This window comes from Benincasa hispida, chromosome 9, assembly GCF_027475165.1.
Source record: "Benincasa hispida cultivar pf3 chromosome 9, pf3_genome.v1.1, whole genome shotgun sequence".
Lineage (NCBI taxonomy): Eukaryota > Viridiplantae > Streptophyta > Magnoliopsida > Cucurbitales > Cucurbitaceae > Benincasa > Benincasa hispida.
In genome coordinates, this window is record NC_143486.1 from 34,932,273 (window position 1) to 35,004,361 (window position 72,089).

Consider the following 72,089-nt stretch of genomic DNA (forward strand, 5'->3'; position numbering starts at 1 on the left):
AAAGAAGACACAGAGACCAACATTTCAAAAACAACTTTGTCAACAAAATCATTTAAAGCATTAACATCAGAGTCGGACAGTAGTACATTTTCCTCAACAATTAAACCAGTGTTGGAAACAGTAGAGGTTAGATTATCTAAACCAGAAACAGGGTTTTTGTTAACCGTAACCCTATCCTCAGACTCTCTATCTTTAGTTCGTTTAGGGACAGACTCACTAGAGACAACCCTAGGGTTCCCAGGTACAACGACAAACTCATGTATGCTTTTAGGAGAGCCATCGGAAGAGGACTTTTTCTTTTAAGAATGAATTTCAATACCCTCACCAACCATATCAGTCAAGGTAAGAGATAGATGGTGGAATATGGAGCATTGGAATAATTACACATGTGGGCTTTTTGTTGGGTTTTTAAAGAAAATAACTTTACAAAAATATATTATTATATTATATTATGTTTGTGTCTAACAATTAATTGGCACATGGCACACTTTTTATTGGCTATACATTTTCTTTAAATAATAATATTATCATTATTGTCATTATTATTTTAAACTACTTTTAAATATCCACCATTGATTTGAATTTTAACAAGATTCAAAGGTCCAAATTAAATTTGGATTTCACCATCCTCCCTCTCTTTTTAAACTTTTCATTTTTTCCACATTTTCACAATAATTTTTATAATTTTTAATCCTTTTGAAAAACACAAAGCTTCCATTATTGCTCTTTCTTAGCTTCATTTTTCTTCTTTTCATCCAATTCTTGAGAGATATTTACTGTAGGATGAGGATTGATTTATTGAGCGCTCAAATTTGGAAATCTAAGAGTTTTTCTCATCTTTTTCTTCATTTCCAAACCAATTGTAAAGGGTTGCTCTCGATCTCGAAAAAGAGTGGTTGTATTGGTTTAATTGTTATTCGTGGAAACAATGGAGTTTGCTCTTAAACTCACAACAAAAGTGGTATAACGATTGGGCTCTAATTTATGGAAAGAGTCAGTGAAATTAGTTTTACCCAAATACCCAAGAAAGAATCTTGGGGAGTGGAGTAGGGATTCTTAACCACACTATAAAATTTTCTATGTTAATTTCTCTATCTCTCTCCTATTTAAATTTTGCAATTAATTTGTTAATATAGTTTATTGCATAAAATCAATTGCAACATTTATTGTTGAAATCACTTATCATATTTGTCTATTTTGATTGTTAATTTCTTGTTTAATTCAAAGTGAAATTAGTTGCATGAAATTATTTTTTAAATTACTTATTAACAAAATTTTTGTTAATTTTCTTAATTAGACACACATTAGAATTAGTTTAAATAAAACCTATTCACCTCCTCTCTATGGTTGCCATATTGATCCTACAACAATATTATATCATTGAGAAACCATAGATATATGTGAAGGTTTATTGTCCTTATCATGTAAAACGTGCAAAATAAGTTAGTATGGATCCCTTTCTTAAGTAAACTACAAGTTGTAGAAATTATATCATGTATACTTTTCCGCCCTAAAATTTTTAAACTATTATAAATATCATAATGTATGTGTACAGCAGATACCCATTCTTAGTGTCAAAGGACCAAGTGACATTTGCCCATTACTTCATATGTTGTCCATGTGTCTCAAGATTACACATAATTATTATCCATGTAATGCACCTCCTACTTGCCAAATTTTGCCTATAAATAGTGGCATTTGGTAGATTTTGTTATAGAGTAAGAAATCCAAATAATTTGGAGTCAATTTCTTCTTTTAATTTCCTATTTTGTTATTTTCTAATTTTAATTATTTATCTTATCTATTTAAATATTTATATTATATTATATTTTTTTATTTTCTAATTTTAATTATTTATCTTATCTATTTAAATATTTATATTATATTATATTTTTTTTATTATACGTGTTCCTATTTTGCCACGTTTTGCTACTTAATTTTACAATACGTTATTAGCACGAGCTTCTGTCGATTTCCCTACTGAAGGTAGGTTTTAAAGATGGGTTGTCTTTCTCTTCTTTATTATAATTAATAAATTAAATATTATTTTGTATATATTAAATTTCTAATATAAATACAATATTTTTTGGTAGTGTTACTATGACGAACCTTAATTAGAATTTGCAACCCTTGATATTAATGATAATAATTATTTTTCATAGGTGCTCGATGCCGAAATCCACCTAGATGCTATGAACCTTGATGAAACAATTAAAGAAGGAAATATGATATGTCAGGACAAAGCAAACGTTATGATTTTCCTTCATCATCATCTCTTCGACGGATTGAAAAATAGAGCATCTTACAATAAAAGATCCCTGTATCTTATGGAACATTTTGAAAGAGAAGTATGATCATAAAAAAACGGTCATTCTTCCTAAGGCTCGTTATGAGTGAATACATTTAAGGCTACAAGACTTTAAATCAATAAGTGATTACAACTCTGCATTATTTAAAATCAGTTCAAATTTGTTGTTATGCGGAGAGAAAATTATTGATGTTGATATGTTAAAGAAGACATTTTCTATATTTCATGTCTTGAATATGTTCCTGTAGCAGTAATATTGAGAAAAAGATTTTAAACAGTATTCTAGATTAATTTCATGTCTTCTCGTGGTCGAACAAAATAATGAGTTATTGATAAAAAAAATCATGAATCTCGACCAATGGCAACAACTGTTGGGGTTAATGCCCTAAATCTCATAGGGTCCTAGTTTGTAATTGTAATGTACAAACATTTTATCTATGTAATAAAATATTTGATGTTTTATTTCAAAATTAGTTGCATTAACCACAAACCAATAAACTAACATTTATGGTTATTTTGTAATTTAAACATGTATGTAGAGACATACATGTGGATCATGTTTAAGTGATAACCTTAATGGTTTGTAGTAGATGGATAAGGCTGGATTCCATATTCTGGTGATACTATGAGTATGGACTGTTTTGTAGGTGTTACAATTGTTGTAAAGTGCTACAAATGATCTGATCCTAATCATTCATGTGGAAACATGTGGGTAGGGATATTCTATACAGAGAAGTTTGTAGAAGACCAGACCACGAAATATTTAGTCTCATTATATAATGTCGTTCATAATAGAGACTTACATTTCACCAGGATGACCAGAGGTAACATGACCTGAATCCTAAGTGAGTTATAAACTTCTGCCTATGAAGGCGGTCCTTTGATTTGTATGGGTGAGAGTAGCTAGATCACCGACTCAACAAGCTTACCATTTTGGGGATTCGTCTGCTTGGGGAGCTGGGAACACATCTATACAAGAAGGTATTCACTATTTCTCCAACGTCAGGGTAAGTAGATAAATTGCTCCCTTAAGGGCAGATTTTGGGGCTTGAACAATGTGGCACCACACCCTCTCCTGGCCCGAGAGGGGTTTGGTCATAGTTGGACTATGATTTATTGTTCATTAGAGGGATCAGTGGTACTTAAGAAGTTAGATGTAACTACAGGGGCAAAACGGTAATTTTTGCCTAGCTATATTTACGAGTAATTTGTGAAGGGTCATCGTATTGTTGATTGGTTATATCCAATGGACACAGAAATATATCTGTAGTGCGAAGAGTGCAGCTGAGGGTCTTTAGTAGAGTGCTCGTCAGTTAACGGATGGTGAATAATTTAAATTAAAGAGTTTAACTAGTTATTCACGTATCATTGAAGCTTCAAGCTACAGGACCATGAGGTCCCCTCGGTAGCTCAACGAGATTTAATGAGAACCAATTTTTGGATTAATTTGAATTGTTCAAATTAATTGAAGAAATTATTTATATGTGATATAATTAATTTAATTTAATTATATATGATATAATTACTATAATGTATTTGATACACTATAATATTAAGTATTTACGAGACAAAATAAATATTTGAATATGATTCAAAAATTAATTATATGAATTGGATTCATATGGTTAAAATTAATATAAATGTGATTTATATTAAAAGTTATTGGTGAGAGAAAGGTATGTTATATTTGATCTAACATATAGTTTAATATATATATATGATAAGGTAATCATATAATATCATATAATATATATTAAACTATATGTTATATAAAAAATAACACACCTTTCTCTCACCGATGATTTTTAATTATATGATAAGGTAGTTATCATATGAATATATATTAAATAATTTATTAAATTTATTTATTTATTTTATTTTATTTATTTATTTTATTTATTTATTTTTGAATTAATGTTATTTGGGAGGGAGTGTACTTCATCCCCCTCTTTATCTCTAGATCGTATATGTGGGTTGGTTACACTTTCTTCTTCTCTGTGTGGTGAAGAAAATAAACAAATAAACATTTTTTTTTAGTGTTCTGATATCTCAGGCTTTCCCCTGCTTTTCTTTTCTTCTCCTCTCTCAATCCTTTCCCTTACCAAAATAGTCAGAGCCCACTCCTCCTGGATTCTCATATACTTTTGTGGTAGTGCCCTTTTGTGGTAGTGCCCTTTTTAGTGTTCGTGTTTTTCACAGTGAAGAGGAAACATGAAGATTACGTTCTTTAAGGGTAAGTCTTCTATTCCCTTTTTTCTTCTTAGTTTCTCAGATATGCTGTATGTGTTGTTTAATTAAATGTATGATCTGTTCTATTTTTCTGTAAAATTATGTTCTATATTTTTTTAAGAATTGGGACGATTCACTTCCGCTGCAGACCTTTCGTAGGGATCTTTCAACAACACCATTCCCTGAAGTGAATGCTATGAATTTTAATAATAATCATGGTCGAGGTCGTAGTCGTGATTGCAGTAAAGAAAGAAATAATTTTTCTTTTCATGGTGAATGTTATAATCGTCCAAATTTCAAGAGAACTACATGAAATGATGATCATAAAGAAAAAGTTGCACAAGATAAGAGTTCAATAAATATTGAAGAGAAATGCTTCCGATGCGGTATGACTGGTCATTGGGCACGTATATGTCGTACATCAAAACATTTAGTTGATCTTTATCAAACTTCTTTGAAGGAAAAAAGAAAATGTGTAAACAAATTTTGCATACTAGGATAATGATATATTCACCCATCCCATATGACAAATTTGGATGTAGCGGACTTCTTTGAATCTTCTTAATAGAAAATAAGCAATAGTGATGGCATAGCAAGTACTTCTTTTGATTTTGAGAATATTTAGTTTTAGTATTGTCTGTTTTTTTTTTTTTCTACCTTCATTTTTTTTCGTAGTTAATGTTAACTTTTGTATATTCCAATGGTTGTTTTTCTTATTGTAATTATTTTCTTTTATTAAAGAAACATGGATCATTTTCATATGTTGGGTGATTAAAAAAAGAGCCAAAAAGATCTATGTCTGACAGACAGTGGAACTACACACACAATACTTACAAGTAAAAAATACTTTTCCAAATTGACAATGTTGGAAGCCAAAGTCAATATGGTATCAGGTTCTGCAAATTTAATTGAAGTGTTTAGAAAATCAAATATGATTTTTTCTATAGAAACAAAATTTACAATTGACAATGCATTGTTCTCTAGTTAATCAAAGAGAAATCTTCTCAATTTTAAAGATATACATTGCAATGGTTATCATATTGAGACTGATAGAAAAATAAGATAGAATATCTTTATATATCTACTGTCTCACATGAAAAACTTGTACTGGAAAAGTTGTTTGCTTTATCATCTAGATTATATTATACTCATATATGAATAATTTAAATATATGCAACAATAAACCTGAAGTTCATCAATCCAGACATCTATTGAAGTGCTAGAGGATTCTTCAATCAATGAATTATTATGTGATGCTTGCTCTCAACGCAAATTAATCATTAGACCATCACCAGCTAAAGTAGGAACTGAATCACCTGCATTCTTATAACGAATTCATGGCAATATGTTGACCTATTAACCCACCAAGTGGACCATTTAGATATTTATGGTATTAATAGACGCATCCAATAAATGGTTATACGTATGCTTATTATCAAATCAAAATTTTTCATTTGCAAGATTACTTGCTCAAATAATTAAGTTAAGAGTACAATTTTCTAATTATACAATTAAGATAATTCGTCTTGATAATACTGGTGAATTTATATCCCAAACTTTTGATAACTATTATATGTCAATTGGGATAAGTGTTGAACATCCTGTAGATCATGTTTATACAAAAAATGGTATAATAGAATCATTTATAAAACATTCGCAATTAATTGTTATACCATTGCTTATGAGAGCTAAGCTTCCTACATCTATATAGGGTCATGCTATTTTGCATACTCCGTCACTTGTATGTATTAGGCCAGTAGCTTATCATAAGTACTCAACATCACAATTAGTTTATGGTCATGAGCCAAATATTTCCCATTTAAGAATTTTTGGATGCACAGTATATGTTCCAATTACTCTACCACAACATATGAAGATGGGTTCTCAAATGAGGTTAGGAATATATGTTGAATATGGTTCCCATCAATTATATATCTTCAACCCTTGACGGATGATTTATTTACTGCACGTTGGAAAAAGAAATTACATTGAACGCATCGTTATTGTCTCATTTAGATCCCCATACAGATCAATGTGAACTTGAAGTTCAAAAGATAATTCATTTGTAAAATATAAAAAAATCAGTTACCACATGCAATTATGGATCTAAATAAAGTAACTAAGTCACATATACCAGCTACAAATGTCTATCGAAAATTGATATCCCAAGACAGCAAGTTGTCAATAGTTAGTCTAAAACACACCAGAAGCGTAGTAGACCACTGGGTTCCAAAGATAAGAATCTTCGAAAAAGAAATAGTCAACAGTAAAAAAAACTTGGTTAAGGATATAAATATCATGAAGAAACCTGGACATGATTGATAGTTGAATTAGTGAAGAAGGTGACATACCTAAAGATAATAATGAGATTTCAATAAACTATGTCATGACAGGAAAAATATGGAATCGAACTAATGTAGTTATTGATAACATTTTTGCATATAATGTTGCTCTTGATATTATATCTAAAAATGAGGATTCTGAACCAAAATCTATTGAAGAATATTGACATAAAAATTATTGGCTTCAATGGAAAGAAGCAATCGAGGCAGAGTTGAACTCATTTTCAAAACGTCAAATTTTTTGACCAATAGTTCAAACACCAGAAGATATCAAACCTATGGGATACAAATGGATATTTGTGAGAAAAAGAAATGAAAATGAGATCACAATATATAAAGCAAGACTCATTGTACAATGTTCTTCACAAAGACCTAACATTGATTATGAGGAGACATATTCTCTGATGGTGGATGCAATTGCACTAAGATATTTAATTGGTCTAATTGTATATGAAAGTCTGGATATGAATCTTATGGATGTAGTTACATCATATTTATATGGATCTCTTAATAATGATATTTATATGAGAATCCTATAAGGATTTAAGGTACCTAAAACATATAAATCAAATTTTCGAGAGTTATAGAGATCACTATATGGATTGAAACAATCAAGATGGATGTGGTACAATCGTCTGAGTGGATATTTATTGAAAAAAGATATCAAAATAATCTAATACGTCCGTGTATTTTTATAAAGGAATCACAGTCAGAATTTTTTATTATAACTGTTGATTGTTATATATAATTGGAATTCTTGAAGAGTTTTCAAAGGAAATTGAATATCTTAAGAAAGAATTGAGATGGAAGATCTTGAAAAAACAAATAAAATTTTTCTTTAGTTTGCAAATTGAGCATTTAGCATATGAGATATTTGTTCATCAGTCTTCTTTACAGGAAAATTTTTGAAAAGGTTTTATATGAACAAAACACATCCACTAAACATTCCAATGGAAGTCCATTCCCTAGATGTGAAGAAAGATATAGTTCGACCTCGAGATGATAACTAAGAAATACTTGGTTCTGAAGTACCATATCTTAGTGTAATTGGTGCATTTATGTATCTTGCTAATAATACATACCAGATATTACATTTTCAGTAAATTTATTAGCTAGATATAGATCTTCTCCAACCAAAGGACATTAGAATAGAATTAAGCATGTACTTCGTTAACTCCAAGGAACAATCGATATGGATTTGTTTTATTCAAATAACTCAAATTTTGGTCTAGTTGGTAATGTAAATTCTGGACATTTATCTAATCTACCCAAAGTTAGATCTCAAATAAATTATCTATTCACATGTGGAGGCACTGTTATATCATGGCGAGCAGTGAAACAAACCATAATGACCACTTCCTCAAATCATGCTATAATTCTTGCAATTCACGAGGCTAATTGAGAATGTGTATGGTTAAGATAAATAACTCAACACATTCATGGAACATGTGGCTTGTCTTCTAGTAAAAATCTTTCAACGATATTATATGCAAACAATACAATATGTATAGCCCAAATCAAAAAAGGATATATTAAAGAAGATAGAAAAAGGCATATATCTCCCATGCTTTTTCTACGCTCATGATCTTAAAGAAAATGGTGACATTGTACAACAAATTTGTTCGAATGATAACATAGCATACTTATTTACAAAGTCATTACCAACCGCAACCTTTGAAAAATTGGTGCAGAACATTGGAATGCAGCGACTCAGGGATCTCAAGTGATATTTCCATGAGATGGAGCAAATATATTGTATTCTTTTATAAATATAAATTATATGCAATATGTACTCCTTCATTAGGATTTTTTTCCCATCGAGATTTTTCTTAGTAAGGTTTCAATGGGCATATTTCATATACATATATATGGGTATCTAAGGGGGAGTATTATAAATATCATAATACATGTGTAAAGTTGATACCCATTCTCAATGTCAAAGGACCAAGTGGCATTTGCCCATTACTCTATGTGTTGTCCATGTATCTCAAAATTACACATTATTAATGTTCATGTAATCCACCTCCTACTTGCCAAATTGCTTATAAATAGTGGCATTTGATGGATTTTGTAATATGGTGCATATTGGTGAGAAATCCAAATAATTTGGAGTCAATTTCTTTTTTTAATTTTCTATTTTTTATTTTATAATTTTAGTTATTTATTTTATATATTTCAACATTTATATTATATTATTTTTTTTTATATCCATGTTATCGTTGTGCCTCATTTTGCTATTTAATTTTACAACATAAGCTAATTTTAATTATAGAACTTTTGACATTAAATTTCCCATTTCCATCGACATTCCGAATGATCTCATCCTCTCTATTATGAGAATCTCATCGACATCGGTGAACAATTCATTAATTAACCTTCCTCCGGGATAATTAAATCAGCAACCCGCTTATTCTTGAACGTATAATAGACCAAAAAAGTTCTAAAATTTCCAAATGTATGTCACGTTTTAATACGGTGTGTGAGAGTAAAGTGTATCATCTTTTGAATTCGTGTTCTAGTTCTTTTTAAGTACCACAAATACAAACGTTCGATTTTATTTTGAGTTAGCTATAGAATGAGTAAGTGAAGTATGTCTTCAACCATATTGATATACTTACAACATCATGAAACAATTTCAAAATAGCAATGATCAATCCCATATGAACAGTTTAAAAAAAAAAATAACCTCATATGAACGATTTGAAAAAGAATAATCAAGAGCAACTCTAACTTACAACTATCGACCATATATTAACAATTCCAAAATTATAAATATCAATCTCATATAAATAATTCCTAGCTACACTAAATCTTCATAATGACAATTGACAAATTAATATCTATATGTCTAACGCATAGCTTTAAAGTGAATGTCTATTATTGTCACCTCATCTTTAATTGTGAGTATGAATCCCTTGTATTCATCTATAAACTACAACAATCACACTTTAAATATTTTAAAAGGATTAAGACATAAAGTCACAAAAACCATCATGGAGCAATAAATGACTTTTTATTTTTTATTTTTTTTTATTTTTTTTTAAAGAGGCCAAGAGGAGAGCTTCTTTCAAAGAGCAAACAACCTAGAAGACAAATATATAAGACACCCCTTTTCCCAAAGAAGGATTACAAGAAAATCTTCCAGTTTAAATTAAAAATGGAGTATGGGTAATTACAAAAATGCCTATGTTGAGCACTCCAGGTAGAGATAGTATGTTGTGCAAAATCACAAAACAAACAAAAAGAACTCTTATCTAAAAAAGAAACAATAATTGACATTGGAAGTTACCATAATAGAGGAAAAAAAAAACTATTGTTAATAATGGAAAAGGAAGAGAAAAAACTGAAGTACTAATCAGAGCTTAAAGTTATTGAGGGAAAGGAAACATGTTTGATGTAAAAATGCTACCACCCGGATAATTAGAAATACTCAACCGAAACTATAAAGATTGGATTGGGTTAGTTTTGATTTTGGGTTGAGTTGGGTTGAGTTGAATGTTTTCTATTTTTCTTGACTTGAATTGGATTGGATCTAGTTTGATTACTTTAGATTAATGAATTTATGAATTTTTAATATTTTTTTTTTAAAATTGTTACAATAATTCTATTTGTTTAAAATCTATAATAAATATATCATTGATATTTGGATTTTAGCATGTGAATTTTATGAAATTTTAGTTATTAGCATGTGTTGTAAATAAATTTACGTATTAATTATAACCCGACAACTCAATCCAATTCGGGTCGGGTCAGGTCGAGTTGGAGATCTTATATGGGTCTTTTGGATTGTCAACCCCAACCAATCCAAATTTTTAAGTTGGTCCAAAAATATCATCAACCCAATCTAACTCAACCTGTGTACACCACTAATATTTTATATTTTATATGGTGATTATATATGGCAAGATCAACCACGAGATTTTAGTTAGAAAATCAACTTTTTCCAACTTATCAATTATTTGGAGCTTTCTTGGTATATCTTTATACCGAGATTATGTACATCTCGATGCTAATACCGAATTTTATATAACTGAGATTTCTCAATGTCCCAGACATAATTAACACCAAGATTCATGTCCCAGACATAATTAACACCAAGATTCATATATTTGAGCTTTCTGGGTGGAATCTTGAGGGAATTAATACTGAGATTTTATATATTTCTCGTACCTAATTTTTTAAAAAAATTGATATTTCCCAAAATTTAAAAATATTGAATTAATTTGGAAAATCTATTTTGATAATTAGAAAACCCATTTGGAATTTTAAAAATTCACACATTTGTGAAAACATAATTTATGCTAAAGATTTGAAAAAGTACGTAATAATTTAATATAATATTTAGTAAACATAACCAAATTTGGAAAAAATTTGAAAATAATATAAGATGTGATATAAGATTTGAGAAAATTACATTAAAAAATGGCAAATCTCAGTGTATAATCAAACGAAATGTACCAAAAAGACCCAAAACAATCAATAAGTTTTTTTTAAAATAATAATTTTTTAACTAATTCTCGGTGGTCAATTTCACCCAAGATAATCGAGAAAAACTATTTTTATTCATTTTTAAAAAAGTGCTCGTTTTATAAGGTGAAAATCTAAACGTGCTATTATTGACAATTTCCCTATCTAACTACTATTTTCTCGAGTTGTTTCACGTATCAACAAAACAATATCGTATATATTTTTAATACACACATATGATGGCAAAAACATTGGTTTCATTGAGAACAAAGAAAGAAAACTACAACTGCAATAGGATGCACCATTTGAAAGGGGGATGGAAGAGCATCTCCTCCATCATTCAAGAACACTTGAAACCAAGCCCAGCTAGCACTAAAAGTCTCAAGAAAACAGGATCATCAAATAGAAGAAATACAATCATGTCATCCAAATCCTCTACTGTGCTGTGCCCTTGCAAGAAGTACACCTACTGTAAACCCAACAAAGAAAAGGAAGGATCTAATGATATGATTCATGCTGTTAACTCTCTCCAGCAAACGATTGACCACTGCAGATCTAACAATATCTCCATTATATTAGAACTTATAGTTCCAATTATCACTTTACCAAAAGTTGAAGTTCAATACCTCACCCTGCAATTATTTAACTTAAAAGGGACAGAGCTAGTTTTAGTTGTCAGCTAACATAAGAGGAAAATGGATAATAACATCAAATGTAATAGCAAAAACTCAACAGAACAGTACATATCTTAGTCATTATGCATTAGTCATTCAATAATTCTATACATTCATTCAATGGAATGCTAAGATAGGCACATTCATTACCTGTTAGACTCTAAATTCTTGACCGGAATTTCTTACTCCTCGGAGTACATCTAACTCTAGACTTCTTGTTTGAAACTACTCCTTTTTCCAATCCTGGCAATGCACTGCATGCACTCGAAACTTCTGACTCAGAAACTTCATCTTTTTTTTTTTTTTTTAACAACGCTTATAAACTTTTTCTATTCCCACTTTAGGTGCTTGCGCCTTTGATCTTGAAGATGGTTTAGGTTTTTGAAAATACTGAGTGGGCGTGATAAATCTACCTACCCCTCGAACTTGTCCACGATGATCTGGGGTACCCAATGTTAGTGATAACACCTCCGTAGTTGATTTGGCATCACAATTATGAGCTTGGGCAGCCAATATCTCATCCTAAACGTGAAGGGAAAATATAAAAAAGAAAGTTAAATCCTATTTTGGTTCCTGAATTTTTAACCTTGTTTTATTTTTGTTCCTAAACTTTCAAAAACGTTCATTTTAGTCCCTGAACTTTTAAAAAGCTTTTATTTTAAACTCTACTCTTAATATTAAGTTGACATTTTAAAGATGAAATTTGTTGAGGAATGAAATTGCATCTAGTATGGATTGAGCAAGATGAAGGTAAAGTGAAATATCAACAACCAACGTGCTAAAATAGTGAACGGCCAAAATTTTAGATGCAAAATGACCTTTGAGATATCCTATAGAAAATCACTTTATCACCTAATTTAAAATTGAAACCCTAGATTTTTTTCAACATAACCGACTTATTTGACAACATAGTCATCCAAAAATATAAGTTATTTCACCATTATATTTAAGACTTAATAGAATTTTAATAATAGAGACTAAAATAAGCACTTTTTAAAAGTTCAAAGACTATAATTGGACATTTTTTAAAGCTTAGGGACTAAAATAGAACAAGATTCAAAGTTCAAGGACCAAAATAGAACAAGATTCAAAGTTCATGACCAGAACAGAATTTAAACAAAAAAAGAATGAGTAAACAATATGATGAATGCAACAAAACAAAAAAGTCTAAATACTCACTAGACGAGTCACACTTCTTGAGTTTGTTTGATCAACAATCATTCCTTCATTATTCATTCGAGCACTCTTCCATAGAATGCATCGTTCATTTGAGTTTTCACCAGATGACTTTTTCTGAAAACAAAATGAGATAAATTTAATAAATATAGCATTTAAGAACAAGAGAATTATTAGAACAAGATCATTGAAGTGGGTTAAATATCATTTACCAGCTCTTCAGCTAAATTGGCATATCCTTTTCATGACATTCGATGATTATATATGTGTTTCCCTCGCATTGCTTGGTTCTTTTGCCTCAACCTCTTCATAAATTATTGAAGAAATTTTTATAGATTATTAACCTTTACCTCAAATTCTTCATTAAGTCTAGAATTGACCAAAGTATTCCAGTGTTCTTGTTCAACGTGGGAATACAGTTTTGGAGGAGACTTCAAACTTTCCAGGTTATCTTTATAAGGCAACACATATTTCTTTTTTTTTCTTTTCTTGTTCTTTTTTTTTTTTTTTTACATCAGTAGTGTCCAAGCCAGCTTACGCGCATCTTGACTAATCTCACGGGACAACCTACCTGACCCTACAATATTTGGGTGTCAACATAGGATATTAAATCCTAGGTAGGTAGCCACCATGAATTGAACCATGATCCCTTGGCCCTTTGGTCTTTTTTTGATATTCCCACTACCAGTAAGCCAACCCATGATGGTTAAGGCATCACATATTTCGTTGTCAACATACTCGATGACTTTCCTTTGACCTACACTACTATCACGAGTGATCTCATGCATAACAGTAGGTCCACAACATCTTTTCTTGGTCACCTCTTTTGTAGGGGCATCTCTAGAATCTTCTCCATCTACACTATTATTCTGCATATCATCCATCTATTATCTATGCAAATAAACCAAAACCATTTAAACATTTAGTATGAAAGTAAAAAGAAACAAAGAAAGCAAGAGATTATAAGAAAGAAAAACAGAGAGCCAATACAAACAAGAACACAATCTTCATAAAGACAAAAGTAAATCTCTTTGTAAAATAGAATATTTCACTCATATTCTTCTATCGAGATTTCTAAATCATTATTTATATAAAAGATTTAAAGTCCTTATATATAATATTACACTTTTGTGTTGAACTGTTGATTAAAAAGAAAGAGGAAAAGGGTCAAGAATAATGTAATAGATGACTTGAAATAATGAAACTAAAGGAAATTTTCAACTAAAGTATAAAACAATATATGATATAATCATATAAAGAACATGAGAATGATCAAAAGGAAAATTTGGGTAGTAAATTGAAGCTTTAAATTAACATATTGTAGAAACTAATCAAAAACTTGAGTTATAGATAGAGATAGATACACACACACGCCTATTGAAAAGTATAGATAATTTCTTCCCTCATACAAATCATGATTTATTAATAAAACTAGTATTATTAAATTAGGCTTTGAATCGTGACTAGAATTATTACAAAATTCACAAGAAGAAATTATAAATTCTTTAGAAAATAAATAAAATTAGTATTGTTGCATACGAAAAAGAAAAGGCATACCTAAATTCTTCTTGCACTTATGCAACAGCAATGGAAGGGGTCTGCAAATTAAGAGGGAAAAAATATCAGACAATACACCAATAGCAGATATCCATTGAAGGATGAGAACTAAGAACTGGGGTGGGCATGAATAATTTAATTATGATGTTTGGAGGATTAACACTAGTAGAAGAAAGTGAAGAGGCAAACCCCACCCCACCCCACAACAAGATAATATAAGATTCCACTAGAACTAGAATGAACAACTGGGTGTGAAGAGTCAAAAGAATATAATTATAATAAATACTAGAATGACTTACTCAAATGATATGTCACAAAAATAAGGTCGGTATAGAGGGGGAAAAGTCAGAGGATTTTGCAGTGTGCGAACGAAGGGAGGGAAAATGAGAGGACACAAAAGAAAAAGTATACTAGGGAGAACTGAGATATTGTCCATTTTGAACAAAAGTCCTCGTAGCTATGCTTTTAGTTTCATCCAAATAGTATCATATCAATAGAGATAGTTGCAAAACCGATAAATTAAAGTTGTGATGATGGGATATGTTAAAAAATCAATGTAATTGTATCAGGAAAGGAAAAAGGATGATTGTTGTGTCGGGTCATTTGAATTGATTATTCAAGAAACTAAACTTTCAATGAGAACAGTGAAGAATGTACCAGGCATAAAAAAAACAAGCCTAGAAAATGAATCGCAAAGCCCAAAACTAACTAGAATAAAGGATTCCAATTTATAAGTGGTCTAAATTAAAAGAGTAACCACACTCATTGATGTGCTAGTCCTCTTGCAAACAATAATGTAGTTCCTACAGTCTGGTTGCTCTTTTAATTTAAACCACATATGGGAAGAGCAACAACAAGAACGGATTCCCAAGACTAACTGGTAACTCCATGAAAGGATTCCAATCCGTAATGTGAGTTGAATTAAAAGAGTAACCACACTCGTTCATCTCTTATTGCATACAATATAGTCAGGCAATGGAAGAGCATCCAGAAGAAAGAATTCCCAAAACTAAGTACAAGGATTTCCAAAACAAACAAATCAATTTGTCTACTCTGGTCAGCTTTTTAAATGCTAAAAAACAAAACCCATTAAGGCCAAATGCTTCTCTACTTTGTCCTATCTATCATTCTGTCTCATAAAGGCACATATTCCTCCCACTTTCTCCCATATCTCGACTTCTCATACACACGCACTGAAAGTAAATCAGAAACTAATTTGAACAAAATTAAGAAGAAGAGAGAGAGCGCGAACCTTAATCGGAAGTCGGAAGACTAAGGGAACTTGAGAACGTGACCGACTTTGAAAATCAATGAGAAAATGCGGAAGCCAAGAGATTTGCGCACTAAATTATTATTATTATTAAAAAAATTGAAAAACACATCAACTCCCTAAACTTTCATGATAGTAATAATTTAATTTATAAATTTTTGTCGATTGAATTTTAGTTTATAACAATTTAATTTCTAAAATTTGAATTTTATAACAATTGAGTACTTGAACTTTAATATGTCTCATTTGATAATCATTTTTTTATTTTTTTTAAATTAAGCTTATGAATATTATTTTCAGCTCCAAATTTCTTCTTTTGTTATCTACTTTTTATCAATGGTTTAAAGAACTAAGCAAAATTTTGAGAACTAAACAAAAGTGGCTTTCAAAAAGTTTTTTTTTTTTTTAATTTGGCTAAGAATGTAATCATAGTACTTAAAAAGATACAAATCATTGTAAGAAATATGAATGAAATATGATTAAGTTTAGAAAAACAAAAACAAAAAACCAAATGGATATCAAACGGAGTCTTTGTACTTTTAAATTCATAACAATTTAGTCCTTTATGTAAACAAATCTAGCAAAATTAGACGTCAATTTTTATTATTTTATGATGTAGACTTTGTATTTGATAAAAAAATATCGAGTCTCTAATTAGTTTATCAATTTATTTAAGCAAGAAATCTCATTAAATCTTAATAATAATTTCTATAATAGAGATTAAATTGTTACAAATCTTAAAGTATAATGACTAAATTGTTACATAGTAAAGCTCAGAGACTAAATCGTTACAAACTAAAGTTTAAATTGTTACTTCTATAAAAATTTAGGGACTAAAAGTAAATTTTAACAAAAAAAAATGGATAAAGTAAAAATTAGGGGGGAAACAAAGGTTTCAATGTCGATGGAAATATCGATGTTTTAATTTTACGAAAATTTCGATGAAAATATCAATAAAATATCAATTTCGATGACATTCTTAAAAATTATAAAAAAGAAAATATTCAAAAAAATAAATTATAATGAATAAATAAACATTTTATGATTTTCACACAAGTTAACATGTCTAATATTTATACTATATTTATAATAATGACATTTTTATGTTTATTTTTTGTGTTTTATGGAAATATTGATTCACCTCTTATTTCAATGTCGAATCTATAGAAACGTGGAAATATCGATGGAAATATACACATGTCGATGAAAATTTAATACTATGAGGGAAACCCAAATTGAAGATCGATATTGGGATTGCAACCAAATAGGAAAGTGTAAGATTTTTTTTTAACAATATTGAGGTGGAGAATTCGAATCTTTTAACATCAAAGTCATAGAACAAATATGTTCAATTTAATAGGTCATTTTATTAGTGGCGATTCAAGATTTTCATTAGGATAAGTATCTGATTTATTTAATTTCCATACAAAAGCATTTAATATGGAATTTTAAGATAGGGGCACTTGCAAAAGGACAAAATAAAATACATTAATTAGCCCATGGCCAAGATTTATTATTTTTGTAAAAATGGTAAAAAGAAGAAAAAAAAGCTCAACTCACCTGATACACTTAATATACACGATATACATTTGATACACTATGGTCTTAGGTTTGATATATCGCTGATACACTTGTGTTTTAGATTTGATACACTCATGTGTTACTTCAAATATTTATTTATTGATGTTTGATATACTACTTTCGTAAATCTAATATATCGTTGATACACTTATATCTTAGGTCTGATACACTCATGTGTTATTCCAAATATCTATTGATTGATGTTTGATACACTCATGTCTTAGATTTGATATAAACTCATGTCTTAGATCTGATATACCGTTGATGTACTTGGAATACTTACCCTTTCAAATCTCACTTTCGATTCCCCTTACCTTTTCTTCTTCCCCATCCCAAAAGATATGAATGGCATAAATTGAAACTTCCTTCTTCAAATTTCAACAAAACAAACACATATCAATTTGATTTCAAACCAACCATAGACTAAATCGATGCAAACCGACGGATGATGTAGCAGTCGATGGCGCTGAAAAAAAAGGAATAATCAAGATTAGCTAGCTGCGTAGCTATGTGCAGTAGCGAACAAAGGAAAGTGGCGTCACGGTCAACAACCAACAAAATATGGCAGTGGGGGGCAGATTGACATGTGTGACACAGATAGAAATGGAGAAGGCAAGAAAGAGTGAGATATTAGGCAAGAGAGTAAATAAAGCTTGCTTTTTTTTATTTATTTATCAGAATGCCTTTATATAGGAAATTACACATGGAAGCAAGATAACAACTTAACAACCTTTACAACAGACTTTCTAACCAATCTTAAGTCTAATACTCTCCCTCAAGATGAAAGGGACATGTCAATGACTCCCATCTTGGATACTAAGGAAAAGAAAGAAAAAGCTGGTAAGGCTTTGGTAAAGACATTAGCTAGCTGCAAATGGGACCTAATTTGAAGCAGTTTGACAATACCATGAAGAATATGATCATGAATGAAATGATAGTCGATTTTTATGTGTTTTATCCACTCATGGAAGACTAGATTTTCTGCAATATGGACAGCAACTTCATTATCATAGTATATTAGGGAATGATGAGCAATAGAGACTGAAAGATCCATGAGAAGCTAAGTAATCCACAATAATTCGCTTGTTGTAGCTGCCAATTCTCGATATTCAGCCTCTGTAGAAGATCTTGGAATAGTGGATTTCTTTTTAGCCTTCCAATTGATGAAAGATTCGCTTAAGAATATACAAAAGCCAGATATAGACTTTCTTGAGTCAGGACATGATCCCCAATCAGCATCAGAATAGGCTTTTAATTGAAATAAAATAATAGGCTTTAACATGATGCCTTGCCCTGAGGATGCCTTCAAGTATCCGAGTAATGATATGACAGCATCAAGATGAGGCTTTCTTGGTTGAGTAACAAATTGGCTAAGCTTAAGGACAACAAAAGATATATCAGATAAGATATAGTCAAGTACAATAAACGTCCAATAAGTCTTCGATACATCGTGGCATTAGATAAAAAGGCTCCATCTTCAAAACTTAGCTTTAAATTTGTATCAAGAGGCAAGGGAGCTAGTTTACATGCTAAAAGACCATGATCCTCCAAAAATTGTAAAACATAGTTGCGTTGTGATAAAACAATACCTTTTGAAGATCTTGCTATTTCCAGCCCCAAGAAATACCAAAGAGATCCTAAAACTTTTAACTTGAAGGTACTGTGAAGATGTTCTTTCAACTCATTCAAAATAGGTAATGAAACACCAGTGATGATTATGTCATCCACATATGCCAATAAGACTATAAATGAATCTCCAAAGCCTCGAATGAACAACGAATAGTCTGACTTAGACTGAGAAAATCCAAGGCAGATGAGAGCTTTTGAAAATTTGTCAAACCACTGTCTAGAGGCTTGTTTCAGCTCATAAATAGACTTGTGTAGACGACAAACTAAATGCTCCCTTTGTTTGTGAACAACATTATGTTTGTATCCCAAGGGTAAGTCCATGTATACTTCTTCAACTAGATCCCCATGTAAAAAAGCATTGTAGACGTCTAGCTGAATCAAGGGCCAATTTTTGGAAACTGCAAGAGTAAGAATAACCTTGACAGTCACAAGTTTGGCAACAGGGGAAAAGGTCTCGATGTAATCAAGCCCCTCTTGTTGTGTATACCCTTTTGCTACTAAACGTGCCTTGTATCGATCAATGTTGCCATCTGTTCTATATTTTACTTTGTATATCCATTTGCATCCAATTGAGTGTTGCCCAGCAGGTAAAGGAACAATGGACCAAGTCTTATTAGTTTCCATTGTGAAGAGCTCATCTTTCATAGCCTTACGCTAGTGTTCATGAGGTACTGCTTGATGATAAAAGGTTGGTTCATAAGTGGCAGAGACATTTAGTACAAAGTTTTTATAAGAAGGGTGCAACTTATCATAGGACAGGGCACTTTGTAGTGGAAATTTAGCAGATGTTTGTATAGGTTGCTTTTGTAATAGCAAGCTACAATGGTAGTCACGAAGGTATGAAGATTGTCTGAGGATTCTTGTAGAACGTCTAGGCTGTGAGGGCTCACTTAGGTTGTTAAGATTGGGAGGATTAGAGAGATGGTTTTTAGCTGCATCATTCATCTCATGAGAATTTTCAACTATATCATTCACCTCAGGATCATTATCAGTTGCAGCACTTATCTCATTATGATCAATAACTGGATCATTCACCTCAAGCACAAAACCACTTGAAGATGGATCAATGGTGCGATCAGACAAACCCCCTGAAAAGTTAAATGATACTGGTAAAACCAAGTCAGAAAAAGGATCAATTACTTTTTCTTGAGAGCTGATCTGATGAAAAGGAAATATGTCTTCATGAAAAACATCTCTAGATATAAAGATCTTCTTATTCTCAATATCATATAGTCAATAACCTTTGACCCTTGTAGGATATCCCAGAAATACAGATACAATGGCTCTTGGTTGAAATTTTGTTTTGTGTGAAGATAAAGTAGATGCAAAACAAAGACAACCAAATATGCAAAGTGAATGATAATCAACATTTTTACCATTTAACTGATAAAAGGGAGTTTGCCAAGATAGAATGTTGGATGGAATTCTATTAATTAAGTAGGATGCAGTCAGTATACATTCTCCCCAAAAAACCATTGGCAACCTAGACTGAAAAAGGAGAGAACGTGCAACATTTAACAAGTGTTGGTGTTTTCTCTCAACTACTGAGTTTTTTTCAGGTCTTTCGACACAAGAAAATTAATGTAGAACTCTTTTGGATGCAAAGAAATCAATGAAAGCTAACTCTGGTGCATTATCATATCGAAAGACCTTAATAGACTGACCATATTAAGTCTCAATAAGTTGGAAAAATCAAGGGACAATAGTAAGAGTCTAAGACTTTTTTTCATAAGAAAAACCCAAGTATATCGAGAATAATCATCAACTATTGTTAAGAAGTATCGATAACATGAGTAGGTTCATGATAGGGCCCCAACTATCACAATGTATGATGTCAAATGCATGAGCAGCAAGTTTATTATTACTTTGAAAAGACAAACGTCTCTGTTTTGCTAATGGACATATTAGACATTTGTTACAAGTATTATCCAATTCAACATGTAAAAGGCCTTTTAATGAATTAAGATGCTTGTAGGATGGATGTTTAAGACGATTATGCCAAGTAAAATAGAATGTATAGTAGTAGAAGAACAAACAAGTTCTGTGGACATAGTGGAATTCAAAATAGGGAGATTCAGTGACTTATCAATCGTAGCTTGCAATATGTATAGCCCTTGCCATTTGTTAGCCTTGTCAATCATTTTTAAAGAGGACTTTTCCTGAATTAGACAATAATCACTACAAAATATAACCATCACTGACAGATGAAAAGTTAAAGCGCTTATGGAAATCAAGGTGAAACAAAATGTTGGTATGTATAAAACATTCTACAATATAATCTTTGTATTAACTTGTATATCTCCAATAAATTCAATAGAAATCTAAGACTGATTTGGTAAGAAAACAGTTGCTTCTTGAATAGGACGTAAGGCAGTAAACAAAGGCTATTATAGCATATGTGAGCGAAAGTGCCAGAGTCTATAATCCATTGATCAGAAGAGAGATCAGTGATAGAACAAATACATGCTACATGAGCATTAATATTGGATGATTTTGTTGCAGTGTTGGATGTCTTGGACTTGTTTAAGTGAGATTGAAGTATGGCTAATAAGCCTTGGCACTGCTCAGCTGTAAGAGATGATAGGGAATCAGTAGGCTCTGTCTTTATTGATGACTCAGGAGGTTTATAAAGTCTGTGGCCTAGAGGATATCCATGGAGCTTATAGCAGCGATCCAGAGTATGCCCTTGAAGATTACAATGGGTGCAAACTGGTTTCTCTTTCTTTTTGTGTTGATTGTTGTTGCGAAAACTATTTGAGTTATTATGTGAAGAAGAGCCAGAGGAATTGTTTTTCACAAGAAGGGCAGCGGTTGAAGTTGTTGATGGTGCACTGAGGCTAAGGGATAAGGAAAGGGCTTTTTGATCCACTTCTTGTACAACCAAAGAAAATGTACGGTTGATAGAGGGTTCAGGTTCCTTTAGCAACAACTAAGAGCGAATTGGAGTTGTTTCATTCAAGCCCATAAAGAATGTCATGACATACTCTGTTTTGGAAATAGGTTTGTAAGTTCTTAACTCCTCCACAGGTGCATTTACCATAAGAGCAAGAAGGGCGATTTGAAACCAGTTCATTTCACAGCATTTTCAACTTCGCGTAGTATATAGTAATAAAGTCTTGGTTCTGAGTTAGATTTGAAAGTTCACGTCTGATCTAAAAAACTCTCAGTCGATTCTTACGCTGGTATATTTCTTGAAGATCATAGCAGATTTCTTGTGTGGAATCAGAAAAATTAATACTCACCGAGATTTCTTTAGAAAGGGAATTAAGAATCCAAACAGTAACTACTCCATCGCATATGATCCAAAAGCTGAGTAACTCACCAGAAGGATAAGAAATTTCTCCATTGATGAAGTCGAGCTTGTTCTTGACAGTGAGCCCTATTTTCATCACCTGACTTCATGAATTGTAATTCAATTCCGTGAGAAGATTGGAAACGAGCAAAGACTGGTACTATCTGAAGGATGAAGAAAATAAGAGTTGTATTGTTCAAGAATAGAGGAATTTGGAGCTCAAGTATTGTCCGTGGAGTTTTGAGTTTTTTTTTTTTTTTTTTTTTGAAGAGGTAGGATTTTTATTTCCTGTCATAGCGAAGATGGAGGGGAAAAAACTTTTGGAGGGAAGATTTTATTTGATTTATTGCTCTGATACTATATTAGGCAAGAGAGTAAATAAAGCTGGCTTGTTTTATTTATTTATCAAAATGCCTTTATATAGGCAATTACACATGAAAGCAAGATAACAACTTAATAACCTTTACAATAGACCTTCTAACCAATCTTAAGTCTAATAAGAGACACGAAAAATCCTTCCCTTTTCTTCAAGAATTTCAAAATGGATAGAGAGAAAAATGTCATATATGCAAAATGTAAAAAATAGTGACATGATTTTAATATTCTATTCTTAGTTTGTCGTCCACTACAATTTTCCTTTAAGATATCCATGCCGACGACATCTGTGCACTTTTTACACATTCTTTTATATTTTTCTTTCGTGAGTCTTTTTATTTTACATTTTTATTTTTGTCAGTGTAATTTATTATTCATTCATGCACTAACAAATGACCATATGCAAATCAACCATACTTATATTTTATATTTTTAAGCAATATATAACATTTTATATTTTACATTTTGTATCTAAAATAAACTCCAGTTAAATGAAATAAAATCTCATTTTATTTTTATTGAAATTTAAAATCAAATATGTTTTTTATTATGCCTTTCTAATACTTATGTATTTTTCAAGTTTTCCATAAATTTAGTTTTTTGTTTAGAAAGAAATACCAAACTAGTATTATATAAATTTAAATTTTATTAAAATAAGGGTTATTTTTAAATATAGGAAAACAAACCCACTTATTTACAAATCATTATCCATCGGTGATAGACAATAATATTTTATTATATTTATAAATATTTTCAGCAATCTTATAATTTAAACATTTACCCTTACAACATTAGGTAAATCATCTAAATATTAGTAAAAACATCATTAGTTCACTCTTTATCTCCAAATTCATTCCCCACCCCTCAAATTACATGTTATTCCGAATGTGATTAACAATTTTTTTATGTTTTTTTTTCCATGAATCATGTATTACCAGAAAAACAAAAGCAAATTGAATGTTTCTTTAAACAATTTCAAAGGGCTCTAAAATGAAAATATTTGTAACAATAAGAGCTTATTTGAAACCTGCCTTAAATTCAAGGGCAGAACTGGAACTTCTGATATATGTTCCACTATTTTATAAACCATCCCTAGGTCACCTCAACATTTTAATTATTTAAAAAAAAAAAAAAGAAAAGAAAAAAAAGAAAAAAAAAGGGAAAAACCAAACCTGACAAACTAGTAGTCCTGAAATAAATTTAAGATTTGGAAGTAAAATTAAAATTTCTAAAAGTTCATTCTTGATAGCTTCTTATGACAATTTTATATAACTTAAGTTTCATTTGAGATTGCTGCAGCTTTTAAAATAATTAGACAAATCAGCTGTGAGAAAAAGTAAAATAGTGTTTGGTAAAATTTACTTTGAAATTAGAAAAAATTAGTCACGATGTTTTATAGATTAATACTAAATTTGTGTAATTTAGACTCCATTTGTAACCATTTTGTTTTTTTTTTTTAAATTTATAGACTCTACTTCTACATCCAAATTTCTTTTTTTTAAAAAAAAAATTACATCTATGGTTTGAATTATCTTTTATATTCATATTTAATTTATATTTTTATTATAATATAATTATTTAAAAATATATATGATTTGAATTGCAACTAATTTTGTTCAATTTAAATTTTTTATAAAGGATTTTTTTTAAAATAATTGTTATAAGAAACTATTTGGAGTAAATAGGAGAAAATAAATTAATGGAACGAAAATTTGAAATAGATAAGAAGATACCAATTTTTTAGGAAAACTAAAATCTAAAAGCTCCCTCGAATAACTTTAATCCTAAAAGTGAATTTGGATAGATTAATAAACAAGATGTTTTACCAAACAACCTAGACAATTAAGATTCTCCCCTAATCTCTTTTTACAATTGCAAAAGTAACCTCAAACGGAACCTTAACTTTCTTTTAATGTTACATTTTTATCTTTAGACTAGTTGGAGTTGAGAACCATTGCTCCCATTTTCAACAATGGATTTTTCAAACAAAATTTTAATACTAAAATAAATATCAAAGAAAAATAACTTTGTACAATATGAACATGGGTATTAATCCCAAAAACTAAGACAAATATCAATTGATACTCTTAAACTTTGAAGGTTCTATCAATTAAAACCCAAAACTAATAATGATATAAATTTAAATCTTAAATTTTCATAAATGAATTAATCTATACTCTTTGGAGATATGCCACAAATATTAGACATCTAATTGTTTGGAACCTAAACTACACATTCAAAAAAAAAAAACCATAATACATCGTTGGGGAACATCCTTAAGTTATAAGGACAACTAAAAATGGAGGGAAGAACTAAGCCAACACAAATTCACCATGATTAAGCTGTGCTAGCTTTGCTTTGGTTCGGCCAAAAAAGCCAAATACTTCTTGTGTTCTTGCTTGTATCTTTTCCACTCTCTCAGTGCAGCCAAAATTACATGCAAAGCAACTGGCAAGAAGAAAGGCTGTCCAAAGAAAAGCAAGCATAACCAATGAGGTTTCAAACAAAATTTTGCCCACAAAACTAAAGCCATTTTCTTTGTAACCCCAAAAAATATGTCACCTATTTTCAAATTAATATTCTGATAAAAGTTACGTCTAAATCAAGAATAATGTTGGACAGATATTAGTGTTTATGAAACCATACAACCTTTTCCATTGCTACATTACATATATTTTGTCTTAACTTTAACAAATTTTAATCATACCCCTAAACTTAGTTCATACCATCAACACTATCAACAAAAGATTGTAATGTCATGTTTTTAACCTATAAAATTTGGCTGAATCAAGATGTGACAGACAACTAAACAAAGTGGCCAACCATGAGCATGCCATGACAACATTCTAGTAATCATGTGACCAGATATTTCTAAAAACGTGTGACACTATCAGCATGTCATGTCAACATTCCAATGATAGTGTTAACGTGATGAGTCTAGAGATTAAATAGAAAGTATTGAAATTTAGAGAAGCAGTTGGAATTTGTTAAGTTTAAAAAACCCGACAACATTATGCTCAAACTAGATAGCCTAAATTTATCATTTAATCTAACATGAACTATAAATACGACAATACTACAAACATAAGTGTAGGTAACAGGGATCATACCGAGTAGACAGCAAAGCAGTGCTCAAATGAAAAATAGCTGACTGACATTATTGATGGGTGAAAGAACGCATCTTCTGCCAGTGATCTTGCTTGCCTGGAAGATACTGATAAGGAAGAGGAACTCAGTTCAGAATTTTAATTAATTCAATCAGAATTACAGTCAACAAATTATCAATTCAAGCTTCAGATACAAATTAACATATCGAGATTAGAGAAGGATCATACTGGCTGCAGCATCAAAAACTCCTGCAGAGGCATTTTTCTGGGCTAAGTTTGCAGCCTCGAGAGAATATTTTACCTGATTGAGACGGAGTAATTCAGATCTCATATTATACCACGGAACACTGCAAGTAGAAGAAAATAAAAAGGGCCACGTCTACATTCCCTTCCCCCCCCCCCCCCCCCCCCCCCCCCCCCCCTCCCAAAAAAAAAAAAAAAAAAACTTGCATTGTTAATTCATTTTTTCCTTTTTATATGCATATTATACGAAACAATTTCATAGATGAATTTCTGAAATGTAATAGGAGAGAAGTCAATCTCCAATCCAAGGGAAGTTTACATAAGCAAGACCTCCAGTTAAACAAAAGAGAAACTATGTTATAATCGTGGCACCAAGTTTTCATTTTCTTTTTTTGGTTGAATACTCCATTTCAAATAGAGGATATCCTTCAAGGACAATGTAGCACGCTGTGTAGCAGTCAACCAGTAAGGACATAATCAAGTCCAAAAAGATCACAGAAAATGGGCATGTGAAAAATGGCTTGCTGTGTGTTTCAGTGAGCATCAACTTCGGGAGATGGCCATCATGGTGTTCTTTTTTGAAATTTGTTGCGAGTATGCAAGCAAGGATGGGAAAGCTCCCAAAGAAAAAAGTTGAACTTTTCCGGGATTTGACCTTCCATATACTTTTGCATGAGATGGTGCTAAAGTTTGGATCTGTGGCCATGATATCTTTTGTGAGACAGTTTGCAGAGAAACACAATTTCCAAAGGCATTAGTCTTTCCTGTGCGTGAAGTGAAAGGTTGAGAGAATCTGGGTCGATACAGCCCACTCTTGGATCTCTGTGTCTAGATGGTTTCCTCTAAAAGCCCCATTGGGTAATAGTCCCAATGGCTTGACCATGTCTCTCAAATGATGGCCTCATTTTTAGGTATGTTCTTAATTTCATTACCGATCCATAGGCCTTTCAAAAGAGAGGTGTTGCATCCATCACAAATATGGGTGATTTTTTCTGTAGACGAGATCTTTTTGGGCAAAAGACGTCCCCGTGGTCCTCTTGACAAATAAAGCAGAAACTTCTGTTACTTGGATACGTATTCCCCCCCACACACACAAAGAAAGAGATGCGATTTGTTTTTCTCCCCTGTTTGGTTATTGTGCGAGGGGACTAGGGAAAAGGCAAGGTTTAAGTTTTAAACTTCCGGGATGGAAAGTACTCTCTTTTCTGGCAATGACCAATTATTGAGTATGAACTACAGAGCTCACTAGGTTTCAGAGGAAAGAAAGAATAACATTCAGGCTGGAAAACACCACTAAAAAACATTTAAGAAAATAATTTTGGGGAAACTTGAGGAAGGTCATTGCTCAGAATACCAACATCATACCAACAAAGTTTGGAAATTTAATATATAGCTCAAGCATTTAGAGATTAGTAAAAGAATCTAGTGCAAGTAAGCCAATCAGTCCAGAAAAGAGACTTAAAAAAAGATTTACAGACAAGCAAAAAGAGTACCTGTTTTCCAATCTCATCAATGATAATCATCCTCGGCAGTGATTGAACCTGCGCAACAAAGCAATCAAAGTTTGAAAAAATTAAATAAATAAATGAAGGGATCAAGAACCACGCTAAATTTTAGGATCCTAATTTGAAATCAACCAAGAATCCAGTACATACCAATTTAGAAAGAGATCCAAGAGATGAAGCACATGAATGAAGATTAAAACATGAATGCTGCCTTGATAGAAAATCCATTTCCCTACAGATGGATCAATCATATAAATACATATATTTGACATAGAGAGTATTGCAGACATTGCAAGGCTCACAAGAACAAAGGAGCTTCGTGAGACTAGTGGTGTACATTGAAAAAACTTGAACTCTAATAACAAAATATAATTTGTTTGCAACGGAAATATGATATCAGGAAACCATCACTAAGAGCTAGAATAATGCAATTAGTAAGATAAGTTTTGACAGCTGGGATTGATTCTAAAACTTATTAAAACATATAAAAGTGGAAAAAACAGATCTTTTCCTAACCATTCTGTAAAGCCTTTCTGACTAGTTAAAATGTTGAATGTGCCCGATACACCACCATGTTGGGGATTAGACTTTAGACCAAAAAGTTGCCGAAATTGCCCCAGGAAAACTTCAACGATTTTCTCCAGCTCCTAGTCCAGAATATATATGATCAATCATCAGAAAATTAGATAGAATACAGAAGTTGGTAGATAACATCAACATCTTACCGGATATGAAATCATGTGCCTATGGTGTTGCTTACTTTCACGGTCTTTCAAGCAGCCTTTAGGGTTCCAAACAATTACGCCTCCCCACGTCTGCAAGATGGCATAATTTGTAATTGAATGTGTAAGCAGGAAAAATCATGTGTAAGCAGGAAAAAGAATGTCATACAGGAGATATAAACCCATTTGTTTCTGAAATCTGGCCATCAGGAAGCTGTAAAAGAAGAGGGCACTCCCTTGCTGATGGTATATATCTGACAGCAAAAAGAAAATGGACAATGAAAAAAAAGTTGATTAGGATTGCTAATATAAATGGGCAGAAACAGATTAGCAGTTTTTCACCACAGAAAATACTCCCAGGTTCCTTAAAAATAACACAACTTATCCTTAATTGAGCTTTCCGTTAAAACTTGTGAAGCCACTAACATATTCTTTCAACAAATCAAACTCAACAAGAACCAGCATCGCTATATGAAAATGATAGATATCTTTACAAGATAGAAATTGCTTTCAAGAATAAACTACATTGATAGCCAAGTCAAGGGGGCTACTGTCTCTCCCAAAACTACCAACTGCTACTTACAGAAAATACAGCCTACTTTCCCACTAAACTTCCTCTTACTCATCTAAAGTAACAAAGTTACACTTAACACATAATGTTCTAAAACATTTAATAATTATAAATAGCTAATTAGGGGGTGTTTGGAGTAAGGAGTGGAATAGTGAGGAATAAGGAGTTATGAAGTCTAAGGAGTTGTGAACTCCTGGGGCCCAAGTGTAAGGAGTTCATACGATATAAAATTGACGTTTTTTTCGTAGTAGGACCCACCCACTCCTTGAGCAAACAAAGAGTGGAGTTCACAAACTCCTACTTCCCAACTTCTTGGGCCAAACACGCCCTTCAGGAGGCATCCTAATTCTTATGTAGTCTTTCTAGCCTTCTAACATATATTTGAGCTATCAAAGGCCTAACAGAAAACTGGGGAGTTTTCAATAGTCAGATAGAGTATGTTTGTATAATAGTGGACAATCAAGGACAATGAGCCTTCTCAACATAGCTATAGCCCAAGAGCTTGACACAATTGGTTTCTTAGATTGATTAAAAATCAATAAAAAGTGTGATATGAGTTAAAGGTTGTACACCACAAAATGCAATATCTTTGACCTCCCGCCTGCTGCAATTGAAGTATCCAAATGCCACTCATTTGAATTCACCTATTAGATTTTAAGAAATAAGATGATGCGTTAAAATAAATAAATAAATAAAATGGAGGATGAGACAAACTCCTATATCTCTAGACTGGATGAAATTGAAAAATGGCACAACCGTGTGTAGTGTACGAATCAGGCTCAGGCAAAGCAAGTAAACAAATAGAGTCATTTAAATGCAATAAGAATTACTATAATGTTAAACCTGATAGCCGGAGGGATAAAGTCACCTACAAGCATCTAATTTTTTTTTTTTTTCCCTTTGGAGGTGGGGGAGAGGGTAATAAACTAAAAACTAAAAGAACCGTACAAAAAAGGGAAGATCTTTAGTATTGAAGATGTAGCTTTCCTGCTCGTCGTCCCAGTAAGAAAAGGAGGAGGTTGGCGTATGATATAAAACCTGGCCAGTGATTAGCAATTGGATTAGATTGAATACCTTTTACATGTATTTTCAAGGCTTCTGGAAAATATTGAATTAATTGAAAAAAAGAGAGTGAATGAACTGACAATAAGCAATCCATGAGGACATCATACCTGACTCTCAACCGAGATATTTGCTACTGGTGCTAACTCCTCGATTAAAGGTTTCAATAGAACTTCATCTACCGTCTGAAAATCCCTACAAAACAACAGAGAATCATAATAGACAGACTGCAAAAAACAATGTATGTAAATTGCCTATATCTAGGAATATAATTTTTAACCGCAGAAACAAAAAATATCTTTTAACATCAAGTAAGTCTCTGATATTGGGATTTTTTAGGAATAGAAATAACTATTAAAGCTTCTAGATTGGAATGGAGTCAATGGACTGCAAGCATCAAGAAGTCAATTCAAATCCATTCTAGCTATAGCTTTCTAAGGATGAACAGAGAATCAAGATGCAATTTGCATGAAATATTCCCCACGAATCGTAAGCAAAACTGCAAAATTGTTATATTCTCAAAACGGTCTATTGTAATCAGAAGTTACTATTCAACACTGAAGCTATTCCAAAAATCATAACCATAACATGCCTAAAGAATAACTTCTATGTCATAATGATAGTATGAGCAACAAGCATTCAGCCCAAAGAAAGAAGGTAGTAAAGAGAGCAACATACCAGTCATATATCCAATCATCTGGATCTGCATTCAACAAATTAAAAGAAAGAAAAATCTTTCCATCAGCACCAACTGGCATAAACTCCCCAGGAATTAATCCATCCTCCCTTCCACCATTACCAAACAACTTCACAAAAGTTTCCGCTACTTTCAATATGGCTTCGGCCTCTGAAACCCTCCCAACAATCCAACCATGACGATATTTTCCAATGGTAGCCTCAACATTCTCGTCCCCGTTCATCACCACTACACTATAAACTTTCCCACCAGAAGCTGACCTCGAACAACCACCCAGAGCAACCTCCAAGAAATCATCGGTACTATGAAGACCATTTTCCAAAGAAGCAGCAAAATTAGAAGCACTGAGAGCTCCACACCGCCAAGAACACGAAGATGCGTCAGTGCGTGTCTGTGAGCAATCAGAACCCGATTCTATAACTACAGAGATAGCGAAGTTGTTGTTGCAACTGCCACAAAGTGAAGATTTAGAAGATAGTTTAGTCATCTCATGGAAGAGTGATGATTTTAGCTGCTCAGCTGTAGAGGCCATGGAATCAAATCCAATAAATATAACCCGAAAAGTACAGGGAAATTGCAACGGTGACGATTCTATATGAGAAGAGAGGGCATCGATGTCCCTGAACGGAAGTGGAGCGCGGTAGATTTCGACGGATTTCCATAGAAATGGAAGACCTGCAAAAGAAAATCGTCAATGAGATACTAACAATCAATCACGTGTTCCCGAGAGAGAGAGAGCGGACCTAAGAGAAAAGAGGAGAAGACGGAGATGGTAAGAATTAGACGCTTGAATCCAGGCTTAGTCTTCCGCATGGTTTTGGGATCAAAAGCGAACTGTGAAAGTCCGGCTTCCGATGATCCGGAGTCAAGTTGTGGAGGTTTCGAAGGTTCTGAGATTTCCGCCATTGCTGAATCAGACGGAAGCTCGGGGGGTTTACTGAGGTGCAGATGCAACTAAAAGCTCATTCATAAACGGTTTTCCACTATGGCAATGGTGATAAAGGGAGGAGAAAGAAATCAAAGACAGAGCGAACTTGAGCCTGCTAGAAAAATGGAAGATGGTCGAAATAGAGAGGGGAAATTTGTATGGATGGCCCTATTTAGAGTCATTCGAAATTCGGACTCGCTTTAAAAATACGTTCGAAATTTGACCTTATATCTACGTCATTCACATGTGAAAGTATCATTTTAACTTCAAAACGCACGCAAAGTCAGATGCAACCTGGATTTCTCACTCTTCTCTCTCGTTCCTCTCGTTCATTCATCACATTCCCGAATTCACGTTGCTCTCTTTGATTTTTTTCCTTGATTTGATTTGCTTCTTCCTCGTGTCAATTTTGGAAGAATGATTCACTCTCGCTGGAAATCAACAAGAATAAGAAAATAAAGAAAGAAAAAAAGAGTGATGTCGAAAAAGAAAAAAGAAAATCACTCTAAATAAAAGAAATCACTGGAAAAAAAAGGCAGAAAAAATGGAAAAAAAATCTGCAAAAGAAAAAGGAAGAAGGAAGAAGGGTTAAAATGGTAAATTTATAAGATCATGATACCAATTTCCTAATATAGAAAATTAAAACAATAATCTTATTTTTTATTGTTTCACCCAACAAAATTAAAGTTTTCAATTCATTTGCTTATTTTAAAATTTAGTAATTAATTTTTTTCTTTTTAATTTTAGATGTCATACGGTTTTTTTTTTTTTTGACCTTTTCACAATTATGATAGCATTTATAAGTTTTAAATTTACTAATTTGATTTTTTTTAAGTAAAGGATAGACTAATTGATAGTTTAATTAAATATCTAAAAATATTAATATATTTCTCTCTATAGGGGTGAAAATGTTATATATCATAATTTATTTTCATTTCTTGTGAGTATCCAAACAAGAAAATTTGATTCGTGTGATTTCGAATTAATTTAGTTCCAAATGCAAATAGTAGTTTGAAATCGATTCCTTCGTTTAAAATCCTGAAATTTGAAATCTTGTTCGTCGAAATTCTAACGCTAAATGGAATATTAAGGATTTGTTTTTAGTTACTGATGTCAGATTTGAGCGAACTTCTCAAAAACGAAACTTTGCGCATATTGAACTTTTTTTATTGTCTCGCTCTCTTCTTCTCTCTATAGGGGTGAAAATGTTATATATCATAATTTATTTTCATTTCTTGTGAGTATCCAAACAAGAAAATTTGATTCGTGTGATTTCGAATTAATTTAGTTCCAAATGCAAATAGTAGTTTGAAATCGATTCCTTCGTTTAAAATCCTGAAATTTGAAATCTTGTTCGTCGAAATTCTAACGCTAAATGGAATATTAAGGATTTGTTTTTAGTTACTGATGTCAGATTTGAGCGAACTTCCCAAAAACGAAACTTTGCGCATATTGAACTTTTTTTATTATCTCGCTCTCTTCTTCTCTCTATCTCTTCTTTCTCGCTCTCTCGCTCTCATCTTACACTCTCTTGCTTTTATCTTTCTCACTCTCACTCACTTTTGGACTCTTCTTGTGTACTCTCTCTCATATCATCTATATTTGACATCCTGATCAACATTTTGATGCTCAGTGACAACACCTCTACAATGTTTTGATAGTTGACAATGAATGAAAAAATGGAGAATGGAGAATGACATATAAATGGAGAATGGAGAATGACCTATATAAATGGAGGAAGGAAAATTGAGAAAAGGAAGAGGAAAAATTGAAGATAATTTTGTAACTTTGGTTGATGATGATGTAAGCAAGGGGTTAAAATTCTTTAAGTTTCAAAAAGTGGGATAAATTGTCATATTCCAAGTATTGTTTTTCGTCAAATATTACCAAAGACAAAGAGAAATAAAAAAACAAAATATATGTCATTTACAAACAAGAAATTAAGCTCGAGCTTCTACTGAATTATACTTGTTTTTCCAATTGAATCAAATGTAGCTTAAGATTAATTTTAGTGTTGTGGCCCTATAGTATAAAACTGTACAAATTGGAGATGCTATTTGTTGATCACCTTTATCAACTATAGTTATATCTTAAAAATTACCCACATCCTTATTTCAACATAAAAGACGAATAACGTGTTGTTTGGATTTTGTTAGGCTTAAGTTCTAGTTATCAAGGTGATGAGATAATTGTAACCCTAACGACTTTTAAGGGTTGCAAACTCCCAAACCCTAGCCAGAACAATACTACCAAAAACCTTGTGAATCTTGAGATGTCCTCAGAAAAAGAATTGGCTTATTGAATGCAAAAAGAGAGGACTCTCAGATCAAGGAGCACATATAGAAAGAGGTCTTTTATGATGCAGCAACGGAGTCTTTTGATGATCTCGTGAAGCACCTGAAATAAATTCCACATGAAAGAGTACGATATCTTCTTAGGGTTCTCAACATTAAAAAAAAAAGTTGGTTTCATGTTGAGCTCAACCCTCACAAACGGTCAAGATGGAAATTATTTTGATTCTATTTACATAGAGTACTGAAAAGAAGGACTCCCTCTCTGGCTAACAACCCCAAGTATGGAAATGTGCTAAACTTGCTTTCCTTTCACATTACCTTGGACTATCGGTTGAGACTCTTCGACACCCAACGTCCTTCACTTCAACTTATGCTACTTAACTTTTAGCTTATTTGACTTGTGATCTACGTGAAGAAACGATGAAGTTCAAACGCGGAAGCGGGATCGTCCCAATTAGCATGCTTAAAAGAGAATTAAAGGGTTAGAAAAAAGCTTACCCTTGAAGAACAACTTCTGTCTTCACGAAATCCTCCTCTCCGGTCACAAACATGTTGGGGATGATGCCCTAAACTCTCGTTGGATTCTGCAGTTTGTAAACACAGTTATTGAACAAACACTTGTGATGTATTAATATATAATATTTTTCTTCACTTTTGTCTATGGAACATTGGATGTTTTTATTTGCATTACTACAAACCAATAAACTAAGATCTCTAGTTGTCGTTGTAACTTAAGCATGTATATGGAGACATACAAGTAGATCATGTCTTAAGTGATAACTAAAATGGTCTGTAGTATATGCATATAGGAGGGATACCTTATCCTAGTAACGCTACAGATGTGGCCCACTTTGTAGAATAGTTACAAGTGTTGTGATTGCTACAGATGGTCTGATCCTGATTATTCATGTGGAGACATGCGAGCGGAGGCGTTCTATACAAAGGAATTTATATAAGACCGGACCATGAAATGTTATAGTCTTGTTATATAACGCCATTCATGACAGAGACTTCACTTCACTAGGATGATCATAGGTAATATGACCTCAATCCTGAGTGAGTTGAGAACTCCTGCCTTTGAAGGTGGTCCTTTGATTTGCATGGGTGCAAGTGGCCAGATCGCCGATTCAAGCCTACCACTTTGGGATTGGGAGCTAGGAACTCAGCTACACAATATGGAATTCACTCCTTCCCCGAAGCAGGGATAAGTAGATAGATTGTTCCCTTAAGAGCTGATTCCGGAGCTTGAACGATGTGGCGCCACACACCTTCTCATGGCCTGAAAAGTGTCCACACATAGTAGGACTATGTTCTATTGTTTATTAGAGGGATCAGTTGTACTTAAGGAGTTAGATGTAACTACAAGGGCAAAACAGTAAATTGGTCGAGCTGTACTTACGAGCATCTGTGAAGGGTTATCATACTATTGATTGGTTATATCCGATGGACACAAAAATATATCTCTGGTGAGAAAAGTGTAACTGCCGGTCTTTAGTGGAATGCCTGGCAGTTAACAGATGGTGGATCTTATGGCTAAAAAGTTTAGTCAGCTATTTACGTACGGTTGGAGCTTCGAGCCATAGGTCCATAAGGTTCCCTTGGTAACTCAATGGATTCAAGTTGAGAATCAGTTTTTGGGTCAGTTTGAAATGTTCAAATTGACAAGAGGGAGTTCGATTATATATGATATGATTGAACTGGTCAATTATATATGATATGGTTGACATGATGTATGAGATACATTAATTGGAGGAAAATGATATAAATATAATTTATATCTAGTGGAAGAGAAAAGGACTATGGTTCATATGTTGCATATGATGTAATATCAAACCATAGGTTATAGATATATTAAGATTATATTTATTTTTTAATTTAACAATTATGGGATAATTGTGGCGGTTTTTTCTCCGTAATCAAATAAGATAGTGGGAGGTTGCGTTCAGTTTCGTAACTGAAGGATAAAATGAAACTTGTTTTCATTTTGCAAGTGATCTGAAATTCGCTCACCGATTATTACACTATCTATCGCATAGCAAATCGAGAGCATACACGGCAGCTCAACGTTTACTAAATGATTGTGTACATGTACGACTTTTCCTAAATGATTGCATAGATTTACTTAAACAATCGTCTAGCTCTTTCTAAGTGATTGCGCACTCAAGCATTTTACTAAACGATCGTCTATACGGTCAAGCCCCTTTTACTACACGATCGTGTACCCTACCTAAACGATCAGCATCTGTCTATATGATAGACACCCGATATCTCCCACTTGCTTGGTCATGGTAAATGATTGTTCCTTCCTCCTTCCCTCTACCAAATCCAACAAAGCCTACACCTCTTAGATTCTCACTCCAAGAATACCGAGGGTTCCGAGTGGTGGTGTCTTCCCTGCTACCTTGTTCGTGAGGAGTCCGTTCGTGGGTAGACGACAGTGATTTAGTGGACGATTGTTTTGGCTTGCACAGCGAGAGCGAGAGGTGCAGTCCATTGATGAGAGCAAGATTTAAGGCAAAGAAAGGTACTTCAACTGGTATGTATCTTATTCTCTTCGTTGTTTAAAGTTCAAAGCATGTCGTAATTTGTTGTTAAATTCATAACTAGTCTGTTTGATTGTGAATGCGGTAATTCTGTCACAATGAGTTTGGAACGATCTTGCTTCTACTCAGAGGTACTCTTTAATAAGAGTTCCTTCAAAATAATCATGAACCAAAAAAACATCCAACGAGGACACCACCACAAAAGTTTCCTCTATATACTCTATAGGGGAAGAGAATCCTCAGGAGTTATAGGCTCTGATTATTTTGGTATAAGGGAGAGAATTTTTAATAGAGGAATTTTTTTTGCTTTGCAGGGAAGACTTTCTATGAGTTCTTGAGAATCCAGATTCAACGTAATACCAATCTGTGAAGAAGATGACGATCTCAAAAAACCAAAAAATCACCACACCACATCTTCCACAAGAGAGAAAAGAGAGGAAGACTCCCTCCTAAATTAATTTAAAAAATTAATCAATTAAATTTAATAAATAACAATTATTATATATGTATATATATGTATATATATTGTAAGAGTTAAACAATATGCAACAGAAGTATCAAGGATCCATAAGCATTCTAATTCACTAATTTTGGCAAAAACTAAAGCATGCTCTTCATAAAAATTGGGTTTTCAAAACATACCTTTCATGAACTCTCCAAGAAAAACGTCTGTTCAGCTGCTGTCTTCACTTGATATCAATGTGAACCACCTCAAAGCCTTCCCTACTATGCTTCTAGAGCTTTAGGCAGAGTTGTGGGACTCAAAAACAACTTGAAGATGTTAAGAAACAAGAAAAGCTCACAGCAGCAAATTGAAGAAGACGGTTTCTTCTTCACCATAATTTTTCTCTCAAAATTCTGTATTCTTTTTTCTTCTCCAACAACTCCAATCTTCTTTATATATTTAGATGAACATGCAAAGTGATGGAGTACATGGCTTGCAGTTCATGCTTGGAGAATCAAAGTAGAGAAATAAATGGTTTTTATGTGAACATAAAGATGATGGTAATGGAGAAAATCCATTTTCCATTTTGTGCAACCATGCAAATTGTTTTTCCATTTTCTTTTTAAAACACAAAATGACTTTTAAATCATTTTAATTTAAAAATTGATTTTCTTAAATTAATTTTTACACAATAATCATCTTCATATATTTAAATATTTATTCTCTTGTTTCGTTTAATTTGAATATTTTAAATTAATTTCTCAAACTACCCTAAAGCTTACCCATTTACGAGCTAGTAGGAGGACCTCGCGGACCTACAGATCATGGGCTCCAATGATCCGAGATTAATCGGCTAAACTCATTAGACCGATCTAACCCCCATTCGTTAACTAATCGGTGATTCCATTCAAGCCCATAGCTGAACTCCCCTTACTGTAGATATATTATGTCCACTCGATATAACCATGATTAGTAAGTTAACCCTTCACAGGTTGCTCGTAATAACGGCTGGGTCGAATCTCTATTTTACCCCCGAAATTACCTCTTGTTTCTTAAGTTCCACTGATCCCCTAATGAACAATTGATTTGTGATCCAATCAATAAATCGAATCCCTCTCAGGCCAATGAGAGGGTGAGGCCTCTTGTTCAAGACCCAGAATCAGCACTTAAGGGAACAACCTCTCTAGTAACCCTAATCGGGTAAAAGTGAGTTCCCTCTTGCACCCTATGTTCCCAGCTATTTATCCAGTCTTATCCCCAAAATGGTAAGCTTATTGAGCAGAGAAAATTGGTGTACTCTCACCGTTTGCAGATCAAAGGATAATCCCGAACAAATAGGAGTTCATAGTTAGCTTAGGATTAAGGTTAAGTTACCTAGGTCATCGCTTTGAAATAGTCAGTCTTAAACAGTAAGCATCGTTATAAAGTAAGAGTGACAGATTCCGTGGTCCGATTTTGCACAAAACTCATTTGCAATAGACACCCCCACTCCTCATGTCTCAACATACACGAATTAGGATCACTTCGTATGTAGCACTTTACAACACTTTGTAACAACTACAAAGTAGGCCGTATCCAATAGTGTTACCAGAATAAGGTACCCAACCTTATTCATATACTATGGATCATTTTTTACTATTTACTCAAACCTGATCCACTTGTATGTCTCTATATAAAGTTTAAGTACTCATATAATAGTCAAAGGACTTAGGTTTATTGGATTTCTAAAAAACAATATATTCAACAATAACTTTATCGAATTCTCAGAATAAGTTCTAATGTTTACAAATTATGAGTTTTAGGACATAAAATTCAATATATATATATACAATAATCACCTTATCATATAATATATATTAAACTATATGTTATATCAAATATAACATATAACCTATAGTTTTTATATTGTATCAAATACAATATAACCTATAATTTGTTTCTCTCTAAATAATGCATGACATTTAATATAAATCACATTTATACTAAATTTAACTATATTAATCTCATCCATATAATTAATATTTAAATCATATTCAAATATTTAAATTCTCTCAGATAAAATTTATATTATAATGTATCAAATATATTATATTAATTATATCATATATAATTAAGATAAATTAATTATATCACATGTAATTAATTCTCAATAATCCCAGTTGAGCTACAAAGGAGACCTTATGGACTTGTTACTTCAATGATACTTGAATAATTAATTAAACTCTTTTAATTAAATTATTTAACATCAATTAATTGTTGGTCACTCCACTAAAGATTGACAGTTGCACTCTTTGCACTACATATATATTCTTATGTCCATTGCATATAACCAGTCAACAATGCAATGACCATTTACAAATTGCTCGTAAGTATAATTAGGCCAAAATTATCGTTTTGCCCTTGTAGTTACATTAAGTATCATCGATCCCTCTAATGAATAATAAGTCATAGTCCAACTATGACTAAACCCCTCTCAGACCAAGAGAAGATGTGGCGCCACATTTTCAAACCCTGGAATCAACCTTTAAGGGAGCAATTTATCTACTTATCCTGACATTAGGGAATGAATGAATTTTGTATTGTATAGTTGTGTTCCCAATTCCCTAATCAGACGAATTCCCAAAATGGTGGGCTTATTAATTTGGCGATCTGGCCACTTTCATCCATGTAAATCAAAGGATTGCCTTCATAGGCAGAAGTTCACAACTCACTCAGGATTCAGGTCATGTCACCTATGGTCATCCTGATAAAATGTAAGTCTCTACTATTAAAAATGTTATATAAAGAAACTATTCATTTCGTGGTCCGGTCTTATACAAACCCTTTTTGTATAGAATATCCCCGCTCATATGTCTCCACATGAATGACCAAGATCGGATATTTGTAGCACTTTACAACAACTGTAACATCTACAAAGCAGGTTGTATTCGTAGTGTCATCAAGATAAGGTATCCAACCTTATCCATCTACTACAGACCATTTAAGTTATCACTTAAACATGATCTACTTGTATGTCTCTACATACATATTTAAGCTACAAAAGATAACCTTTTATGTTAGTTTATTAGTTTTGTAGGTTAATGCTACTAAATATCGAATAAAATGCCTTAGGATTTTATTAAATAAATAAATCGTTTGTACATTACAATTACAAACTACATGACCATGAGATTAGGGCATCAACCTTAACAATCTCCCACTTGTCGTAAAGATAATGGGGTGTACAATATAAAAATCATACTAATATAAAAGTACACACAAAATAGTAAACTAGGGCATAATAAGTGTCTAGTACAAAATCTCCTACATGCCCTAGACTAAATGTGGCATGTCCCGTGGACCCATACTCTATAGGTAACCATCAAACACCTTAGTCGTGAGGGCTTTTGTAAATGGATCAGCAATGTTGTCTCCAAAGCTATCTGCGTGACGATCACGTCTCCTCGATGCACAATCTCTCGAATGAGATGATACTTCCGCTCTATGTGCTTCCCGCGCTTGTGACTCCGAGACTCTTGAGAATTAGCCATAACACCATTATTATCATAATAAAGGGTGAAGGGTTTTGACATGTCTGAAAATACTTCCAGATCAGTTAAGAATTTCCTGAGCCACACAACTTCCTTATGAAGGAAATCGAACACGAGGATTTCCATGAGTAGCGTAAAGATCTTTCCAAATTTCAATCGTATATGAACTTTACAATTACAATCATAAACGGAAACAAACGGTTATGCATAGAATAGAAATTACAACATGCTTTACTACAGATCAAGGGAAGACTCAACATACCTTTGTAAACTCATCTTCAAGTTCCTTGACCACGAACGTTCGATCACAGCAACACACGAACGTTCATCCAACATGACCGTTATACTGCACGAAAATAATGCACTCGAACTAAGTGATCGCCAAGATCACGAACACCCTGAACTCTACGAACAGTCTCCACAAAACCTCGACTGTGTCGATTTGAGTATGATACCACCAAGAAGGTTACCTTGGTATTCTCAGTGTGAGAATCCAGAAGGTGGGCTCTGTGTGGACTTGGTTTGAGGCAGAAAACTGAAGGAACCATAATCGTGTAAACGATTGAACAAGTGGGAGATGGAAGAACCTATCATATAGGTCGATGCCCAATCGTTTAGGAAAAGCTATGCGATCGTTTAGCAAAAGTTATGCGATTGTTTAGCTCATCGTCTAGTTGAGTATCTATCATGTAAGAACACTCCACGATTGTTTAGCTAACTCCAAGTTGTCGCTTAGTAAATCTGATTTACTTGACAACTATCCGTGAGAAGTTTTCGAGATTGGAAATCTCAAAAACACAAATTCTTTTCTTTTCCTTACTAAAATTAGGAAAACATTTTTTCTTTTTATCTCACGATTACCATGAAACCACCAATAACCTCTCACTCAATTGGTTATTAGAGAAAAAGAGATAAAAAACATCCAATAATTAATATTATTATAAATATAAATGATAACTAACTTACCATAATATATTTATAACCTATAGTTTTAATATTTCATCTCATAAAACATATAAACCATAGCTCTTTTTCTATTCTATGACACTTAATGTAAATCTCATTTACATTAGTCCTCCATTTGATGTATCTCATACACCATAACGATCATATCATATATAATCGAATTACCTCTTGTTAATTTAAACATTTCAAATCAACACCAAGAATTGATCCCCACTTCAATGCATTGAGCTACCAAGGGGACCTTATGGACATGTAGCTCGAAGCTCCAACGGTACGTGAATAACTGACTAAACTCTTTAGTCACAGGATCTACCATCTATTAACTGCCAGGCGATCCACTAAAAACCGATAACTGAACTCTCTTTACCACAGATATATTATGTGTCCATCTTAACCAATCAACAGTGCAACAACCCTTCACAGATCGCTCGTAAGTACAGCTCGGTCAATAACCGTTATGCCCCTATAGTTATATATAAATCCTTAAATATCAATGAATCTTCTAATGAACATAAATCATAGTCCTATTATGTCTGAGTCCTCTCTTCCAAAGAGAAGTTGTGCCATTATGTTCAAGCATTGGAATCAGCCCTTAAGGGAGCAATCTATCTACTTACCCCTACTTCGGGGAAGAAGTGAATTCCATCTTGTGTAAGTGAGTTCCCAGCTCCCAAATCAAACAAGTCCCTAAAAAGGTAGGCATGTTGAGTTGGCAATCTAGCCACTCTCACCCATACTAATTAAAGGATCGCCCTCAATGGCATGAGTTCTCAAAACGCTTAGGATTGAGTTCGTGTCACCTATGGTTGTTTAGGTGAGATGTAAATCTCCGGTATCAATGGCGTTATATATAAAGTTTAGTCATCTCGTGGTCTGGTCTTATACAAACTCTTTGTATAGGACATCCTCGCTTGCATGTCTCCATATGAATGGTCAAGATCTACCATTTGTAGTAGTTTGCAACACTTGCAAACCTCTACAAAACGGGCCATTTCAGTAGTGTCACCAGGATCAGGTATCCCACCTTAATCCTTATATTACAGACCTATTTAGGTTATCACTTAAGGCATGATTCACTTGTATATCACATATATATGCTTAAGTTTACATAAGATAACCATGGAGCTTTGTTTATTGGATATGAGTAAATGCTATAATGAAATAACAGTTATGTTATTCATAAAACAATATGTATAATTACAAATAACGAGACTCTGGGAGAAATAGAACATTAATCCCAACACCTTAGCAGCTTCATAAGCCGCTACGTATTCAACCCATAGTGGAGTTAGCAATGCACTTTTTCTTGGTGCTTCTTCTGACTACTGCTCCTCCATTAAAAGTGAACACTGATTCTGATGTGGATTTCCTAGAGTCCTCAGTCTGGAAATCAGAGTCCATGTATTTTGTACGGATCAAATCCTTAGAACCTTACACGAGCATGTAGTCCCACGTTCTCTATAGATACCTAAGATGTTATTAACGGTGTTTCAGTGATCATATTCTGGATTAGACTGATATCTACTAACTATCCTCACTGCATAGCAAATGTCAGGTTTAGACATAAAATTGCATATATCAGGCTACCAACAACCGATGCATAGAGGATCCATCTCATTTCCTTAACCTCTTGAGGTGTCTTAGAACATTGTTCCTTAGACAAAATAACTCCATGCTTGAAAGGGAGTAAACCCCTCTTGGAGTTCTGCATCGAAAACTTAACAAACATCTTGTCAATGTATGATGCCTGAGACTGGGTCATCGTTTTGTTCTTTCGATCTCTAAATATTTGAATGTCCAAAACAAACTGCGTCTCTCCAAAATCTTTAATTTGGAATTGGGTTACTACTACATTATTCCCAATGAGTAGGATATCGTCTACATACAGCACAAGAAAAGCTACTGAACTACTGATGATTTTCTTATAAACACAAGGTTCGCCAACATTCTAATCAAAGCTATAAGATTTGATCGTAGTATCAAATCTTATATTCCAAGACCGAGAAGTTTGCTTTAATCCATAAATGGATTAGTTAAGGTTGCAAACCTTTTGCTCTTAACCTTGGGTTATGAATCCCTCAGGCTGCTCCATATAAATGGTCTCCTCAAGATTGCCATTCAGAAAAGAAGTCTTGACATCCATTTGCCAAATTTCAATAGTCATAATATGAAGCAATGGACAAGAGTATCCGGATAGACTTTAACATGACAACAAGTGAGAAAATCTCCTCATAGTCGACTCACTCAACTTGGGTGTAACCTTTTGCCACAAGTCTAGCCTTGAAGGTCTACACCTTCCTATCAGCATCTCGTTTTCTCTTGTAGATCCATTTGCAACCTATAGGTTTTACCCCACCAGGTTGATTTACAAGATCCAATACTAAATTGAAGTACATAGACTCCATTTCGAGATCCATAGCTTTGATCCAATCATCTTTGTCAACATCTTCCATTTCCTTCTTGTAAGACAATGGATCCTCAACATCTTCGTCGGCTACGATAGTTAGGGCTTTGTTAAACCTATATAACGAACAGGTAGGTTCGCAACCTTCTCACTACGTCGAGGCTCCCTCAACACTTGAAGTGGAAGTGACCTACTAGATAAACCAACTTCAGCAACTCTTATTGAGGTCTTGGGTTCTTCAGCTACTCTTGTTGAAGGTTCGGTAGTTTCATTGGAAATTTCACTCAACACTATTTTACTGTGGGGCTTATGCTCCCTTATGTGGTATTCTTCTAAAAAGGTAACATTTTTCGACACAAACACTTTATTTTCTTTAGGATCGTAGAAGTAACCACCTCTCATTCCTTTAGGGAAATCTACAAATACGCACAATTTTGAACGAGGTTCCAATTTCTTAGGATTTGCCTCAAGTACATGTGTTGGGCAACCCCAGATCCTGAAATGACGTAAACTACCTTTACGACCATTCCAAAGGTGTTCTAGTAACACTCCTGAATGAAACACATTCAAAACGTAAGCTGCAGTCTGTACTGCATAACCCCCAAAACGAGTCAGGTAAGGAAGTATAACTCATTATAGACTGAACCATGTCCAGCAGGATTCAATTTCTTCTTTCCGATATACCATTATGCTAAGGTGTACCAGGTGTTGAGAGTTGGGATACAATTCCATGCTCTATCAAATAGTCTTTGAATTTTAGATCCAAATACTTTGCACCTCAATCAGATCAAAAGTTTTTATTTGTTTTATTTAATGCATTTTCTACCTCGCCCTTGTTTCCTTGAAATTTTCAAGGCTTCAGACTTATGTTGCATTAAATAAACATCCCATACCTAGAATAATCATCATTAAAAGTGGTGAAATATTCAAACCCTCATCTTGCCTTTGAAGGAAAAATCATCGAAGGTTTTTGCAGCGGAATGCGGGGATCAATTCCAATTTCTTTTTTCACAAAATTTATAAAATTACATAATAAAGAAAAGAATGATTATGCATTAAGAATAAAAATTAGAGCATGCTATAAAGAGAAAGGAGAAGAAAAAATCTTACCTTTGAAGAATCGATTTCTTCACGTATTTCCTCGAATGGATCACGATCCGAAATCCCCAATACGAATTTCCCAATTGGGCACCACCACTTGAGAACTCTCTGTATTCTCCTTGGGATAAAGAATTCAAGCAAGAGTTGTGGGCTTTGTTTAAATCCTTGGAAGAGAGAGGATGATAAATTAAGAAGGGGAGAGGGAAGAAATTCTGTCTGTATTTTTTTTTTTTTTTTTTTGGCAGAGAGAACTATTCTCTCAGAGAAAATAGGAAGATATAAAGCATCACCATTCATCTCACTAACCCCTCTCATCATATACTTGGCTGAGAGAAATTAGGGGAGGGAGTTAATTAATAAATATTAATTTAATAAAATAAAAATTAATAATAATTATACATATAATAACAGCCTTATTATATATGTATAAACTATACGTTATATCCCATATAACATATAACTTATAGTTACATATTGTACCAAATACAATATAACCTATAGATTTATTTTCTCTCAACCATATATGACATTTAATATAAATCACATTTATACTAAATTCACTTATATGAATCTCATCCATATAATTTGAATTATATTTAAATTTCTCTCATAATATTTTATATTATAATGTATCAAATACATTATATTAATTATATCACATATATAATTAATTTAATTAATTATATCATATATAATTAATTCCCTCAATCAATTTGAACACTTCAATTTAATCCAAAATTAGTTCTCAATTAAATCCCTGTTGAGCTACAGAGGGGACCTTATGGACCTGTAGATTGAAGCTCCAATGGTACTTGGATAATTAATTAAACTCTTTAATTAAATTGCCCAACTTCCATTAACTGTTGGTCATTCCACTAAAGACCGAGAGCTGCACTCTTCGCACTACAGATATATTTCAGTGTCCATTGGATATAACCAATCAACAGTGCGATGACCCTTCACAAGTTGCTCGTAAGTATAGCTGGGCCAAAATTAGTTACATCTAACTCTTTAAGTACCTCTGATTCCTCTAATGAATAATAAGTCATAGTCCAACTATGACCAAGTCCTTCTCGGGTTAGGAGAGGGTGTGGCCACTATGTTCAAGCCCCGGAATCTGTCCTTAAGAGAGCAATTTATCTACTTACCTCGTCACCAGGGAAGGAGTGAATTTTGTCTTATGTAGTTGTGTTCTCAACTCCCCAATCAGACGAATCGCCAAAATGGTAGGCTTATTGAGTTGGAAATCTGGCCACTTTCACCCATATAAATAAAAGGACCACCTTCATGAGCAGAAGTTCACAACTCACGTAAGATTTAGGTCATGTCACCTATGGTTATTCTAGTGAAATGTAAGTCTCTATTATTAACGGCGTTATATAATGAGACTAATCATTTCGTGGTCAGATCTTATACAAACTCTTTGTATAGGATACCACCGCTCACATGTCTCCACATGAATGATCAGAATCAGATCATTTGTAGCACTTTACAACACTTGTAACACCTACAATGCGGGCCGTATCCATAGTGTCACCAGGATAAGGTACCCAGTCTTATCCATCTACTACATACCGTTTAGGTTATTATTTAAACAAGACCCACATGTATGTCTCTACATACTTGTTTAAATTACATAAAATTACCTAGGATTTTTAGTTTATTGGATTGAGTGTATGCTTATAAAATAACAATTCTTTTATCAATAACAACTTGTATATACAATGTTTACAAACTACGAGAATACAAAAGATTTAGGATACCGATCCCAACATTAACATTCATTGGAGCACAGAGGTCTGAATGTATAAGTTCCAAAGGTTTTTTTTGGCTCTATGACCTTTTCCAATAAAAGGTCTTTTCGTCATTTTGCCCTCAAAGGATGACTCACATACAGGTAAAGATATCAACCAGGTTACCGGAAATGACCAATATTGACCAGTCTCTCAATCCTATTGAGATTTATGTGTTCTAATCTTAGGTACCAAAGATGAGCATTTTCCTTAGGAGAAATTTTATGTCTTTTATTTTGAGTTATCGCAGTTTTAAACAATTCGGTATTTAGGAGAGATTTAGTTGCTAACGGTCTTAGCATATATAAATAATCTTCCAATAGCAGAATAAATATTGATACCATTTTTGTATATAAACACTTTATTTGTATTAAACAAAAGTATAATTTTGTTCAAGTAAACACATTATAGAAATTAAGTTCCTCTTTAATTCAGGAATAACATATACATTTTTCAATAAAACATAACTATTCTGTAAAGCGAGCCGGAGTCATCCCACTGTTGAAGCTGAGGCGACGTGTCCAGTTCCAACACGCACCGTCGTCTCCCCAATCTCCAGTTACCACCAGGAACTAATTCCCTGAAATGAAAAATAAACATGGTTAGTGACGCCTAAATCTATTATTTAGGCGGAATCATCATTCTCCACTAAATAAGTCTCTAAAACAAGTAAATCACATTTACCTTACTTGGCCTTCTTCTTTTCTTCCAAGTATTTGAGACAATTCCTCTTCCAATGTCCCTCTTGGTTGTAATGGAAATAGATTCCCTTTGCAGCCTTGGCCTTCTTGCCCTTCTAGGCAGCAGTTGGTAGGTTAGCTTTCCCTTTTCCACCTTTCTTCTTCTTTTTCCACTTTTTGGTGTTGAAAGAAGAAGACATAGACTTAGTTCCAGAGGATGATCCTCTGTAGAACTTCTTAGAGGACGAGGCAACATTTGCCTCACCCTTCTATTCCTTGGATTTCATCAAGGATTGGAAAGTATGTAGCTCATTGAACAAGGTTGTCAGGTTGTAGTCAATCATGTGCATAACAACATTGCTACGGTACTCAGGTAACTTTCAAGTAAAGTTTCCAAGATGAAGCTAACCTGACTGGCCTCATCAATGACAGACCCATTCATCTCTGTCACGTTAAAGTGGACCATCATGATAAGAACGTGTTCTCGAACAAATGCCCCTTCTTGCATATGGGCATTGAAGATGTATTTCAGAGCATCATGCTTGAGCTGAGTGGACGGTTGTCCAAATATTCCCCACATGGACTCCATGATCTCATGGACAGTGATTATGGGCTCATGCTTCTTGGCCAAAACTTCAGAAAGGCTTGCCAAGATATATGCTCGGGCCTTTTGATTTGCCCATACCCAACACTCATATGCCTATCGAACGTTTCAAGTGCATTTTGAGTTGAAACAAGAGGACAATCCTCTGTAAGGACAAATCTTAGGTCATCGATGATTAATATTATGTTGATAGTATTTTTCCATACAGTATAATTTTCCCCGGTAAGTTTATCCGCGACAAGTAAATTTAGAGTTGCGAAAGTCATTTTGTAATTTGCTGAAATATACAATTTATTTATGTATTCAAGCATTACCCATTTAGAAAAACTAATCAAATTTGGAAAAATAATTTAATGCACCCTATGTGATATCTATTTTACAATGATGTTTCAGTGAGACAGGGTAAAAGCCATCGTAGGGTGATCAAATACCCCTTCACTGAAATGAGACCATTTCAACCAATATATTGAACAACTCCTTGTTATTGTAAATATCAGTCACCATTGTTCGGTTCAGAAACTGTTAACTAACTTAACATTTTCTTGTAAATGTAGCCTTTCATTTTAGATTCTGATTTCGTCCCAATGAGCCAACCATAGGAAAAAACCAATTGGGAAAAAACTAAAGCAATCTATCCATTTCTGGAGTTTAAGCAACTGTCATCCATAGGGGACACAAGCAAAGGTGCCTAAGTGGTGTTACGAACACTCATGAAGGACTAATTTGTTGTTATTGATCAATATCTGTAGACACAGAAATATATCTACAGTGAGAAGAGTGCAACTGTGGGTCTATAGTGGAGTGTACCCACAGTTAACGAATATTGATTAACTTGGTTAATGAGTTTGGCCTAGCCAATTAATCTCATATCGTTGAAGCTTCTTATCTGTAGGTCCATTAAGTCTTACTGGCAACTCATAAAGGGTATTGAGGTAATTAAAATAATTTGAAATGTTCAAATTTACTAAGGAAAATGATATAATATATGATGATACATTATAATATAAAGTTTAACATTTTATTTAAACTTTATTATATAAATTTATATTGAATTTTATTCAAAACTAATTTATGGGAGAATTATGAAGGATTCCTATGAAGGGTGTGTAGTGGAAGCAGATTGTCCCAATTCTAAAGAATTGACAGAACACAATTTTATAGAGAAACAGAATAGATCATGCATTTAATTAAACAAAACATACAACATACTTGAGAAACTAAGAAGAGAAAAAGGGAATAGAAGATTTACCCTTGAAGAACAAAATCTTCACGTTTCCTCTTCACTATGAAAAACACAAACACCAAAAGGGCACTACCACAAAAGCAACCTCGGTGTTCTCTGGATGAGAATCCTGGAGGAGTGGGATTTGACTATTTTGGTGAGGGAAGGGATTTGGAGAGGAGAAGAGAAGAAAAGCCTGAGATTTGATCTGAGATATCAGAATTACCTTATGTGATTTTTCTATGTTTTCTTTTTTCACCACACAGAGAAGAAGAAAGTGTAACCAACCCACGTACACGATCTGGAGAGAAAGAGGGGGAAAGGATTTACAACTCCCTCCTAAATACCATTAATTCAAAAAAATAATTTAATTAATTAATTATATATTCATATGATAACTACCTTATTATATAATATATATTAAACTATATGTTATATCAAATATAACATATAGCTTATAGATTTAATATTATATCATATACAATATAACCTATGGTTTCCTTTCTCTCACTAATGGCTTTTAATATAAATCACATTTATATTAGTTTTAACCATATGAATCCTCTCATAAATACTTAATATTGTAATGATCAAATACATTATAGTAATTATATCATATATAATTAAATTAAATTAATTATATCACATATAATTAATTCCCTCAATTAATTTAAATAATTCAAATTAATCCAGAAATTGATTCTCATTAAAACTCGTTGAGCTACCGAGGGGACTTTATAGACCTGTAGCTTGAAGCTCCAACGATACATGAATAATTAATTAAACTCTTTAATTTAAATTATTCACCATTTGTTAATTGACGGGCACTCTAATAAATACCGTCAGTTGCATTCTTCGCACTACAAATATATTTCTGTGTCCATTGGATATAACCAATCAATAGAACGATGACCCTTCACAAATTGTTCGTAAGTACAACTAGGCCAAAATTATCGTTTTGCCCCTGTAGTTACATCTAACTCCTTAAGTACCACTGATCCTTATAATGAACAATAAATCATAGTCTAACTATGATCGAACCCCTCTCAGAGCCAAGAGAGGGTGTGGTGCCACATTGTTCAAGCCCGGAATTAGTTCTTAAATGAGCAATTTATCTACTTACCCCGACATTGGGGAAGGAGTGAATTCCTTCTTGTGTAGCTGTGTTCCCAGCTCCCCAATCAGACAAATCCCAAAAAAGGTAGACTTGTTGAGTCGACAATCTGACCACTCTCACCTATACAAATCAAAGGATCACCTTCATAGGTAAGAGTTCACAATACACTTAGGATTCAGGTCATGTTACCTATGGTCATCCTGGTGAAATGCAAGTCTCTATTATGAACCATGTTATATATTGAGACTAAACATTTCGTCGTCCGGTATTATAAAAACTCCTTTGTGTAGAATATCCCCGCTCACATATCTCCACATGAATGATTAGGATTAGATCATTTTTAGCACTTTAAAACAACTGTAACATCTATAAAACAGGTCATACTCATAGTGTCACAAAGATAAGGTATCTAGCCTTATCCATCTACTACAAACCATTTAGGTTATCACTTAAACATGATCTACCCGTATGTCTCTATATACATGTTTAAGCTACAAGATAACCTTGGATGTTAACTTATTGGTTTGTGGTTAATGCAATAATTTTGAAATAAAACATCAAATATTTTATTACATAAATAAAATGTTTATACATTACAATTACAAACTATAGGACCCTACGAGATTTAGGGCATGAACCCCAACAAATTTAATATTTGAAGGATTTCAAATATTAAATTTAATATCAATAGAATTCGTATTAAACCTATAGGTTAAAATTAATGTGCATTAGAGCACATTAAAACTATAGGTAATATGAGAGAAAAATAATCGAATGTGATTCAATTATAAGGTTAAATTAAATATGTGATATTTAATTTAACGATTAATTAATTGGAGAATTAATTAATTATTTAACTTAATTAAATTAATTGAATTAAAATTATAGTTTATGAGAGAGATGTATTAGAATATGATTCTAATGCACATTTAATTAAATACGAGATATTTAACTATTATTAATTAATTTGATTAATTAATAATTATTTGATTTATTTTTATAAATTAAATTTTGATTTAATTTATTTTTTTAAAATTAAATGAATTTATTTTTATTTAATTAAATAAATTAAATTTGATTAAACTTAATAATTAAATAAATAATGAATTTAAATAGATAAATAAATAATATATATTAATTATAACAAACTCTCCAACGTGGGGAATTATATGAGAGTGGGAGAGAGATCTTCTCAAAACTTTCTCCTTAAGGTAGTTCTCTCAACATCACAGAAAAAACTACGAAGCAATTTTTTCCCCTCTTTTCTTCTGGTCTTTTGAGATTTTTCTCGGTAGAAAAATTCCCTCCAAGGATCCCACCTCCTTCTACCTCACTAGCCCAAGGAGATTACTGGTGAAACTATTTTGGTTGTGTTCACTTGATTTGTAGTAGAGGAATCAAGATCGTAGATCCAAAAAGTTGGTGATCCCTCTAGAGTCATCAATGAGAATAAGGGTTTCTAGATTTATATTTCCTCTGTTAGTTTGTTATTAAAATCTGAGAATGGTGTAAAAAAAAAATTCGCCGTGTTTGGGATTTTAACCCAACAATAAAAACCTCATTTTTTTTGTAGATATCTAGCATAGTTTGGCCACATGGCTTTGTTTGTGAATTAGGACAACTTTGGTAGATGAGTCCAACTTCACTTGTTTCTTTTAGATACCTTAGTATCCATTTAGTTGCTTTCCAGTGTCTCTTCCTAAGGTTAGTCATGTACCTACTCACCAAACTAATTGCATAGGACAAATCTGGTTTAGTAGAAATCATTAGGTATATGAGATTACCTACTGCCTAACTGTAAGGAACTGAAGCCATTTGATTTTTGTATTCAATGTCTGTTTCTTTTGGAGAATTAGCTAATGGGAGTTTGAAATGTTGAGCAATAAAAGTAGTCACTGGTTTAGCTTCACTTAAGTGAAATCTCCTGATTACTTTTTCACAATAGGCTCGTTGATTGATGTACAGTAGTGATTGTTCTCTATTTCTTGTATTTTCATCCTAAAGATCCTCTTAGACTCTCCCAAATCATTCATGTCAAATTCTATCTTTAGAAAATGTTTAACATGATTTAGGTCTTCTTTAGAACTCCCAGCTAACAACATATCATCAACATAGAGAAGTAGGTAGACTTTGTTCCTATAGGACTTTGCATTCATATACACACAGTTGTCATATGAACTTTTCTTAAACTCACTGCTTACAATATAGTCATTAAACCTCTCGTACCAACATCTAAGTGACTGCTTCAGTCCATAAATGGACTTATTAAGCAAGCAATATAGGTTTTCTTTCCTTCATATCTTTTAGGTTGGACCATGTAAATGGTTCATTCTAGATGATCATGTAGGAAGGCTATTTTGGCATCTAGTTGATTCAACTCCAAGTTGTTCCGAGTCCTTAGGGATAGAAAGAGTTTGATTGATGTTTGTTTGACCATTGGAGAAAATATTTCAGAATAATTGACCCTCTGTCTCTAATTGTAGCCTTTAGCTACTAACTTAGCCTTATATCTAGGTTTCTAAATACATATATGCCTTCTTTTTTTAGTTTAAAAATCCACTTGGATGCTATTGACTTGCATCCTTTAGGAAGAGGGTCTAGAGACCAAGTTTCATTATTAGTCAATGAATCCATCTCTTCATTCATAGCTTTTATCCATTTTCTAGCATCAGGACCATTCACCGCTTCATCAAAAGATGATGGTTCATCATCTGTGGGAGCACATATGCATTTAGGACTAGGTTCATATAGTTTGTTTCAATATACCTAGCAAAAGGTATTACAATCCTTCTTTATCTGTCTCTAGCAAGTGAGTAATTACTCAAATAAGTTTGAACTTCTTCTAGTTCACCATGTTCAACTATTTTTTCCTTTGATAATTTTGTTTCAATTAACAAATTGGAACTAGAAGGCTGGTTTGTAAAATTCTTCACCTTAATTTCATTAGTCTCAGGCTTAGAAATACCTTTCGATTTCTCTAGTTTCTACATAAACATCTCAGGTTCTCTGAATGTTACATCTTACTGTTATTGAATCTTTTTTAAGTGGGATGCCACATTCTAAAGCCCTTAACTCCATCAGTGAATTCAATAAACATACATTTCACAGCTATGGCCTTTAATTTCCCCCGACTCTGATGAACATACCCCACACAACCAAAAACCTTTAAGTTGTCTAGGTTAGAAGGGTGTCTGGTTCATTTCTCTTATGGTGTTAGGAAATTTAAGGAAGTATGAAAGCACCCGTTCAAAGTATAGACTGTGTATAAAGCTGCTTCAACCTAAAACTTCTCATGTAGTATTGCATTAGATAATAGTCTAATCCTCTCCATAATAGTTTCATTTAGTCTTTTAGCAACATCATTTTGTTGGGGGGTGTCTAACAATTCTATGTCTTGTAATGCCCTGTTCTCTACAATACTTGTTAAAGCCCTCACCACAAAATTTAAGGTCGTTTTATGTTTTTAGGTACTTTATTTTCTTCATGGTTTTATTTTCAATAAGTGTTTTCCATTCTTTAAATGTATTATACACTTGGTCCTTAGTCTTAATAAAGTAAATTCAACTTTTTTCTAGAATAATCATTAGTTACAGACAGTAAGTATCTTGAACCATTTAAAGAAGGTTTAGAGGTTGGCCCCCAAAGGTTTAAGTGAATACAGTCTAGAATTCCATTTGTGGTATGTTGGGACTTGATGAAATTGTGCCTTGTAGCTTTCCCAAGAATACAATGCTCACAGAAAGTGAGTTGATCATTGATGCCATTATGAAGTAGAATCTATTTAGATAAAGCTTGAAGATCCTTTGCACTAATATGAATCAACATTTTATACCATATATCACCTTCTGTCAAGGTGGAATCAATCATTGTGTTTTTGTTGAGTTGATCATCTCCACATCTTTAATTATGAACACCCCATTCACCTTTTCTCTTGCCAAGACCACCTTTCCATCTTTTATTACTTCAAAAGTTCCTCATTTTCCTTTATATTCATAGCCAGTTGAATCCAACATCCCAAAAGAGATGAAGTTTCTCTTTCGATTAGGAACACGTCTCACATTTCTTAGAAGTTTAGATCCATCCTTTAACTTTAAGGAAACTGAACCAATGCCAATTATTTTGCAAATTCATTATTTCCCATATACACAGGCTCTTCTTCAACTTTTTTATAAGTGTTAAACCATGATTTGAAAGGAGTTGTGTAGAAGGTGTAACCCGTATCTAGAACTCAGCCATGTTTCTCCAATGGGCTGATTAGATTAGTTTTGTCTTGAGTGGAGGCTAGTGCATCTGAATAGGTTATAATGTTGTCAACAATAGAAGCTTGAGCTTGTTTATTTTTCTCTTTCTTTTGATTTTTCCTCTGAAGGGTGTAGCAATCTCTAATTAGATGACCTTCCTTCTAACCATAGTTGCATCTAATCTTTTGTTTGCTAGTATTTTCTTCATTTAACTGATGTTTTGTATTCTTTTTATGATTGTTCTTAGATTTTTCTTTAGCAACTAGGCATTCAACAATTGGTTACTCTTTCTTTGTGGAATTTAATTCCATTTCTTTGGGTTTTAATGTTGAGGTTATACCATCTGTAGTGATTGATTCTCTTTCATACTTCAGTGTATTTTTAACTTCTTTATACTCTTCCGGAAATGATTTTTTTAAAAAGCACAAATGCTTCATTTTCATCTCTAATTTTCTCTCCAAGATTTTTATATTAAAAAAATCTTCTTGTAGTCATCAAGGTTATCCATTAATGATTTTGAAAAATCCATTAATGGACACAGAAATATATCTGTAGTGTGAAGAGTGCATCTGTCGGTGTTTAATAGATTGCCCGATAGTTAACGGATGGTGGATAATGTGATTTAAAAGTTTAATTAATTATTCGCATACTGTTTGAGCTTCAAACTACAGGTCCATAAAGTCCCCTTGGTAGCTCAAAAGAATTTAGTTGATAATCAATTTTTGGGTTAATTTGAAATGTTCAAATTAATAAGAGAAAATTTAATTATATATGATATAATTAAATTAATTAAATTATATATGATATAATTAAATTATATATGATATAATTAAATTAATTAAATTATATACGATATAATTAAATTAATTAAATTATATATGATATAATTGATATAATGTATTTGATACATTAATATTTAATTGGAGGAACAAATATTTTAATATGATTCAAATATATTTTCTATGAATAAGATTCATAGTTGTTAAACTTAATATAAATCATATTAAATACCATAAAATAGAGAAAAAGAACTATGGTTTATATATTGTATATGATGCAATATTAAAACTATAAATATAATATGATATGTTGGTTATCATATTTATTTATAATTATTAATTATTTGATAATTAATTCTCTTTGTCTCTCTAATCACCTTAGTGGGAAGTTAAGAAGTTTTTATGCCAAAATGGAATAAAATAAAATTTGATTTTATTATTCCAAATTCGAATCAGTGTTACACGAAGAAGAGTTACACGACTTGTGAAGTCTACTACACGATTTTCTTGAGAATCTATGCGATAGACACTTCACCTACACGATTGAGGAAACTCTATGCGATAGAGAAGTTCTTCCTTCAATCGTCTTCCTCCTCCAACTCCTAGACACCCTCCTAACCAAAACAGCCAGAGGCCACCACTCCTGGGTTCTCACACCGAGAATACCAAGGTAACTAAGTGGTAGTGTCCTCTTTTGTTTCGAGAGTTGCATTGTGTTTGCTGCTGTTTGGAGTGTTCGTGCTTAATCGAGGTGTTCATGAAGGTTTGAGGGATTAACGTGAAGAAGAGTTCTTCAAAAGTATAATCTCTTAAACCTTGTTTCTTATTTAGAAAGCATGTCGTAATTTATATTTTGATGCATAATCTACATTGTTGACTGTAAATGTTTATTTCAATCGAAATGGGACTTGGATGATCTGCTTCTGCTCAAAGGTTCTCTATAATACAAGTTACTTAAAAAACAACCATCTTTGTTTAGTTCTCAAATTTTTATTCTTCAAGATTTTTATTAGTCTAACAAGCTCTGATTCAACTTTTGTTGGGCTTTTGGGATAAATGCACTGAGGCTCAAATAAGAACTAAAGCTACATGATGGTGGAGGACAACTGCCAATTCAAATGATTCTCTGATTCCCATGTTGAGATGACGATTTACACACATAAGTGGTAAAATAACAAAATTCTTTTATGTTCTCTGTGCATCAGTTTATGCAGAAAAACACTCTATAATGGTAGACGTTCTTTGATGAAGGAGAAATCACATGCAAGGTTGGAGATAGAGTGAAAGAATAAGAGAAAGAGAAGAAGATACATAAGGATTACATGGTTCGTGTTGGGGTTGATGCCCTAAAGTCTCGAGTCCTGTAGTTTGTAAATAGTTTGTACAAACGCTTGTGTTGTATAATATATGATATTTTACTTCACATCTTGTATTTTGCTCAGTTGCATGTTTTATTTGCTTTACCACAAACCAAACATAAAATCCTTGGTTATCTGTATGTAACTTAAGCATGTATGTGGTGACATACAAGAGGATTATGTCTTGAGTGATAACCAAAATGGTCTAATGGATATAGGAGGGAAACTTTATCCTGTAACGCTACGGATGCGGCCCATTTGTGGAATGGTCACAAGTGTTGTGACTTGTCATAGATGGTCTGATCCTGATCATTCGTGTTGGGGATATGCGAGCGGGGGCATCCTATACAAGAAGTTTGTATAAGACCTGACCACGAAGTTGTATTGTTCATTAGAGGAATTAGTGGTACTTAAGTGTGATGTAACTACAGGGGAAAAACGGTAAATTGGCCCAGTTGTATAATCTCATAACTATCCAATTAATAAATAATAAATATAATCTCATTATATTCATAACTTATGGTTTAATATCATATATTAACCATAACATTTTTCCTCCACTAGATATCAATCATATTTACATCAAATTTCCTCCAAATTAATATATCTCATACATAAAGTCAATTATATCATATATAATCGAACTCCCTCTTGTCAATTTGAACATTTCAAACTGATCCAAAAACTGATTCTCAACTTGTATCTAAGCTACCAAGGGGACTTTATGGACCCATGGCTCGAAGCTCCAATGGTACGTGAATAACTGACTAAACTCTTTAGTCACGATATCCACCATTCGTTAACTGTCAGACATTCCACTAAAGACCGACAACTGAACTCTTCTTACCATAGATATATTTCTATGTCTATTGGATATAACCAATCATCAGTACGATGAACCTTCACAGATGCTAGTAAGTACAACTAGGCCAATTTACTCTTTTGCCCTTGTAATTACATCTTATTCCTTAAGTATCACTAATCCCTCTAATGAACAATCCAACATAGTCCTACTATGTGTGAACACCTCTCAAGCCATGAAAAGATGTGTGGCGCCACATCGTTCAAGCCCCGGGATCAGCCCTTGAGAAAGCAATCTATCTATTTACCCCTGCTTCGGGGAAAAAGTGAACTCCATCTTGTGAAACTGAGTTCCCAGCTCCCAAATCAGATGAATCCCCAAAGTGATAGGTTTGAGTCGATGCTCTAGCCACTCGCACCCGTAAATCAAAGGACTGCCCTCAATGGCCGGAGTTTCCAACTCAAGATTGAGGTCAGGTTACCTATGGTCATCCCAGTGAAGTGAAGTATCTGTCATAAACAAAGTATGATGAAATGTTAACACTTCGTGGTCAGGTCTTATACAAACTCTTTGTATAGGACGCCCCCGCTCGCATGTCCCCTACACGAATGATCAGGATCAAACCATTTTGGTTATCACTTAATTTACATACGTGCTTAATTTACATAGATTTTAAGTTTATTGGTTTGTGGTAAAGCAAATAAAACATCTAAATGTGTAAAGTCAAGAGGGAGGTAAATATCATATATTATACATCCACAAGCGTTCATACAATTAGGGCACAAACCTCAACACATAGGTAACTCGACCTCATTCCTGAGTGAGCTATAACTTCTGTCTAGTTCTTTGATTTGTATGGATGAGGGTGGCCCGAGTCGCCAACTCAGTGAATTCGTTTTTCGCTTAAAATATATTTACATTTAAAGAGTGCAACTATTGGTCTTTAATGGAATGTTAAAAAATGTTGATAAATTTAATTGGAGTTTAGAATTTGAATTGTTCAAATTAGGGGTATGTACGGTTTGGTGCGATCCAGTTTTTAGCGAAGGTAGTGATCGAGCCGCATAGATCGGTTATCAAAATGAATTGAACCGATCAAAACAAAAAATTCTTGGTTTTGGATTTTGAATCGAACCACCTTAAGTTAGTTCATGTCGGTTCGGTTCAGTTAGAATCGCGATTTCTTGTTGTTTTTCTTTTTTCCTTCCGAATGCAGCAATGTCTTGGATCAGAGAGAGAGAACGAAAAAGAAAAAGGCACACAAGGGTTAGATACGAAGGTTAAGAACATAAAAACAAAAGAAAAAGGAAACATACGTAGCGATGGAGAAGACTTCAGCAAAAGAGAGGTTAGTAATGAATTTGACCATGAGGGCTGCAAGATTAATGTTGCGATGGAGAGAGGAAGATGGAATGGAGAAGTGAGGTGAGGGAGGTAAGAGGAAGAATGAAGAAAAGAAAAAAAAAAAAAAAAAAAAAAGCTCTTTTGTGGCTGAGTAGAGAAATCGAAGGAGAGGGAGAGAAGATTAGGGAGAGGAAGTGGTGGAAAGTTAGGGTTTGTATGTGGTAGGATTTAGTAGGTTTACTTAGTGGGCTAGGAGTTTTTGGGCTTAGGTTTTTCAAGTGGAATAAGAGTTCTGTTTAATTTTTGTTATTATTGGTTCGGTTTGGTTTCTTGTGATTTTTTGACAAACCAAACTGTGAACCAACTAAAAAAATAACAGTTTTATCACTTTTTAAAGCGAGCAAACCAAATATTTCAGAAAAACCAAACCAAACTAGTCGTTTTTGCTCGGTTCGGACTGGTTCTTCATTTTTTTTCGATTTCATGCATACCCCTAGTTCAAATTATAAGGGAATTTAAGTTAACTGTATACAATACAATAATATATTATATACGATACAAGTAATACAATGTATAAAGATACATTATATAATAAAGTTAATTTTGAATGAGATTAAAAAAATAAACTATATGAAAGAATAATGTATTTGAATAGGATTCAAATATTAAACAATATAATGAAATTCATATTATAACAGTAAGTTAAATCTAATATAAATGAAATTCATATTATAACAGTAAGTTAAATCTAATATAAATGAGATTTATATTAAAACTATAGGTTAAATTTAATGTGAATGTGTTACACGTTAAAATTATAGGTTATGAGATAGATACATTTGAATACAATTCAAATGTAATATTAATTAAATATGTGTTATTTAATTAATTAAGATTAATTAATAATTATTTGATTTGATTTGATTTAAATTAAATTAAATAATCACACAACTCCCTACATGGGAGTTAAGGTGAGTTAATGTGTGTGGGAGGGGAGTTAACTCCCCTCACTCAATATTCGGAGTGCTCATGCATTTGTTTTTGACAGAAGATCTGTTCTTTGGAAAACACAGTAACTCTCAATCTTCTCTCAACTCTCACTATCTCTCATCACTTAAAATTCACAGAGAAAATATTTCTCTGTAATTTTTTCTCTTCCCTTTCTTCTAGAAAGATTCCCACAAACCATTTCCTTGTTGGAGGATAGTGAGGAAGACTTAGTGGTGGGGTCCTATTCCTGAGATCGTACAAAAATTGCTGAGATCATGTTCATAGGGAGGATTTGGAGAAGATCGAAGAATTATCTTCAAATGTAACTTTTTCCTCCTTGAATTATTCACTATTTAGAGCATGCTTGATTAGAATGTGTTTAAGTTCTCTATATTTTCCTGTATATTCGAAAGTAATTAAAAGAACACGTGTTCACACGCTTCCACTATAGACTTCGAAACCTTGATAGCTAACATATTTGTTGTTTGCAAAAATGACAAAAACGAAGCCCAACCCACATATATAAGATGTAAAATGTCGCAAGTACCCTTACTACTAGTATACACTTGATACACTTGACTGATATACTCAATATACTTGATAATAATGCACTTAACTGATATACTTGATATATTTGTCATTCATGCACTCGTTTATATTGCTGATAAACTTAATACACTTGATTGATATATTTAATATACTGATAATGATATACTTGACTGATAAACTGCTGATAAACTTGTTAATCATTCACTTTTACACTCGCAAACTCGACTAATATATTTGATAAAGATACACTTGACTATTGGTATACTACTAATAAAATTAATAATGATACACTCTTTCATAATGTTGATTCACTTAACTAACATATTGTTGATAAACTTGATAATGATACACTTGACCAAGTTGATATACTTTGTATTGACACATTTATATATATTTTTTTTAAAAGAAATTGATTTTCTTCTTAGCAGGCCCCCTCCACATCTCTCTTTCACCAACCAACACTCCGCCACATCATCTATCGTGCACCCCTCCACCTCTCGCCAACCTCCATCAATTTCTACATGTTTGGTCCTCGGTCGCCGCTTTTCTCTCTCTATATTTATTTCCTTCAACATCTCTCTGCAATGTTTCACACCATCTGCCACAAGCCATCAATTGATTGTTTAGGGCAAATATGAAATACAAAGTAATTAGAAATTCAGATTTTGAAGTTTTTGCCATATTTATAAACTATCAAATATGGATGGTACAAATACAAAATTCAAATCGACACCCATGGTAATTTTCCTAGAAATAAACCACTATGAAACTCACCACTTACTTAAGAATAGATGACACTCTGTTTGTTTGTTTGTTTTTTTTTTTTTAAAGGGAAAATAGAAGAATACTGAAATGCTGAACAACGAATTCTATCACTCTTATCTAAGGAAAAAAGCTAACGAATCTAAAAAGAAAACAGCTCGAATCTCAACATTTTTCTTCTTCTGCACAAAAGACCCTTTGGCTGCTTCTTCTTCAATTTTTCTCCGGCATATTTCATTGCCGCAGCCACCATTGAAGACCCACGCTGCAAAGAGAAACGAAGGGGAAAAGAAGGTAAGAATTCACTCTTCTCCTTTCACCTCGCAAATTATGTACTTCTTCACATCATCCACAACTCTCAGCATTAGTTTATATACACATGTTCATTGAAAATTTGCGGCGTGGGTCGTGGGTTTCAGTGGAGGAGGGCGGCTGCTTCGATTTTCGGAGGACGATTAGGTTTCGGTTCCGATTGTCAGAGGTAAGGGGATTTTAATTTTGATTTTTAGATGCAGAATGGGTTTTTGGTTTTGATTGTTAGAATAAGGTCTACTAGAGCAAATAACTTTCTGATCTTAAGGTTCAGATGAGAAACTTTTCATGGGATTTTAGTGTGGTGACTGGTTATTTAAATGTGGGTTTGTTAAATGTTTGTTGCTTCCGATTCTCAGATTGCTTTAGTTCTCATGGTCCAACAAGCTTTGGCTTTGTAAATGAAATTTTGGCTTTAACTTTGAAGATGATACAGGCAAACTGCCCGGAGTGAGAGACGGGCAGATGGGGGACCTTTCCGGCGAAAAGCCGCTGCGAAATATATCGGAGTCCTTCAAAGCCCTTGCGGCCACTGTTAATGCTGAAACCACCACGGTCGAAGTTGCGCCGTTTTCGCGTGCCTGCTCCTTCATTTCACCTCTTTTTGGTTGCTTGGGCATAGCATTCAAATTTGCGGAAATGGACTATGTCGCTAAGGTTTGGTTTCTATCTTAATTATCGATCTCGTCGACACGGTTTGGTCTTGAGGACTATAGAATAGAAGATGAATTGGTGTAAAATTGCTTCTAAAATTTCTAGGCCTGGTTGTTGGTTTGGTCATCGCTTGTTTACATGGAGATTGAATCACATTTGGAACTAGCCAAAATTTTTAGGTTGTCGCAAGAAAATATTATGTTTTGCAATTGGTGCATATTGGGGGACTTCTCCATTTTTACATTGTTTGGCGAAACTTATAAACAGGAAAATGAAGAGGAGGGCTAGTTTTATGTTTCGAATTGCATACTACATGTGAAGAAGATTACTCGGCAATAAGCTTTGTGATATTCATCTTTGTAGGAATTAACGTGCACTGACATACTTCCGCTCACCGTGAATGTACACAATTTCTTCTGATTAATTTATGTTTGTTGAAGCAATTCATATTGTCACTGTCAGTTCAAAAAAGTTCATTTAAAGTTGCAAGATTGGAATCTTCTTCTTTATTTTGCATACTCAAGCAACTCACGATTCATTAAATCTATTTAAAAAGGGATTATATGATACTAATCTTAATTTATTCTTCTTTCTGCTTTCTCTTTCTATTTTTTTAACAGTTCAAGGCTTTGAAACTGTATTGTTAGATAGTTAGACAGTGAACATTTGTTTATAGTCACAATGTTATGCATGATAAATAGATCCTTACAGGTTAACTTATACATGTACGATGATCTCAATTGAATCGTTATGAGTCATGTTGGTAGAATCTGACATGTATCACACGATACTTTTGAGTATTATGTTATGTCACTACTTATGCTATAAAATGTTGATATTCTTCTTATTCCTTCTTTTTTTTACACTTTTATCTTTGTGGTTTTGCACCTACAGATGATTGACAGTTTAAATTCTGCCATTTTGATTGATTAATATATAGAATGCCTTGAAATTTGGAAACTTTCCATGATACCTACAAACTTTTATGTGTTGCCCTTGCATATATTTTTCTGGGTTCAATACAAAATGTTTTTGAATTCTGCCAAATGCTTGGAAATTTGGAAAATTTTTACAAAATCTACAAACTTTTATGTGCCACCCTAGCATATCGAAACACGATTGAACAATATATATATTTTTTTAAAAAAAGAAAAAATTGCTTCTTGAATTTTACTTGTATTCTATTTGTGAAACTGGCTTGGAACACAGATGGTTGGTATGCACATTATTCCGGTCGTTTAAATATCTAATGGTAATTTACTCTTCTAATAAAAGAATGGAAAAAAAAGTTGCATGTTTTTTACCATTTTGTTTCTTCATGTTTGAGATCTGATTACTTTTGGACTAAACTATCAATAGGTCAATGATCTGGTAGAATCATCTAAGTCAATTGTATCTCTACAAGCGTTGCTGGACAAAGATATCGAATCTGACCGTGTGAGGAAAGCTGGTAGCCACTCAAGAAATCTCTTGAGAGTAAAGCGTGGGCTTGACATGGTCAGAGTACTCTTCGAGCAAATTCTAGTTACAGAGTATGCATACCAACCATTTTCATGTGTTACCTTTTACTTTAGCCATCTCTCTTTCAATATCTTAATGAATACGTTTTGGGTGAATGTAAGCTTGAAGTAAGTAGGGGAAGGTACGTCGATCAATTTCTTTCACATTGTGACGGGAATCATCCGCTAGATTTTTGATTGCCTTGTCATACTTTTCATTATACTGTAGTTAGTCTAATTGAATGAACTGTTTGTTTCCGTGGTCTTCCTACTCCATAGGTGCATAAGCAACAACTATTAAATCTTTCTTGCTCTAAATTGCGTGGCCAACAAAGAAATGTAGCTACAGTCGAGATAATCTGTTTCCCATTTGAAGCTATAGTAAATCCATCATTCATAAATCATAATCATATCCTATAAAAACATGATTAGTGATGACAATTACAATTGATGCAACATTTGCACCACATCTATCATCCTCGTGAGATTAAACTTGATGTAATTTGATTGCAAACATGTTGAACAATAGTTCTTGGTTATGGCAGAGGTAATTCCTTGAGAGATCCAGCTTCCAAAGCATATGCACAGGTATTTGCTCCCCACCATGGGTGGGCGATCAGAAAGGCTGTTGCAGCAGGGATGTATGCTCTTCCTACTAAGGCTCAATTACTGAGCAAGCTCAATGAAGATGAGGCCTCAGCCAGAATCCTGATGCAAGATTATGTGGCCGCTTCTGCTCCTGTGATTCAGTATGTTGAAAAACTCTTCTTCTCCAGAGATTTGGGCATAGATTGGTAATATATGAACTACAGATCATAATCTAAATATTTTGAGCACTGTATATGTAATCTATTAATGTTTCTTGTACCCCCCAAAAGAAAAATAAATAAAATAAAAGTGCAATCAACTAGATATCCTTCCCTTTGGCTTTTATTGAACTAATAAAATTTCCATGATTTATTTGTATCTTGGAGCGTTGGTAAGAAAACTGTAGATGTAATTTTACCCTTGAAAGCTCCAAATATATATGATACAAATATGATATTGGATTTTGATGTAACACTACCTGAACATTTCATCAGTATATTCCATTGTTAAATATACTCAAGCTGATTTAGGGCATCTTTTGCGTTGTTTTTAAGAAAGAATGCTTTAATGGTTGTACCGCTAAACATGAAAGTAGGTCATTGATTTATCGTCGTTACTCTTATTGGTGGGATGTGACACTTTGATTTTGTAAACACTAGAATATGACTGTAAAGATATAACATATGGCTGAAGGATTAATGTTTTGGAGTTTTAAGGGGCTGTTTGGGTCCACCTTGTGGTGATATGACATGGATTGATATATCATCTCAGTGTTTGGGGGTCCATTATCCCATCTCACCGATTTCAATTGTTTGGGGGTCATTTTCTTTCACGCGTTTCGTATCTCACTGTTTCATTTTCCTCGTGCGTTTTGTAGTCATCGTTTCATTTTTCTTCTTTGTTCACGTGTATCGTATGCAACTGTTTCATTTTCCTTCGACTTCACGCGTATCGTATAGTCCTCTCTCTCACGTCTCTCTTAACTGGCCCTCTGAAACCCTAGCTCCTTCCTCTTAGGTCTTAAGATCTCCTCAATGAATCTCAGTTAGGATTTTCATCTCCGTTCTTCAAATTTGTTGTTTTCTTCACATATCTGTTTTCTCATAGATCTGGTGTTTTCCCTTTCCCCCTCGTCGCTTCAATCTTGTCCTCAACTATGTCCTTGCCACTTTGACGGTCCTCCGTTCACCCATAACCCGTTGTACGGTTTGTTTTTTGTTCTCGATGTTGCTTCGGTTGTCCATTGTTGAATGCATGGCAGGGATTGGTTGAAGAAATTGCAGCTTGGTGGGGGAGAATGTTGTCCACTTCAGGTTCGTTTTCGAAACCCTAGATCGGCCAATGATGAGTCTTTCTCTTCAAATTTTCTATTTCATGCCTTGTTTTGATTTTCCATGCCATGATTAATTTTTTTAAACATTCAACCTATTGATTCTCTGTTTTGTGTCTTGTTTTGATTTTCAATTCGTGTCTTGTTCTATATCTTTCTTTTGAAAATTTTAATTTCATGCCTTGTTTTGATTTTCCATGTCATGTTTAATTTTTCTAAATATGCAACCTATTGATTCTTTGTTTTGTGTCTTGTTTTGATTTTTAATATGTTATGTGTCTTTCTCTTGAAATTTTCAATTTCATGCCTTTTTTTGATTTTCCATGCCATGATTAATTTTTCTAAACAATTGATTCTTTGTTATGTGTCTTGTTTTGATTTTTAATCCGTATCTTGTTATGTCTTTCTCTTGCAATTTTCAATTTCATGTCTTGTTTTTTCCATGGCATGATTAATTTTTCTAAACAATTGATTATCTGTCTTGTTTTGATTTTTAATCTGTGTCTTGTTCTGTGCCTTTCTCTTGAAATTTTCAATTTCATGCTCTGTTCTTCTTTTCCTTGCCATGATTAATTTTTCTAAACAATTGATTCTCTGTTCTGTGTCTTGTTTTGATATTCAATCTGTGTCTTTCTCTTGAAATTTTCAATTTCATGTCTTGTTTTGATTTTCCATGCCATGTTTAATTTTTCTAAACATGTAACCTATTGATTTTTTGTTATGTATCTTGTTTTGATTTTCAATCTATGTCTTGTTTTGTATCTTTCTCATGAAATTTTCATTTTCATGCCTTGTTTTGTTTTTCGATCTTGTCCTCAACTTATTGTTCTGTGTTGTTCTAATTCTAATGTCCTGGTGAATTTTCAATTGTGTTAGTCCTATTAATTTTTTTTTTTTTTGCACGCTTTCAATATTTTGCATTATTAATTATTCCATTTATTAAACTGCCCACCAACTTTATTAATGATTGTTCTGATTGTTTGCTGATTTTATTCCACTTCTCATTCAACCACTTCATTAATGACTCACCCAATTTATTAATTGGAATTGAGTTCATTTACCCATGTTAAATTTAATATTATGAGGATGTTCACACTCCGTTATGGTCACACTTCGTTATGTGTATTCTGTTATTAATGTTCAACAACCACCCCTCTCCCTTTATTTTTCCTATATAACAACATTGGTTCACTATCCATTTGCTTAGAGTTCCTATTGTCCAAAAATTATTTTATCAATCCAGTGAGTGGTTTAACTTTGGTTTTTCCTTCTCTCCTTTCAACTTTTGGTTATGTTATTTTCATATTATGAAGTTTCTAACTTTAGGTTGTTTGGTGGGTGATAGGGTGCCTCATTGTGTTTTGATTCGGCAACCCGTGGATTTTCCACCCATATCGTATTTCATAGAAGTAACATAGGTACTTCTCTATTCAAACAAGATCTTTTCCTACATTTTAATTATTTCTAGATTTTTTTTAAACTTCTTTTTATTGTTTTGTTATGCAACCCAAACTAATACGAAATATTCAATTAGTTTGAGGTTGGTATGTTACTTTTTTTTCGTATTTCCCTATATTCCATTTCAGTTGTATTTTTTTGGTATTTCCTCCTTCTACAATAGATATATTGTACATATTTTTTTGTAATGTCCGGTTACTGTGTGTTTTTTTTAACTTCTTTTATTGTTTATTTTTTTTAATGTTTACATGCTTCTTAATATTGAAGTTACCTTACAAAAGTGTGAGATTTTTATTTTTGGAAGATGATTATTAATAATGATTATTTATTAATTAATAATGGTTCTTCTTAATATTGTACATATTGTACATATGTTTTTTTGTAATGCCCGGTTATTGTGTATTTTCCTTTTTTTTTTCTAACTTCTTTTTATTGTTAACTATTTTTTTTAATCTTTACATGCTTTTTAATATTGAAGTTACCTTGCAAAAGTGAGATTTTTATTTTTGGAAGATGATGGTTAATAATGGTTATATATTTATTTATTTGCTTCTTAATAATGGTTAATTATCAATAATCTAATTAATTAATTTATTAATTTAATCATTTTCAGTAATTAATATAATCATGTTTAATTAAAAAATTAATTATTTATTTTATCAATTAAATAATTAATTAACATAAAAATCAATCAATTAATGTTAAGTTTAATTGATCTCTCACATTTAATTAAGTAACTATTTATTTTAGTTTATATATACAAATTATTAAATTAAGCATAATAAAGTTTAGTTTTCCTTCCTAGTAAAGTTTTGAAACTTTCGCATACCTTTGACCAACTTTGACTAATGCAACAACTTTCACAGACATCTAGGATAAAAATGAATGTTTTAGTACAAATGGGATAAATGAGATTTTTTTAAAAAACCATTCTACTAGTTAAGCCTTCGAATAAAAAAAATGGCAAAATAGCAACATTTTTTTTTATCACTAGTTCTATTATAAGTAATGTATTTCAATTGAGGCACAATCTTACTATCTTTTCAATCATCACCATGTCCCAATGACAACTATTCCTAACATTGACCCTATTACTAAATGACCATCGTAGAATAGAGAACCAGCCCTCCCACATTAGACATTGGATTAGATAACTAAACTTTTTTTGGCTTATTTATGAGAATGACGTCTGTTGTCGCGAGAGCACGCGAATGAATAGACGGACTTTTGCCATCTTCTGTAACATGCTTAGGACGACCGGTTGGCTGGCACTAACTCAACGCGTTGACGTCCAAGAGATCGTGACAATTTTCCTCCACATTTTGGCGCACGACGTTAAGAACCGAGTAGTTGAACGATAGTTCGCATAGTCTGGTGAAACTGTTTTGAGACATTTTAAGTCCGTTCTAACCGCAATACTACAACTTCATGAGTTACTACTGAAAAAATCAGAGCCTATCACGACCGACTGCACTGATAGTAGGTGGAAGTGGTTTGAGGTATTACAATAATTTGAATTCCTCTCCTAGTTAAATATTAGGTTCTAGATTTTGTGAAACTAGGAATTGTTTATCCCTTTGTCAATATATGATCCCATACAGAACTGTATGCATTGGATGACATATACATCAAGGTCAATGTAAGTGCAGATGATCGTCCCCGCTATCGTACCCGGAAAGGTGAGATAGCCACGAATGTGCTTGCCATCTGTTCTCCAACTGGTGAGTTCATATTTAAGTTGCCAGGGTGGGAAGGGTCTGCAGCCGATTCTAGAGTGCTTAGGGATGCAATTTCTTGATCACACGGATTGAAGATTCCCGAGGGTATAGACTTCTGTGATTGCACTGTCTGTATTGAAGAGCGAATAGTTTGTTGACTAATTATGTGTATACCATGCCTAGGTTACTATTACCTATGAGATGTTGGATATGCCAATGCCGAGAGATTCTTGGCACCATATAGGAGAGAGCGGTACCATCTTTTAGAATGGCATGGTGCTGAAAATCCATCGATTAATCCATGGAAATTTTTCAACATGAAACATTCATCTGCTAGAAACTGCATAGAAAGAGCATTTAGCGTACTCAAAGGTCATTGTGCGATACTACATGGGAAGTTCTACTACCCAGTTAAGATCCAATATAGAACAATAACGGCATGTTGTCTGCTGCACAACCTGATAACGAAGGAGATGAACCAAACTATAATGTCCGGAACAACGATCAGTTGACCCCCATAGATCTGTTGGTGAATGATATTCAATGATCAAACGATTTTCTAGCCATTCCACCACCATTAAGGAGAAGGTATTGCATGCATTTGTTGGATAAGACTAACTAATTACGTTATCGGTGTTTGCAAGTTGGTTTGTTAATATTTTATGTAACTTCCCCTAGTCTCTTATTCCATAGGTATCATACATTTGTTGATTTTTTGTCACATGTACATATGGCCCATGGCATGTGGCCCTTAGATATAGATGCAAATTTTTCTAAGCAAGTTGTAAAATGGCCATGTATAAGGCCATCAAATTATGTAAAATCTTTTGAGGAGAATGAATTTAATGAATTTCATATCCGGTCTAAATTAACACTATTTTGTAAAACCATTTGGCTTTCTTTAATGAGAAGTTTGGAATGAATAATATAAAATTGAATGGTATATCATATCTTGAGATTGGAAAGAATAAAAAAAATACAATCAATGTTTTATTCCAAAGAGGATGGATACAATAATTGGAATATAAGATTTTTTTTATAAAAAAGTAGTGTTTATATAGACAAATTATTATAGAGAACAAAAACTGACCAAGATAACATTGACATATGAACTTTGCACGCCCAAACACAGACGTATAAACTCAGACATAACTTTGCACACCCAAATACAAACATATGAACTCAGATATAACAATTCTGCACACCCAAACATAGACATATGAACTCAAACATAACAACTTTGCACACCCAAACATAGACATCAGAACTCTAGACATCCTATATCATCTCAGCGCCCCAAACAGTCCCTAAATGTGGAATTATATTGCATATGATTTATGGCACAAGACTTTTAAATGATGTATGCTTAGTCTGCTTAGTTTTTACCTATGGTGCTTGTGCTTCTTGAAATTATTAGTTCATAGTTTTTAATATTCATCTTATATAGTAATTTAATATTAATAAAAATACTTTGCACATAGCCAAATCAAATAAACTTGTGTATATAAACGAGAAAATGTAATCAAATACATTTGTATTTTTATTTGAAACAATTTTTTTTATCACTTGTGTTTAAATGTAAAATGACTTTTTGAAAAATATTTCACCATATGTCTGAAAGCACATGCACGGATGGGTACCACCATGATTGGAAAGAGGAATGAAAAGAGGAAGCAAAACATGAGCACTCCCCACTACCTATCGTATTGAACTGTTTTGCTCTTCCCACTTGTCAATTCGGTAAAGTAGCTTTGCTCTTTTGCTTATCAGTCGAGCAGCTTCGCTCCTTCCCCTTGGCTTTGCTCCTATACGAGACGGCTTTTTAGATTCCTCCAAAATTGCATGAGGTAGATTTTCTAAAAAAAGTTATTGATTACTCGGATTGGTTCTCGCGTCGTTGTGCCCAAAAGAATGGGCGAGTTTTTAGTTTGAATGGTTAAACAAAAAGGTAAGCAAAGAAAAATAACCATAAGAAAATCATAGTTTTTTAAAGTACATAAAATTGCACCAGATACCCTGATTTAATAACTCAACTTTGCATCCCAAATACAGACTTCTTAACTCCACATACATATTAATTGTAGGCTTCAGAACTTAACTCATGTACCCCAAACAACCCTTAAATATTGAAAAACTAGGTACTATAGAAATTATTACAATTAAACTCTGAATAATAAGATCAATAGAATTTAACCCAACTTTTACAAAACCTTATTTGAAAATAGGCTAAATTATGAAAAATACCTTGAATTTTGTCATTTGTTTCAAAATATTTCTGTACTTTTACAAGTTGCAATATTATCCATGAACTTCCATACATAAAGATTTCAAAAACATATTTGAACGAATATTCCAAAAGATTTTTATTTCAATGATATTTTTTAAACCTTTATGAAAGTTTAAGGGCATTTCTAATAATTCAGCCTTGAAAATATATAGTAATCTACACATAGCTCAATAGGACATGACACTTGATACTATCTCAAAAGTTGATAATCCATTTCCAACCTTCTAGTGTTCAACTCTAAAAGTTAATAAATACATAAAACACAGTATTAACCATAAAAAATTGGTTTAAATTCGATAACTACAACATTCATCATGACACCTATACTTCAAGAGTGATTTGTGCGAACTAAAATAAAATTAATTAACCATTGTTGTAGAGAAACCTAGGGTCCGTCGTGGCAGAAAACAACAATTTGAAAACAAGAAAAATAGGGTTGTATTTCATTGCATATTTTTCAGATGTAATTGGTTGAAGATTTAAAATTAGATTTCAATTTATACACCATAAAACTAATTGTAATTTACTTACTAAATATTAGATCAAATATAATCTATTATAAATCAATTTAATTAGATGTTATTTTGTTAAGGAAATTGTGTAATTATTATTTTGCATGATGCTTACCTCAATCAAGGTTTAAAATGTTAATGTCGACAGAAATTTTGATAAAAATATCGATAAAATGTCGATTTCGATCGATATTTCTAGAAAAATTGTAAAAACAAAAAAAATTAAAAAAATAAAGTTAAATTAGTAAATAAATATATTTTTTAATTTTCTTAATAAGTCTATTATTTTATTTTATTCATATTAGTGGCATTTTGATACTTCTTTCTTGTGTTTCGTGGACTTTTTCTACGATATAATGAAAATATCAATTCACCCATCATATTAACATTAAACCCACATAAACAAATATCGATGAAAACATCGACATGTCGACATAAATTTAATGAATTAACAAATAGATTGAGTTTATAA

The 72,089-nt window shown here is 32.9% G+C and overlaps 3 protein-coding genes across 18 annotated transcripts; 1 reads left to right on the forward strand and 2 right to left on the reverse strand.

Moving 5' to 3' along the window:
- Window positions 1-11,590: 11,590 nt before the first annotated feature.
- On the reverse strand, window positions 11,591-16,102 carry LOC120086580 (uncharacterized). Of its 12 annotated transcripts, XR_016531929.1 has the most exons (6): window positions 14,754-15,024; window positions 14,018-14,087; window positions 13,200-13,313; window positions 12,438-12,542; window positions 12,171-12,274; window positions 11,591-11,992 (listed from the first exon to the last, which is right to left on the reverse strand). XR_016531929.1 is itself a non-coding variant. In XM_090317503.1 (5 exons), exons 2-5 carry the CDS (start codon window positions 14,078-14,080, stop codon window positions 12,227-12,229), a joined length of 330 nt encoding a protein of 109 aa, XP_090173629.1. In that variant the 5' UTR covers window positions 14,081-14,087; window positions 14,754-15,024; the 3' UTR covers window positions 11,994-12,226. The 12 variants fall into 12 exon arrangements, 1 of the variants encoding a protein (XP_090173629.1); XR_016531932.1 differs by lacking the exon at window positions 11,591-11,992 and adding an exon at window positions 16,006-16,102 and having other exon boundaries at window positions 11,994-12,542; window positions 14,754-14,794; XR_005484262.2 differs by lacking the exon at window positions 11,591-11,992 and adding an exon at window positions 16,006-16,102 and having other exon boundaries at window positions 11,994-12,542; window positions 13,409-14,087; window positions 14,754-14,794.
- An 8,928-nt stretch (window positions 16,103-25,030) lies between these two features.
- LOC120086030 (GPI transamidase component PIG-S-like protein) lies at window positions 25,031-31,937 on the reverse strand. Its single transcript, XM_039042430.2, has 13 exons — window positions 31,551-31,937; window positions 30,789-31,482; window positions 30,221-30,305; window positions 29,997-30,086; window positions 29,619-29,692; window positions 28,647-28,731; window positions 28,481-28,570; window positions 28,272-28,402; window positions 27,906-27,987; window positions 27,744-27,791; window positions 26,236-26,308; window positions 26,011-26,114; window positions 25,031-25,364 (listed from the first exon to the last, which is right to left on the reverse strand). Exons 1-13 carry the CDS (start codon window positions 31,711-31,713, stop codon window positions 25,248-25,250), a joined length of 1,836 nt encoding a protein of 611 aa, XP_038898358.1. The 5' UTR covers window positions 31,714-31,937; the 3' UTR covers window positions 25,031-25,247.
- A 29,037-nt stretch (window positions 31,938-60,974) lies between these two features.
- On the forward strand, window positions 60,975-64,846 carry ACD11 (Glycolipid transfer protein (GLTP) family protein). 5 transcript variants are annotated; one of them, XM_090317694.1, is made up of 6 exons: window positions 60,975-61,235; window positions 61,329-61,553; window positions 61,679-61,740; window positions 62,008-62,228; window positions 63,585-63,757; window positions 64,270-64,846. In XM_090317694.1, the coding sequence occupies exons 4-6, from the start codon at window positions 62,037-62,039 to the stop codon at window positions 64,520-64,522; spliced, it is 618 nt and encodes a 205-aa protein (XP_090173820.1). In that variant the 5' UTR covers window positions 60,975-61,235; window positions 61,329-61,553; window positions 61,679-61,740; window positions 62,008-62,036; the 3' UTR covers window positions 64,523-64,846. The 5 variants fall into 5 exon arrangements, with proteins under 5 accessions (XP_090173820.1, XP_038899583.1, XP_038899585.1 ...); XM_039043655.2 differs by lacking the exon at window positions 60,975-61,235 and having other exon boundaries at window positions 61,299-61,553; XM_039043657.2 differs by lacking the exon at window positions 60,975-61,235 and having other exon boundaries at window positions 61,303-61,553; window positions 61,999-62,228.
- The last annotated feature ends 7,243 nt before the right edge of the window (window positions 64,847-72,089 follow it).

Excerpts from the sequence above, each read along its gene's own strand:
- ACD11 (XM_090317694.1), top strand. The coding sequence starts at position 62,037 with ATGGGGGACCTTTCCGGCGAAAAGCCGCTGCGAAATATATCGGAGTCC. Across the intron at positions 62,229-63,584 it reads AAATGGACTATGTCGCTAAG|GTCAATGATCTGGTAGAATC; the intron begins GTTTGGTTTCTA and ends AACTATCAATAG. Across the intron at positions 63,758-64,269 it reads GAGCAAATTCTAGTTACAGA|AGGTAATTCCTTGAGAGATC; the intron begins GTATGCATACCA and ends TGGTTATGGCAG.
- LOC120086030 (XM_039042430.2), bottom strand. The coding sequence starts at position 31,713 with ATGGCGGAAATCTCAGAACCTTCGAAACCTCCACAACTTGACTCCGGA. Across the intron at positions 30,306-30,788 it reads GATGATTGGATATATGACTG|GGATTTTCAGACGGTAGATG; the intron begins GTATGTTGCTCT and ends GTTGTTTTGTAG. Across the intron at positions 26,309-27,743 it reads TTGATGAGATTGGAAAACAG|GTAAAATATTCTCTCGAGGC; the intron begins GTACTCTTTTTG and ends CGTCTCAATCAG.
- LOC120086580 (XM_090317503.1), bottom strand. The coding sequence starts at position 14,080 with ATGGATGATATGCAGAATAATAGTGTAGATGGAGAAGATTCTAGAGAT. Across the intron at positions 12,543-13,199 it reads CAAGAAGTGTGACTCGTCTA|GATGAGATATTGGCTGCCCA; the intron begins GTGAGTATTTAG and ends CTTCACGTTTAG. Across the intron at positions 12,275-12,437 it reads ATCGTGGACAAGTTCGAGGG|TGCATTGCCAGGATTGGAAA; the intron begins GTAGGTAGATTT and ends GAGTGCATGCAG.